Genomic DNA, 72,089 nt, shown 5'->3' on the forward strand with positions numbered 1-72,089 from the left:
TCTTAGTGATCACCATCACCTAGACAGCTTGGTGATGATTGGGAGCTTGGTGATCATCCAGCGGTGCTTGTGGATGACCCAACTCAAGTTATGAGTGGTTGTGGGTGATTCACCATGACAGAGTGTCAAAGAATCAATCCGTAGAGAGCACTTAATCCTTGCACGGATCAATAGGGAGCTACACCCTTGCGCGGGTGCTCCAACGAGGACTAGTAGGGAGTGATGACTCTCCGATACCTCAATAAAACATTACGGCGTTCCTCCTTCTCTCTTTATTTTGAGCATTTACTTTGAGCTTTTACTTTGAGCAATTCAATACTTGTCTTTACATTCATAGAATTGTCATGCTAGAGTAGGATTAGAACTTAGATTGCAAGACTTTTTGTGCGGTAGAACATTAGAAACACTTTCTAGGCACAAGGGGTTAATTGGGCTAACCATAGGATTTAATTATTACAAAGAAATTTAGAATTAGCCTAACTCATCCTTCCTCTTGGGCATCTTGATCCTTTCAACCGGCTCTAGCTCATTCTCTTAGCCATTTGCATTGACATAGCAACCTTGTGAGCTTAGCCAAAGCCCTCCCACTCATCTCCATCATTGATTCATCATCTTTGTGAGATTGGGAGAGAATCCAAGTACATTGCTTGAGTGATTGTATCTAGAGGCACTTGGTATTCGTGTTTCACTACGGGATTCATTTGTTGCTCTTGGTAGTTGCCACCATCTAGACGGTTTGGTGCAGCGGAGGAGGATTGACACGAGTTGGTGATTGTTCATGGCCATCTCCCGATGATTGTGTGGGGACTTGTGCCTTCCCTGGCGGAGCACCGAAAGGTAACCCTAGTGGATTGCTTGTGTTATTGACTTACCTCACTTGTGGGTAGGTTCTTGCGGTGTTCAATTGTATGGACGAGGTTCGTGCAACACATCTTAGCCACTGAACCACCAAGTATTGGTTGATACAACGGGGACGTAGTGTGTTGGCAAGCAGGTGAATCTCAGGAGAAAATTGGTTGTCTCTTGTCCTTTGGTATTCTCCCGGTGATTGAGTTTATATTCATCTTGTGATTGGTTCACTCTTCTATGTGGCCGTTATAATCATCTTACTTACTCATTTATATACCCGCAAACTAGTTGTAGTTAGCTCTTTAGTGTAGCTAGAAGTGAGAGCTTGCTTTGTAGCTTAAATTCATCTAGTAGAGCTCTTTAGTGTAACAAGTGCGAGCGCTCTCAGAGAGTAGTGACTTAGTAAATTGTGTGTCTAGTGATCATAACAACTAGAATTATTGGATATGTGGCTTGCAACCCTTGTAGAGCTAGAGCAAATTTATTTTTCGCTATTTGTCATACTAATTAAATTGCTCTAGTTGGTTTATAGATTTTTAAATAGGATGTTCACCCCCTCTCTGGCCATATTAGGATCTTTCGTATGCTAACTTCAAATTCACATGACCCGAACCTGATGCATGTTAGTTCCTCGGCACTTAACAATAAAATATTGTATTCGGCGCTTGAAATAGATGAACGATTGGGGTCCACATACAAGAAAATATTAGTGTTGATAGGGAGGTCCTGTTTAGATCCATAGAACTAACAATTAGTTGACTAATTTTTAATTTTTAAACATCAAACAGATGGACTAATTATTAGTCCACTAATTATGAACTAGTTGTTAGTCCACTAATTATGAACTAGTTGTTAGTCTACTAATCTACTTGTAGAAGCTAATAGAACTGGTTCCTAGGTCATCCAAACGTGCCCTCTGAGTGTGGAGCAGTACAAGCAATTGAAATTTTTTCATCACCGCTAATGTTGTAGACAATCTTAGGGGGTGTTTGGTTCCTTAGTCTAAATTTTAGTCCATGTCCCATCGAATGTTTGGATACATGCATGGAGTATTAAATATAGATTAAAAAAATAACTAATTACACAGATTGCGACTAATTTGCGAGACGAATTTTTTAAGCCTATTTAGTCCATGATTTGATAATGTTGTGCTACAGTAAATATGTGCTACTGATGGCTTAATTAGGCTTAATAGATTCATCTCGTAAATTAGTCTACTCCTGTGTAATTAGTTTTTTAATTAGCTCATATTTAGTCCTCCTAATTAACATCCAAACGTTCGATGTGACACGGACTAAACTTTAGTCCCCGGAACCAAACACCCCCTTAGAACACTGTTACAGTTCAACCCTGAGTTCCACGTGGCTATCAAAAGCTGAATGCTAGGTGGGGCACAGGGCCACAGCCCACAGGGGTACTCCCGTCAACTCCTGCTGTTCACGGGCTGAAGCGAAAATTCAGCCCCAACCTGGCCGGCGACGGACGCCTCCTTGTTCTCCACGCCGCCGCCGCCGCCGCCGCTGCGTGGGCTAGGCTGACTTGACCAATCTCGACCTATCGATCTTGCTGCCCCGACCACGGAAGGAGCCTCCTGCAGTGTGACTCCGGTCGACCACGAAGCCTCGATCTGCTCGTCCCTGCATGATGAGGCTACTCGTCATCCTGTTCGCCGCGGCGGCCCTCGCGGTCGCTACCACCGCGCACGAGCACCATGGCGAGGCGCCCACCTGCGCCGGAGGCAGCGGGCACGTGCTCGCGGAGTTCCGCCCCGGGGAGGTGACCGTGGACGGGCACAGCGACGACTGGGACAGCGTCGAGGCCTCGGAGTTCGCGCTGCTGCCGGCGCTCGATCCAGACGAAGATAAGGCCTACTCAGGCGGCAAGGTCGCCGTAAAGGTTCGCCTCTTCCAGGCTCTCTTCTTCGTTGTCTTCTCTTTCTCTTCCTCTCCCCCATAGCGAAACATGTGGATCACGAGAAGTTAGGCTGATCGCAATTAGATTCAGAACTGACTGTTGTCGAAATGGGGTCCGATAAGCCGAATCATGGACTTTTAGCATTTTGCTGTTTGGAGAAGCAAAATATTAGATTTATCTGGAATAGCTAGCTAGATGATCGAGTTCAGTTTTCTACTAGTACTTTGAAACCTTGATGTTTCCGAAGTGGTGCTTTATTAACTTCGGAAGTTGGCTGTGCAGGCTGTGCATGATGGTGTCAACGTCTTCTTCTTGCTTCAGGTTGATGGGGCTTACGCTTACACTAAAGGGTACTTTCGCCTTCTTTCTGTGTTACTACATCTGTACCAGTGCGGATAGAGCGATAGTGGAGGTTGTAGTGCTCTTTATGGCCACTCTTTTAGTTCAGAGACGTTGGACAACCAATCAGCTACTCCTATATTGTTTTGATACACAAATCCATCACGATCTGTTTGTCCTTTAACTTTGACATTGTCAGTTGATGGGAGGCCTATAGATTTATACATGGTTCTCGATTGTTCTGTTAAATAGTACTAGTATCGTAACAGCTTTTCTTATCGTGTTGGTCTTCTTTAAGGCCAGATGGTGTTTTAACTGGATTGAGTATACCCTGGCATGACAACCCCCCACCCATTGCCTTGGTCTTCTTTAAGGCATGTTGCTGGTTTGATTTGATTGATTGTGCCTTATGAGAACGATTTCATTCTCAATGTGGATTTTAGCCTTCCACTATTAGCCCTTGTTTAGTTGGATCCCAAAATCCAAAAAGTTGCTACAGTACCTGTCACATCGATTGTTTGCGGCCCATGCATGGAGCATTAAATGTAGACGAAAAGAAAAACTAATTGCACAGTTTGGTGGGAAATTGCGAGACGAACGTTTTAAGCCTAATTAGTCAATGTTTGGATACTATTTGCCAAATAAAAACGAAGATGCTACAGTAGCCCCAAAATCCAAATTTCGCGAACTAAACAAGGGCTTAATTTAAACATTGCTTTTGGTTCACCTGTTCATGAACACAGGGAAAGTAACAAATGCCCTTCTGTTGCTCTGATGTTCCAAGTTGGAGAGAGAGCCACATTTTACAATGTAAGTTTGGGTTGCTTCCAGCTATGAACCATTACAAGTGTAATTTCATGCATGCATTGAGCTTTTTTTTTATCATTATTATGTATAATAGCTCCTTTTTGTATTTCTGGACAATGCCTTTTGTACTCTTTCTTATTGGTTATTGTATAATGTATGCCAAACATTATACTGTTTGGCCTTTTTAGATGGGAGGATGCAAAGATGTGCCAAGTTCATGCACAAGTAAAAGTTGTAGAGGTCATGAGGTTGACATTATGCACTTCTCAATTGGAAATGCTATTCCTGGACGACTTTACGGTGGCAATCACATAGATAATGCAGCTGGGAATGGAAACGACAGGTAACTATGTTCTACTTTGCTGCATGATGGTCGTGTACTTATGTATTGTATGAATAGAAACTTATGGTTAGAGTATTTCTTTATTTAGATTTGGTCACCTTGTTGATGTCTATGCATGGAATCCACATTGCCGATACCTTGATGGAGTGGGCCCTAAAGGTAGACATGCTTATAAAATTCAGAAATCATCATGTATGGATTATATGTTTGGTTATTTTCCTACTAACCTTTTTTTATTGAACTTTGTTTGGGACAAAACTTGTTTCAGAGAACAATTCAAATGCTCAAAATGATTGGCATGGGGTTTGGTGGCACAGTTCACTTACCGTCCATTCAGGCATACCATCAGACTCATTTCTCTTTTATCTTTACTTCATACTTGGTTTGGTTATGAATTCTAAAGAACATAACATGTGGAGATCATCTTCTGAGAGTTCACAACTTGAGTTTGCATGCTTTAATCTTCTTAATGCCCCTTTTCTCCAACTGCATATATATTTTTAAAACAAGCAATGGACTTCCACTGCAACAATATGGAAACATAAGCTCTCGACAATGTAACTTGGCTAGTCATCAGTATACCTTAATTGAAAGTTGATCAATGGCAAATACATGCAAGTTAAATTTATTATCTAATGGCTATTTGAAATCTTCTTCCAGGCTTCGTTGATGATGATAATCCTTATGGAAAACAAGATGAGAAGGGCACATATTATTTTGAGTTTTCAAGACCCTTAAGAACAATGGATCAATTTCAGCAGGTACTTATCCACTAACATATTACATTCAAGATACTGCAGTATGAGTGCCTGCACTATCATATTTCAGTTAGTTAATGGCAACTTAAATCATAAATCTGTATATAAACTGCGTGAAGCAACATTAACACAATTTTCTTAGTAGACAACACATATTCTGGATGAATTCCTAGTTATCTGGTCTCTACTGTGATGCAACCATGCCATTATCAATCTGTGGAACTGTTAAGGTACACAACCAAAAGAAAAACAGGCATATTGTGCCCAGGGTGCTTTGACAAATCCACCTCATCTGTACTTATGATGGGCCGATGTGACCTATTTCAAAAAATGTGAACTGACTGACATGATACCTTCTGATATATCAATTTAACCTGCTTGAAGTTTTATGTTTTACTGTATTTACCCTAACCAAATATAGTAATCAAATGCTCCTTTGGCGATGAAGGATGCACAGTTCACAATAGGACATCCCAGCAATATGGCCGTAGCCTTTTGGTACCCAACTGATGGCAAAGCATGGAGCAACTCCGATCATTACTCAGCAAGCTGTAACTGGTTGGTTTTGGATATACAACCTTCATCAGAAGCTGCATATTACCGTCCAGCTCCTAATCGCTCTTGGGATGCTGCAACTGCCTTTGCTTTACTTCTTTCAGTGGTAGCCATTTGCATCTCCATCTTTCTGGGCTACCGGTTTTCTAGGAACAGGAGCACTGCCCAGTTTACACCACTTGAACAGATCCAGTTTGCTGAAGAACGCCATTGATTGGAATTGAGATTAGGCGAAGCAGCAAGCAACACTGTTTCACCATTGTACCTCCAAAGTTGACAGATTGCTGCATTGCAGTTTTGAACCGGGTTGTTGTGATCTAGTATAGGACATATTGAAAGCATACACAATACAGAATTACAGACTGCCGATTTTTATTGTAGGAAACAAGTTCTGTAAATGATGTACATCAACTCTTGGTTATTGGCTTACTGCGCCACTTGATATCACTCTAGATTCTACCTGTGCACATGATTGTGATGGTTGTTCCATTGGTTGTATAATATTTGAATATATCTAAATTTGGTTCAAACGCTGAAGTAAACTTTTCCCTAGAATAACGCTGGTTTGTTGAAAGATCTTCCCCGTCCCCGTAGAATCACTCAAGGAGCGTAGAACAAAGCAGTTAATTCGAGCATATTTTTAGTAATTTAATTTAACAAACAAACAACTAAATTGAGTTCAAATCAGGTCTAAAATTTTGAAAGGAGGCACGCTCTGAATCCATTCAATTTCACGAAAAATCTGCAGAATGCTGTAGCATTTACCGGAGCCCAAAATATCTGAGTGAATGCGGCCCGTCACCCGTGAGAAGTTTGAGAGAACGCCCCCACACTACTTCAAGGGAGATTTAACTTTTTACCATTATAAAGATTGACATCTCCTCAAATACCATCTCAACGGTTGCCGCTATATTTTTACCAACAAAGACGGAAAACAGATACAAAAATGCCACTTTTGCTTACGTGGCACGCCACCCCTCGCGCCAGCAAAAATCTAAGTCAGCGTACGGACGTCAAATGTCTCTCTTGCCCCTACTCTCTCCTTCTCCACCTCTTCCTCTCTGCCCACGTGGCTTGAGGTCGCCGGCGCCAGCCAGGTACTCCATCAGGCCAGAGAAGGTCTGCACGCCTTCAAGCTCCGATTCCGAGCCACCTCTCCCTCTGTCGCTCCGCAACAGAGCACGAGTAGCACAGCCAGCGGCCAGCCAGCCACCGAGAAGGTAAGGCCTTGCCAGCCACTAGACGCGCTCTTCGCGCCATGCGCGAACGTCAAGGGCCTCCGCTTTGGCGCGCAACTCGTCACGTGGGCGCTCACCGTGCGCCGCGCCGCGCCGCTCGAGCTCCCGCATGAAAGCTCTAGTTTGGTTTTGGTTAATTGATGAAACCCTAAGTGCTAACCTAGCTTATCAAAGTGATTATGAGATAGGTAGCACTACTCCAAGTGATGAAGCAATGGCGAAGATCATGACAATGGTGATGGCATGATGATGATCAAATGCTTAAACTTAGAAAATAAGAAAGAGAAAAACAAAAGGCTCAAGGCAAAGGTAAAATTATAGGGGCCATTTTGTTTCAGTGATCAAGACACTTAGCAAGTGCGATCACATTTAGGATAGATAGCCGTACTATTAAGAGGAGTGAAACCCGTATCGAAATACGGTTATCAAAGTGCCACTAGATGCTCTAATTCATTGCATATGCATTTAGGATCTAGTGGGGTACTAACACCCTTGACAAAGTTTATGAAAATATGCTAACACATGTGCACAAGGTGATACACTTGGTGGTTGGCACATTTGAGCAAGGGTGAAGGAGATAGAGTCGAAAAGGAGTGAGTCGCGCTGTTTACAGAGTGACCGGACACGTCCGGTATTCGGCGACGTCCTCAGCGACCGGACGAGTCCGGTCGCCACACCGGACAAGTCCGGTATGATTCAGCGAAAGCAGTGTTCAACAGTGTAGTCGATCGGACGCTGGCAGCGTCCGGTCCGGTGTGACCGGACGCATCCGGTCATCCATGGGTGCTTACTGTACTCGACCGGATGCTGAGACTCAGCGTCCGGTCAATTTCTAACATACGCGTTTGGTCGGCCCTGGTGGCTTACTGGACTCGACCGGACTCGACGGTGCAGCATCCGGTCAATTGAGTATGAGCGTCCGGTCATCGGAAAAATGGGCGGCAACGGCTATGATGGTTTGAACTGGACACGTGGCAGTCTGGGGGCTACCGGACATGTCCGGTATGCTGACCGAACGCGTCCGGTATTCACGACCGAAGCATCCGGTGCCGCGTCCGGTCAGCCCGCGTTATGCCCAGTAAAGGGGTATAACGGCTCTATTTGATGGGGTGCTTCTATTTAAAGCCCTATGGCCGGCTCAAGCTATGACTCTTGCACATTTTTATTGATATAGCAACCTTGTGAGCTTGGCCAAAGCCCTCCCACTCATCTCCATCATTGATCCATCATCTTTGTGAGATTGTGAGAGAATCCAAGTGCATTGCTTGAGTGATTACATCTAGAGGCACTTGGTATTCGTGTTGCACTGCGGATTTCGCTTGTTACTCTTGGTGGTTGCCACCACCTAGACGGCTCAGTGCAGTGGTGGAGGATCGGCACGAGTTGGTGATTGTTCGTGGCCGTCTCCGGTGATTGTGAGGGGAGTTGTACCTTCCCGGTGGAGTGCCGAAAAGTAACTCTAGTAAATTGCTCGTGTCATTGAGTTACCTCACTTATGGGTAGGTTCTTGTGGTGTCCAATCGTATGGATGAGGTTTGTGAAACACCTCTTAGCCGTCGAACCACCAAGTGTTGGTCGACATAACGGGGATGTAGCATGTTGGCAAGCACGTGAACCTCAGGAGAAAATCGGTTGTCTCTTGCCCATTTGGTATTCTCCTGGTGATTGGTATATATTCACCTTGTGATTGGTTTATCCCTCTACACATCGGTATAATCACCCTACTCACTCTCTTACATTCTTGCAAACTAGTTGTAGCAAACTCTTTAGTGTAATTAGAATTGAGAGCTTGCTTTCGTATTTAAGTTTGCTTAGTGAAGCTCTTTAGAGTAGAAAGGTTGAGAGCTCTTAGTGAGTAGTATCATAGCAAGTTGTGTGTCTAGCTATCATTGCAACTAGAATTATTGGATACGTGGCTTGCAACCCTTGTAGAGCTAGAGCAAATTTGCATTTCGCTATTTGTCATACTAATCAAATTGCTCTAGTTGATTTGTAGATTTTTAAATAGGCTATTCACCCCCCCCCTCTAGCCATATTAGGACCTTTCAAGTGGTATAAGAGCCGTGATCACCGTTTGATTGAAGGCTTAACAACCTCGGTGTCAAATTATGGCTCAAGTTGTGTTCAACCATGTGGGGGGCAAACCACCGTTCTTTGATGGCACATGCTATGATTATTGGAAGAGAAAGATAAGAATGTATCTTGGTTCAATCAATGATCAAGTATGGAAAGTGACCGAAAATGATTATGCTATCATTGATCCCAACAATCCCACCAACCAATATAAGACCAACAAGCAATGCAACACAATGGCCCTCAACACCATATACAATGCCATTGATTCCAACGTGTTTGAGCAAATCAAGGATTATGAAAGAGCAAATGAGGTGTGGACAAGATTGGAGGAAACATATGAAGGCACACCAGTGGTGAAGAGTGCCAAGTTGTACATCCTCAAGGACAAGTTGACAAGTTTCAAGATGAAGGATGATGAGAGCATTCCGGAGATGTTCCATCGGCTACAAGTAATTATCAATGACTTGAAGGCTTTGGGAGAAAAGATCAAGAATGATAATGTCTCTCATCAGTTCTTAATGTGCCTACCTCCAAGATTTGAGATGTTGAGATTGCTTATCATAAGAGGAGGATTGAAGGAGATTACCCCCAACCAAGTACTAGGTGATATCATGACCTAAGAGACATACCGTGTGGAAAGAGAGGGGGTGACAAGGTTGACAAGAAGGAAGAAGAAGACAAGAAGAAGAAGAGTATGGCATTCAAGGCTAGCTCATCATCATCCAAGAACAAGGGCAAGTCCAAGAAATAATCAAGTGATGATGATGATCTTAGTGATATTGATGATGAAGCTATGGCTCTATTTGTGCGCAAGATGGGCAAATTCATGAAGAAGAAGGGCTATGGTGCAAGAAAGAGAAGAGATCACACCAAGAGCAAAGAGTATGTGAGAAGGTGCTACAATTGCAAGAGCCCCGATCATGTTGTAGCAAATTGTCCCTATAATAGTGATAATGATGAAGATGAGAAGAAGAAGCACAAGAAAGATAAGAATAAAAAGAAGAAGAAGAAGGAGAAGAGAATGATCTTCCAAAAGAAGTGTGGAGGCTACGTAGTCACTTAGGATAGTGATGGTTCATCGGATGGTGATAGCTCTAGTGATGATGATAAGAAATCCATCAAGAGAGCACTAGCAAGCATCGCCATCAACAAGAAGCTCTCCATCTTCGACACTCCATTGACATGCCTCATGGCAAAACCTACCAAAGTAAAATATGATGTGAGTGATGATGATGAACATGAAAGTGATGCTTGTAGGAGTGATGATGGTGATGATGAGGAGTACTCCAAGGAAGAGCTCATGGACATGTGTGAGCAAGTGCATACTTGCTTTGAGATGAAGAGAAAGGAGTGCAAGGAATTGAATAAGAAAGTCAAATTTCTTGAGCAATCCCTTGATGAGCTCAATGCCACTCATGAGAGGCTAATGGAAGCCCATGAGAAGCTTGGCAAAGCTCACTCTAAGCTTGAAAAGGCTCACTCCTCTCTCATTGAGCAAGTCAAAGTGGAGGAAGCTAAGAAGGAGCAAGTGATCATAACATGTGATGTGGGACTAACATGTGATCTTATTGATGAATCTATTTTTGTTGCTCCCACTAACACTTCTTATAGCACTTCCACTTCCACTTCACCTTTGAATGATGCTCTCACTTGTGAAACCTCACCAATGATGGAAAATAAGACCCCCAAGAAGGAGGTGAATGAGCTCACTTGTGCCTTAGGCAATGCCTATGGTGGAGATACCCGCTTGCTAAAGTGCTTGGATAGCCAAAGGTTTTCTCTCAACAAAGAGGGATTAAGCTATACCCCCAAGAAAGGCAAGGCAGCCTTTGTCACTCTCAAAGTTAGCTTTGTGAAGGGCAATAGTCGGTTTTGCAATAGATGCAAGCAAGTTGAGCATATAGAGCAAAATTACAAGACTAACAAGAACAAGCTACCTAATGTATCCTCAATTAAATTTGATTCTTGTTACATGCTTTTCAAGGGTGCCAATGGTGTGAAGGCTAAGTTCATTTGTACACCAATTGTGGGCCCAAAGAAGAAGGCCATTTGGGTACCAAAGATCTTGGTAACTAACCTACAAGAACCCAAGCAAGTTTGGGTACCTAAAAAGAATTGATCTTCTTTTGTAGGTAAATTATAAAGCCAGAGGAAGACATTGGATGCTTGATAGTGGGTGCACACAACACATGACCGGTGATCCAAGAATGTTCAATTCAATCAATAAAAGCAAGAGCAATGGGATTGATAGTATCATATTTGGTGACAATGGCAAAGGCAAGGTCAAAGGGTTTGGTAAGATTGCAATATCCAATGACTTGAGCATTTTCAATGTGCTACTAGTAGAGAGCTTGAACTTTAATCTTTTGTCGGTAGCTCAATTGTGTGATTTTGGTTTCAAGTGCATACTTGGTGTGGATGATGTAGAGATCATAAGTGTAGATGGTTCTAACTTGATATTCAAAGGATTTAGATATGAGAATCTATACTTAGTTGATTTCAATGCTAGAGAAGCTCAATTGTCAACATGTTTGATCACCAAGTCTAGCATGGGTTGGTTATGGTATAGAAGGCTTGGTCATATTGGAATGAAACAATTGAACAAGTTGATTAAGCATGACTTAGTTAGAGGATTGAAAGATGTCATATTTGAGAAGGATAAGTTATGTAGTGTATGTGAAGCCGGAAAGCAAGTTGGTAACACACATCCTAAGAAGAGCATGATGAGCACATCCAAGGCATTTGAGTTGATGCATATGGACTTGTTTGGACCAACCACATATACTAGCATTGGTGGAAGCAAATATGAATTTATGATTGTGGATGATTTCATTAGATACACATGGGTATTCTTTCTTGTTGACAAGAGTGATGTGTTTGCAACATTCAAATCATTTGTTAAAGGCATTCACAATGAGTTTGAAACAACAATAAAAAAAGTTAGAAGTGACAATGGAAGTGAGTTTAAGAACACTAGAATTGATGAGCTATGTGATGAATTTAGAATTAGACATTAATTCTCGGCCAAGTATACTCCTCAATCAAATGGGCTAGTTGAAAGAAAGAATAGAACCTTGATTGATATGGTAAGATCAATGTTGAGTGAGTATAATGTGAGTCATTCATTTTGAGCCAAAGCAATCAACATGACTTGCTACTGTAGCAACTGACTCTATTGTCACCCCATGATGGAGAAGACACCTTATGAGCTATTGAATGGGAGAAAGCCCAACCTAGCATACTTTTAGGTTTTTTGATGTAAATGCTATATATTGAAGAAAGGCACTAGATTGAGTAAGTTTAAAAAGAAATATGATAAAGGTTTTTTGCTTAGTTACTCCACTACTAGTAAGGCTTATAGAGTTTGGAATTTGGCTAGTGGTACTCTTGAGGAGGTTCATGATGTGGAATTTGATAAAACAAATGGTTCCTAAGAGGAAAATGAGAATCTAGCCTCAATTGGTCAATGCAATGAAGAACATGGACATTGGTGATATAAGGTCTAGAGAGGTGATTGATGTTGAAGATAACAAGAATCAAGTGCTCTCTAACTCAAATGTGTAACCTAGTGGTTCTCATGATCAAATTCAAGTAAGCACTAGTGATGACAATGTGCAAGATCATCAAATGGCTAGTTCATCATCTCAACCAAGTGATCAATCAAATGCTAGCAATCAAGTGCAAGTGCTTCAACCAACCAAATATTGTAAGAGATCATCCATTGGACACTATCATTGGTGATATTTCAAGAGGTGTGCAAACAAGGTCAAGATTGGCTTCATTTTATGAGCATTTCTCATTTGTGTCATACATAGAACCTAAGAAGATAGATAAAGCTTTGAGGGATATTGATTGGATCAATGCCATGCATGAAGAGCTAAACAACTTTACAAGAAACCAAGTGTGGGAGTTAGTTGAGAGGCCTAAGGATCATAATATGATTGGAACCAAGTGGGTCTTTCAGAATAAGCAAGATCAAGATGGGATAATAATAAGAAACAAAGCAAGATTAGTGGTTCAAGGTTATACTCAAGTTGAAGGTCTTGATTTTGGAGAAACATTTTCCCCGGTTGCAAGATTGGAAGCAGTTATGATCTTATTAGCCTATGCTTGTGCCCACAACATCAAGTTGTACCAAATAGATGTGAAAAGTGCATTTCTCAATGGGTACATCAATGAGCTTGTGTATATTGAGCAACCTCCCGGTTTTGAAGATGAAAAGAAACCCAACTATGTTTATAAATTGAGAAAGGCTTTTTATGGATTGAAACAAGCACATAGAGCATGGTATGAGAGATTGAGGGATTTCCTACTCTCTAAGGGATTTAAGATGGAAAAGGTTGACACCACTCTCTTCACTAAGAAGCTTGGAAATGATTTGTTTGTAATGCAAATCTATGTTGATGATATCATCTTTGGATCAACAAATCAAGAATTTTGTGAGGAGTTTGGCAAGATGATAGCAAGTGAGTTTGAGATGTCTATGATTGGAGAGCTTAGTTACTTTCTTGGTCTTCAAATCAAGCAAATGAAGAATGGCATATTTGTGAGTCAAGGCAAGTATATCAAGGACATGCTTAATAAGTTTGAAATGGATGATAGTAAAGCTATTAGTACACCAATGAGACAAGTGGAAGCTTGGATAGTGATGCTAGTGACAACATGGTGGATCAAAGGATATATCGGTCTATGATTGGAAGTCTACTCTATGTGACCCCATCAAGGCCAGATGTGATGTTTAGTGTATGCATGTGTGCTAGATTTCAAGCCTCGTCAAGAGAAAGTCATTTGAAGGCAACTAAGAGAATATTAAGGTACTTGAAGCATACAAAACATGTTGGATTATGGTATCCCAAAGGAGCAAGATTTGAGTTGATTGGATATTCAGATTCCGATTATGCAGGATACAAAGTTGAGAGAAAGAGCACATCGGGCACATGTCAACTATTGGGAAGATCACTTGTGTCTTGGTCATCAAAGAAGTAAAATAGTGTAGCACTTTCAACCGCTGAAGCGGAGTACATTTCGGCCGGTAGTTGTTGTGCTCAATTACTTTGGATGAAGGCTACCTTGAGTGACTTTGGAATCAAGTTCAAGCAAGTGCCATTGCTATGTGACAATGAAAGTGACGTAAAGCTCACCAACAACCCAGTTCAACACTCACGAACAAAGCATATAGATGTCCGTCATCACTTCATAAGAGATCACCAACAAAAAGGGGACATTTACATAGAGAGTGTGGGTACCGAAGATCAACTTGCCGACATATTCACCAAGCCACTTGATGAGAAGAGGTTTTGCAAGCTAAGGAATGAATTGAACATACTTGACTTCTCCAATATGTGTTGATGCACCCCCACTATATGACATGCCTCTCCTTCGAGCCAAGCGAGGTAAAGTTGATTGACATGTCATCCATCCATTGCTAAGGACTTGATTAGTGCATCTAGACATATTTCACATTTTGAATAGGCTCATTCATGAAAATCATATGAATTTGATGCTTGTATGGTACCACTATTGCTTGTATGTTTAAAATGATCCAGTGGTAGCATATGACATATTTGTGGGCTTGTAAACCTAGTGTTTGATTTAGAAAATGAGCTATAAGTGTTTAACTCAATATGGTACAAGATAACCCTTATTAGGAGGTGTGAAGAAGCTTGTCCTTGGATCAAACCGAGTTAAATATCTTTTGTAAGTAATCTAAATTGAACCAAATTGGGAAAATAATCCTCATTTTACATGGTTTTACCCCAACCTATCTATAATTTGAGCTCACCTTTTGTGCTAATTGTTGCCAAAGGGGGAGAAAAACAAAGATATGAGTGATAGAGAGAGATATGATAAAGGAAAGGAATCAATTAAAATTTTTGAGCACACAAGTAGGGAGAGCAAGCTCATAAACTTGTATGATGCATTTGAATGAACATTTCATATATTTGCTTGCATGGTATAAGTTCTTAATTTCAATATCCATGCTTGTGTGGTGTATGCTAGTTATAGGTTTGAATGATGAAATAAAAAACTAGCATGCTTAGGCTAAAGTAACTAGACTTATGTTCATTCTATGAAAACTAGACCCTTGCATGTAATGTTGATCTCACGGGATACTCTAGTTTTTGTGTATGTCTAGTTACTAATGATGCTAAGGATGGTATATTAGTGCACTCCGATTGGTATCACGCTTCAAAGGTCCATCTCTTATACCTTAGCATCATTTGGTAGAAATTGACTCCTATACTTCCTATCTAAGCATATGTGCAAGCTACAATCCAAACTCTTAGCACATAAGTAGGGGAACAATTACTACCATTTGGAGTTCATGAAACTTGTCCATACTCTTTTACACATGGTAAATATGCTTGGGCAAGCAATGTGAATTCAATTAAATCTCAATTCATATCTTTGTGAAAGGGTTGTCATCAATTACCAAAAAGGGGAAGATTGAAAGCTCTAGTTTGGTTTTTAGTTAATTGATGAAACCCTAAGTGCTAACCTAGTTTATCCGCGGAGGTCCTCGTCGGAGGAGGCGAGGTGGCAGGCGTGCGGGGCGGCTCCTCGATGGCTCCCCAACCATGGCGAGGAGGCGGAGGAGGACGAGCAGGAGGCGTCCCTGGCCATGGCGTAGGTGGAGGAGGAGCAGGAGGGGCCCCGCCGAGCCGCCGGGGCAAGCGTTGGTCGATCCACCGAGTCAATGTGGCGTACGTCTAAGCCGCGCCCGGTGGTCGATCCACCGAGCCATGCTGTTCTTCATCGTCCTGGACATCCTCTTGGTGGTGCACGTGGTGGGCGTCGTCGCCGTCGTGGTGTATGTCTATGCCACGCCCGGTGCGAGGCAGACGCTGCGGCGCAAGGCCCTGAACGTGTGGACCTTCTCGGTGTTCACGACGGTGTCCACGTTCTCCAACTGCGGCTTCATGCCGACGAATGAGAACATGATGGTGTTCAGCCGGGACATGCCGCTGCAGCTGCTGCTTGTGCCGCAGGCGCTGGTGGGCAACACGCTGGTGGGCGGCCTTGGGACCTCCACCGCGTGAGCAACCGGCCACGGCCATGGGAGCAACCTGGACGCAACCACAGATGATGCCCAACAAGTGTTCGACAGAATGTGTGAGAGGGGTAAACTTACCATGTCAAAGATGAGGTGATTCTATGCAAGTCAAGCCAGACAACTAAACACACCAATTCCTAGCCCGGCTTAGCCAGTACAGGCAACCGAACATGTGCTGCTTGCATTGGCTAAAGCTGGCTAGAGCTAGCCTGTCTTAGTTTTGCTAGCCAGGCTTGTCTAGGAAACGAACCAAACACACCCATATTGGGGCCACTTTTTAGGATGGTTACCTGTGTGTTTCTCAAGTTGATTACTGAGCTGATTGTCTTGTTAATTGCACTGCATGCTGATGTCTATTGATCATCCTGGTGAAAGACATTTGAGGGGCTCTTGCTTTTTGGTGGACAGCGTGGTTGATAAGGAAGTTCATGATGGAGGTTCCTCAGAGGGTGTTGGGAGCAAACTTGATAGAAGAGATTCTTATTTTCCAAGGAATCAATCTCGTAGTCCTGATTATTCTGATACGCTTTCTGGAGAATCAAAAGAAAATCTCTATTTTAAGAGATCCAATAGACATTCAGATTTCAGGGACTTCTTTGAAGACACCAAACTTCAGGATGAGCATGTCAAATCTGATTTTAATTGCTATTCAAGTAAGTCAGACAGAGAAAATAGTGAAAGTTGCAGTCGTGGTTATACCCCTTCTGTCAATGATAGAAAGGTGGCATCTAAACTTTTGTGGAGGGGTGAAGCTCCTTGCGCTGGACGAGGCAAGTCCCGTGATCTTTTTGTTGGTTGCAACAGTGATCGAGACCTGAAATCTCAACATAAAACAAGAAAAGGACAGAGGAGACAGAGTTTAGATGACGGAAGGAATGCTATATTTGTTGAAAAAGAAAAACCAACAGATAGCTATCCTAGTAGGTACGGTAGGGAGTATGAGAAGAGAAGATCTAGCTCATCTTCCCTGAGGACCAACTATCACAATTCAGTTTGCAATCAATCTTATAAGCATTCACCTCTTGAAAGAATAGCGCTGAAAAACGACGAGCATTACTTTAGCGATGAGTCTAATTACAACCATAGGCAATCTTTGTCATGTGACATCAGTGAAGGAGAAGATGATGAGTGCTTCTCTTCAGCCAATGAGTGGCAGCGAGATCATGATCATATATACCATTCAATGGTAAATACTGATATGCCTGATGCTGATGATGGACAAATGCACAGAGAAAGGTATAGTGAGGAAAAGAGAAGAGCCATCGATGACCGTAGCGTGGATGTTGAATTTTCCCGTTACACTGACTACAGATTTTGCGAAAGGCAGAGTCCTGAGGGAAGAGGCAGATACAGAGACAAAGGAAGATTTGCCAAAAGCAATGATGGGCATTTCAGACATGCTAACCATCTTGAGTTGTATCCTGGCCTCAACAATTCTGAGGGGGACAGGCCTGCTACTGGCTTCCCTTCTATGAGCTCAAGAAACAGATGCATCAATAACAAAAAAGTCCGCAATGCTAAGATGGCACAAAATAATTGTCATGGGTATCATCAAAAGAACAAGCAGCATGATTCATCATTTTGTATTGGCAACATTCCTCGATCTGCTTTGCAAACTGATACTTATGCTGAAACTGGCCATTTTGTTCTGCCAATTAAGAGGAAGCTTCATTCTGATCTGGGTCCTGTGGACCCAAAAAACTCTTGCTGATTTGCCACTTCTGAAAGGAAGAAGATTGATGCATGGCCAATCCATTGTCAGTGATAGGAGGATTTATGCTTTGAAGCTGCATAAGTCGACAGAGAAAATTAATACAGAAGCCATTTGTAGTTTCAAACATTTTGTTGGGAGAAAACATGAGCTGGATAATGCTGATAACATCCACTTGAATGATAGAAAAATAAAGGTAAACTTTGAGGAGAAAAAAATCAACAAAATTGTACATATCGACCTTTTATCAATCTGTGGTTTTACATCTTTTGCATTCTTATATCTGACATGATGTGTTCTGCTGGCGCACACATGCACATGAAAAAAAATATCAAGCCACTCTTTTAGGCATTCTAAATTCAACTAAACTGCACAGATCAGAAAACTTTGTGAGCATTAGTGTAGTGACTAACTGGGAATTGCTAACCATGACACCGGTTTGCTTAATATAAGCATTTTATCACTAAAGCATTTGCCACTTATAGTTTAAGCTGTTCAATTTGTTGGGATGCAACATGGTTTAGTTGCATTTCACATCCATCTCCAAATGCTGGCAAATAATAGTTAATCTTTTCTGTCAAAGACCTGAGTAATCCTCCACGGGTATCTAGACTTATATTGTTTGCCTTAGTAAAAAAACGAACTGTTTTATGATATTTCTGACGTTATAGATATGAAATAACCTTCAGATAGGAGCTGCATGATTCCTGATATGAAGCATATCGAAGAATTGTTTATGCACCAGAGCTACAGACCTACAAACCAAGTTCTTTTACTGCTATCATTATTGCCAGTACTATATTGGAAAATATTTGGGGGACTTATGAAAAAAACATAAAAAAGCATACTTAAAAGTTTTTTTTTTAATTGGAACTTTGTACATCCATAGTGCATCCAAGGATGGGACATGCTTCAAAAGTTGAGATGCAAAATCGTTTCTGAAAAATCCATATGAATGGATGTGCCAAGTTTCGTTTTCTTCAACTTTTAAGTATGCTTTTTAGGGGGGTATCAGATTCCACCAAGAATATAGTTCCCACCAAATATTTTCCTGTATTATATTGCTATTTTTCGATTAAAGCTATCTTGCTTGGTTTGTGCGGTTCTTGTTGGATTTTGTCGCTAGTCTATCCTGATCTTGGGAATTTGGACTAAAGGCTCTGTTGGTGTGAATAATCTTCTTTGACCTACATGAAGTTCAACGTTTTTGTCTATCTTTACTATGTAGGTTGTCTTATATGAGTTACATACTACTCCCTCCGTTCCAAATTCTGAGATACATTGCTTTTAATATGTATATAGACATAGTGTATATTTAGGTTCATAGCAAAAGCTACGTATCTAGAAAAAGTCAAAACGTCTTATAATTTGGAAGAGGGAGTAATTGCTAGGTTGCCAATTAGTTAGTAGCAATCTTCTAAAATATGGTAAGCAGTCTGCTAACTCATTGCTTAGTGCTTAAGCAGTATGCTGGTGCTTAAGTGCCCTTATAGATGACTTCCTTATTTAGATTAAGAGTAATTCAGATACTACTAAACTTAAATACTGAATATTTACCTAGAGGGGTCAGCAATGACCATGAAATATTTGTTCTTTCTGGAATTGCACCTTTCTTAAGCTAAAACAAGTCTCACACGAGATACAAACTAATGCACCCATCCATGGCTCCATTTGTGGTTCCTTTTTTTAGCAGCATTTGTTTATTTTGTAGTAAAATCTTATCTCATTAGGCATATGTAGTATGTGTTAACCTTTTTTGTCAATTGCAAACAAAGGGATATAAACTGAAATGGCACATTGGAACTTGCAGCTCGCAAGCACTCTGCACTAGGAACGTTGTATTTTTTTTTCAGTGCCTAAACCAGGCTCAGAGGCCAGAACAAGTCCTCTCTTATTTTAGCTGTTTAGAATTTAGATGACTGCATATGTGTCTATCCAGGTGGTTACCGCTGTTTACACAAAAGGTTGTGTCCAGGGGCACTATTTATGCGTATGCTGGTGCATAGTAGACCATACTAACAGTACTTCATGGTGTTAAGAAAAAAAGGCGTACCCAGTGTAGAGAGCTCTCGCTCCGTGCGGAGACTGGAGAAGGGTGTCAGTGGCATGCCTTACACTCGCCTGTGCAATGCGAGGAGATCGCGACCCAAATCCGGGACCTTTCGGTCACAGACGGTAAGACTCTACCGCTTGCACCAGGCCCGCCCTTCTTCATGGTGTTAAGAGGTTAAATTTATTTTTGATTTTGAGTACACCAAGGTGGATTTATTTGCAAGCTTTTTTGTTTATGTTTGTATGACCGAATCAACATGTGATGTGATATGGCATTATGGTTAATTTTTGTTCAAGTGTTTGCTGTCCAGTGTGCCCTAAAGACAAACTATTTTGTTAATGTGTTAGTGATGTCTGAAGTTGAGCTCTTCCTCCTACCATCTGAGTTGCATGTGCACCTTTTGAAATCCTAGCAAACAAATAGATAGCTCTAGTGGTACCGCAGTTTTTACCACTGAATGTTTAATGAGGAATTGCTTTGATGCTATCCAACACAGATTTTTTAAATATTCATGTTTTATAATAGTATCTTGCAACTTGGCTCCGTTCACTTCGCTGAAAAAACAAGCCGAAACACTGTTTCGACTGATTTGTTATGAGAGAAAAATATTGTTCCAGCTAAAAAATTAAGCTGAAAAAGATGAATTATAAGAGAAACAAATAGGGCCACAATGGGCTCTACTTGTGTCCCACTTCCAAACTTTCCTAAGAAAATACACTGAAGGGGGTGGGGTGGCTAAAGTAAGGCGTGTTTGGAAGTGCTACTTCCCCTGGGCCCTGGTTGCTGCTGTTTTGCTTTTGACGGTACTAGTTCTCTCCGCAGCTGCAGCCTGCAGTGCTGCACCTCGGGGCAGCCGAACACACGTGTAATACTATGTTTCAAGGACGTATCGGGTCTGAAAAAGAGTGTCAGTGGTAAGTTTTATCCTCGTCTATACAATGCGAGGAGACCATGACTCGAATCTGAAACTTTCCGATCATAGGCGGTAAGACTCTACCGCTTGCACCAGGCTCGCCCTTCACTTCTAATACTAAGCTTAAGAAAAAAAATAAGTTCATAATCCATCTGTTCTAAATTATAAGGCGTTCTAGATTTTGCTAGGTACATAGTTTTTGCTATGTACACTATGTCTAGATACATACTCCCTCTGTCCCACGCGCTGGTTCAAAACGTCCAGGTTCAGTGGAGAGAGCAAGCATTGGAGTGTGTACACGGCCAGGTTCAGACAATAAATGATGTACCTTGTTGAGTGCTACAACGACTCATATATCGGGACAGAGGGAGTAGTTTTTACTATGTATCTAGACAAACCAGAATGCTTTATAATTTAAAACAAAAAGAGTATTAAGAAAAAAGAAAATATTATCCTGAAACTCCTATTTCTCCTCTCTTGGCTATATATTTCTGGTCATGTGGGTGCCATGGGGGTGGGTTGTTCCTGTGGTAGTTTATGGGTGTTAGGTAAGGGTGTTTATGGAACTTTAGAAGAGTTGAAGGGCTATAATGTCCTATGTTCATTGAACATTCAGTAAGTTGACTTTGACTAGAACTGCTTACTTCACTTTTCCTTTGGCCTATCCTTGTTTTGATTGTTCTTCTACATTCAGCATCTCCCCTTGTAATCTGGCCAATCATCAATTTTATTTGATAATAACGTCTCCTGATGCTTGCTAGCGTTATTGCCATACTGTTTTATTGATTGTTAATCCATTTTACGGTATGTTTGGATCCATTAGCACTAACAATTAGCAGCTAAAGTTAGTACTAGTAGATCCAAACAGACCTGCTAATTATTAGTTATGGGGCTACTAACTATTAGTTCCATTAACTAGTTTAGAGTTGCTAATAGGTGTTAATAGTTCATATGCACCTTCAACTCAATATCCAACCACCTATTAGCAGGTGGATCCAAACGGCCTCCTTACTAAAAATTAGCTAGCTAAAAAATAGCAGCTATTAGCTAGCTAACTTTTAGTGCTAATGGATCCAAGCAAGCCCTTAACCAGTGCACCTGTAAGAGATACCTCAATGGTAGCTTGGATTAATGCTATGTGATATCATCTCTTGATTGTTTTTATACTACTTAACTAAACTTTACCTTTCATTGTAAAACATCTATAATCTGTTGTAACCCATTATGGATGATATTGCACCAGTGTATACTGCTTTTGCTTCTTTGATTTCTCACTTGTAGCTTTTATTTACTTACCAGCAATTCATTCAAGCTTAGGCACTTTAATCATATCAAGACTTCAGTCAAACTAATCATGTATGTTATTCTAAGAATGTGTCAGCTGAAATCTCTGATGAACATTAAAATGTGTAGCCTGATTGAGCTGTTAACAACTGAATACTCATTGGAAAAAGGTTTTTTTACTGGCCATCTTATGCCACTTAGGTTCCTAGTCTTTTCCTATAGAAGTTATCTAGGTCTTAGGATTGCGAAGTATTATCTGCTCTCTGTTTTCTGCATATTTCAGATTTTGGATACCAGATTAAGTTCAATTCATGCTGCATTTTTTTTTTGTGATTTCATGGTAGTGCTCGGCTGCACTTTTTTACGGCTGCTGCGGAGGCCATATCACTACCAGCAGCTTACGTTTCCTGCAGCCGCAGCTGTAAAGAACTGCAGCCGAGTGGACCCAATTTTAAAGCTAAGAATATTCTATGGCACCCTTTTTATATTCTAATGGTTTTGCTAGAATGTTTTTTTGCTTCACTTGTGTTTATGCCATTAAGTGTTCTGCTTCTGATGGGTGCATATTTCAAAAGCTGCTCCTAGTTTCAAAAGCAGATATCATTTTTGCTGTGTCAAGTTCCAAATGTAGAATGATTATTACTGTGTCGAGTTCCAATACAGATGATCGTATGCAACTCGGATTTTTTATTCCCAACAGCGAGGAACGTTACGGCTTCTTGATTTTGGAAAAGCAATGGGAGATGCCATACACTCCCCTTTCTCCAGTATCCACCTACACAAAAGTAGTTTTCTATAGTTATTCATAGTTCTTAGCATTAGCGCAAATCAACATATTCCACTCCAATAAACAAAAGGATTTGTTAGATAAATGTCATATCAAGCTAGGCTTAGGACCTGAGCACATGTTATTAATATCTGAAACTTAATCAATTACCAATATCCTTGGTTAACCATAATCAATTACCAATTCTTGGTTAACCAAATCAATTACCAATATGGTTAACCATTACTAAACGTGCCTTTAGGAGTGCCAATTTTTTTATCTGTAGCTCAGTTACTTTTTGTTTCAACCTTGTCAATTTTTTTAGGCAGGATAAGAACTGGAAATTGGCAAATTGTTACGCATCTTTGCTTTTTAATATATCTTCACATCGAGATCCAACCTATATGAGGAACTATGTCGTTTATTAAGAAGGCGAAATAGCCACCCAAATTCTGAGTACCGGAGAATTCCCACAGGGGGCAAGGCAATGCTTTGTAGATCTTACTTGTGCTTCTATCCTTTTCTTCTGCTACAGTCTTTTTGTTGATAAGTAGTTTTTAAAAGTTCATAGCACAATTGCTTATTCTATGGTGGAACATCAATATCTGTATTTATTGCATTATTTTTGTTTGTATTTTCTGTTAGGTGCAAAATGGTAGTTTGTACCATATCCTTGCCCATGTTCTCACCATCAAATCAACTGGATTTAAATTCCTCAATGTTATACTGTCATCTTTTTGCAGTTTGAGAGGCAAGGCAATGAGTTAAGATGTGTAATTGAAAATAACCAAAAGGGACCTCATCCTGTGGATAAGGATTTGCATGCTTCCAGACATAATGTAACACCCTAAAATTTGCTTATTTTGAAATAGATGTAAATTGAGGTAATTTTGTATTTTTGTGCTCATAAAAACCTAGAAAAATAAAAATTTTCATTAATTTAAAATTTATCATAAGGTAGCAACATGTTTGTGCATACATGCAGCTACATATTTATTTTGTGATGATTGGGTTTGATCAGAACTTCAAAAGGATTTAAGTTGGGATTGAATTTGGATTTGAAAATTGGGTTTAAGAAAATAAAAAGGAATTTCTTTTTCCCTCTCTCTCATTACCTGGCATTTGGCCTGTTCGGCCTTGTTTCCCGTGCGGGCCATCTCCTCCTCTCCTCTCGCGAAGCCCAACAACGCCACGTCGCCCGCTCTCGCTCCCGGCGGCCCATCCGCTCCTTTCCCCTTCTTCCGTCGGCCGGCCCAACTCCGCACACCTCACGACCTAGCGGTCCTGTGCCTCTACTCTTCCCCCTTTTCTCCCTCTCTCTGTCTGACGGGGCCCGCGTCTTCTCTCGCTGACCGGTGGGACCCACCTATCGGACGTGTCCCACCTCGCGCCGTCTCTTTCCTCACGTCCGCATCGGACTCCATCATCGGTACAGAGTCAGCGTCCGCCCCGCCTCCTCCTTGCCGTGTAGCCCAAGGCTCCCCAGGCCATAAATGGCAGCCGATCGAGCCACGCCTCCCTATTCCAAGCTCCAGACCTGCAGCTGCATCGCCTCTATCTGAGTCGCCGCATGCCGCAACCCTAGCCGCCGTCCGCCGCTGCTGACCGGCTTCACCGTCGTTCAATCGTTGACCAGAGCTCTTCCCGAAGCTGCACACGACGGTAAGCATGACGCCTGTGCAGTCCGTGCCCTTCCTCTCTCTCCCTCTCTCTCTCTCTCTCACACACACATTTTAGAGCTCGCTAGAGTACCACTGTAGTTTCCAAGCCGCCCATCATCGTCACCTCCATCTCTAGTGCCTTAACTCCTTCGTCGACCTCACAGATGAGTTCGCAGTAGCCTCCGTCGTTGTCCTATGTTTTTCCATGGTTTTTGGATGTCTAGTTTGGAAACCCAAGTGTCGCCGGTGACTCCCTCGCCGTCGACCATGGCGTGCTGCCCCAGCAACCATCTCTCCCCGTATGCCCGCAGCCGTCCATCTCGCCACCGACGACTCGGATTAGATCGTTGCGTATCGGTTTGTCTCCGGTGCATAGCACAGTAAGGACCAAGCGCACCATCCGCGTCGGCAAGCCACGTCAGCGGTTCACCGTAGACCAGCCACTCAGAGACCGCCACCTGTCACCACGTGTGCGCCACGCCGGTGACCGCGCTGACAGCGCGAACATTTTGCTAAAGAGACCCTAAATTTTTCCAAAATAAACCCACCGTCTAGCGTAGTTCAAAATAATTCAATCAATGCCCCCTAGTTTTTATGTTTTGACCCTTGTATTTTCCTTGAAACGACGCCAAGTCCATAGAGAAGTTTTAATTCATTTTCTTTTATTTTAAAACTAAAAATGAGTTCAAAATCATTACAAAATTGCCATTGATTTTGTTTTTCTCATATTTTCTCCGTTTTAACTCTGATTTGACTCATTCGAATTGCGTTAGATTCGTATTTTGGTATCCTACATAATAGTAACCTTTATGTCTTTGTTTTCAAAAGAAAAATTGCGTCCATTTACTCCTAATAGCTATAGCTTGATCTCCGTAACTCTGATTAGCGTGCCTCTCGCGACCGTGTGTTCGTAGCGATGCATAGAATCGTGTTTCAAACTCTTTTACTTATTTTTCTATGATTAGTGTACTGTTCTAATACAGAGGTAATTATATGCTATGCATGTATGTGTATGGATGTTTGTGTGGTGTTCTACGATTACGTCCGGTCGGTGATGAAAGGATCAAGATGCCCAAGAGGGGGTGTGAATTGGGCTAATTCTAAATTTTCTTACAATAATTAAATCCTACGGTTAGCCCAATTAACCCCTTGTGCCTAGAAAAGTGTTTCTATTAATCTAACGTACAATGGACTTGCAACTTATGTTCCAAACTTACTCTAGCATGTCAATTCTATGAATGTAAAGACAAGTATTGAATTGCTCAAAATAAATGCTCAAAGTAAATAGAGAGAGAGGAACGCGGCGATGTTTTGCCGAGGTATCAGAGAGTCGCCACTCCCCACTAGTCCTTGTTGGAGCACCCGCGCAAGGGTGTAGCTCCCCCTTGATCCGCGCAAGGATCAAGTGCTCTCTACGGGTTGATTCTTCGACACTCTGTCGCGACGAATCACCAAAAACCGCTCACAACTTGAGTTAGGTCACCCACAAGCTTCGCTGGGTGATCACCAAGCTCCCAATCACCATCAAGCCATCTAGGTGATGGCGATCACCAAGAGTAACAAGCACGAACTCTCACTTGACCACGCGAAGCCTAATGAGAACGGTGGATGCACACTTTGCTACTCTTGATTCACTAATGAGGCTACTCTCTTGGATTCACGAATCTCAATCACCTCACTAGGACCTTGCTCTTCTTGGCACTCACAAACGTGTTTCTCAACTGTTGGAATGAGCAAAAGTGACTCAACACACGAGTGGAGCTTCTATTTATAAGGTAGCCTGAAAAACGAACTGTCATGAGCTTCTGCGGGGTGACCGGACGCTTCGGTCATGTTGACCGGACGCTCCGGTCAGTTCAACCCACACACCAGTGTTTAAGTGTTGATCGGACGCTGGCAGGGTCCGATCACCACTGACTGGACGCGTCCGGTCGCATTAAACCCTCACTGGATGCTTACTGTACTCAACCAGACGCTGGATCCTCAGGGTCCGGTCAGTATTGACCGGACGCGTCCGGTCGTAGATTTCCTTCTCTGGAACCTTACTGAAGTCGACCGGACGCTGCCTCTCAGCGTTCGGTCGCACCGAACGCAATCACCTTTATCAAATGTACTGACCGGACCCTGCGGCCAGCGTCCGGTCAGCATTTGACCCTCTATTCACTTCCAACTTTCGAACATATGTGAATGAAGTTTGCTCCATAGGATCATAGGGCTGTAGTGGAGCTACCTAGTGCTAGTTTAAATAAGTGTGCACCACACCTAACTCACTAGACTCACCTAGGTCAAGCTACCCGTCCATACCCCCCTTTATAGTACGGCCAAAGGAAAAAATAAAGTCCTAAACTACTCTAAGTATCTCTCCAACTTCAATCGACACTTAGAACTAGTCGTCCTTAACCTTGTCGTCCATTCTTTGAAAACCGAAACGATTTCCATCGTAGGGGCATGACAACCTTGATTGCCCAATTGATCTCCATTACCATGACCTAACTTAATTGCCTCTGTAAAACACACGTTAGTCATAGTAATCTTGTATTATCATTAATCACCAAAACCCAACAAGGGGCCTAGATGCTTTTAGGTGAGATATACGTGGTGATCAAGAAGAAGAAGAAGGACGTTGAAGATTAATGCTTACCGAAGAATCGGTGTTTTAAAGCAAATATAGCATAGGATCTTTCTTGTTGTCCTATACATCTTTAATCATTTAATTCATGCTATATGTGTCTACCTTGACTACCACTAAGGATATCCTAGTCTTTTGTACTTGTACCTTGATACCTTTGGGTTATTGCATTGGGTAGCTTTGCTAGTGCTCAATTAAAGTCATGATCTTGTAACTTGACTAATGGTATATGCAATAAACGTTTAAAAGATGCTTTTTAGCAACATAGAGTAAGGGGGCTAGAGCATTGGGCGGTTTTTATGGTGCTCTAGATTCCTGTCCCTAAGAACTTATCTGTAAGTGATCTGTTACATGGCTCTGGCTTTAGCTCAGTACAAGGATATTTTCTAGCTTGTTAGAGGTTACCTTAATTGGCGTAAGAATGACTTGACGAATCAGGTATAGGACAACCTCTACTCTTATGTGTATAGCTGTGATGGAATTATGCCATTTGACAGGGGGATTTCTATATCTGTTTGCCGAGTGAATCTAATGGCCCTAACGTGTTAGACGAACCTTTGAAAGGTTTCATAGTGAACCCTACCGACCTTCTTTGAAAGTGGGTCAAGAGATTAGCTACCTCGGGCGAAAGGGTAAATCACGACTCACAGTGAAAGTGTACAACATCTGCAGAGTGTAAAACTGGTATATCAGTCGTGCTTACAGTCACAAGCGGCCTTGGAACATTTACGGAATAGATGATCACTAATGGTTAATGATGATGAACACGGATGATACTTATGATGAAGATGCTCATTAATGATTATTATTTATGATATTTATTATTCATGCTTACCTGATCATGTGTTTATATGAGTTTGTGATAAACTTGTTGCTACACCTATGTTAAAATTATGATAATTAAAAGCTAATCGTAGTTAAACCAGTGTCAGCCTTTTGAGCCTCATAAACCCCATGTTATATTTATTGAGTACGACATGTACTTACGCTTGCTTTATTTTTTTCAATTATTTTGATAAAAATCTCGGATGGGTACCAGATTGCTAGAGTTTGAAGAAGTTAGGCTTGTGATCAACCAGTCAGTTGTCCCTGTGGAATTGGAGTATTCACCCGAAGATCGGAGTTGTCTTTCCGTTGTTTGCTGTCTAAGGTTATATCCTTTATACTGAGTACGTTATATATTGAGCATTGTCTTTCGATATTACCCTTATTTATAGGTATATGTGAGATTTGACTTTCTGAACTTACATATGGTGTGTATCTGGTTTCATTCTTAAAACCGGATGCTACACATAATTAAGCATGTACATTAGAAACCGCAGAAATAGAATATGGGTCACCGTCACTCGGGCAATCAGAATTTGGATAGATCAGCAGACCAAAAGTGGCTAAATGAAGATGTGGAGGTCGAGGAGGGAGAATTGATTGAAGAGGACCATCATGATATCATTTCTAAAAGCAAGCTTAAGCCAAGAAATACCGTACTGAAATCAGTTATTGAAACAAGTTCAGCAGAGCAGTTACAGGTGAATAATACAACGTCGAAAGATGCTGCCTGCAACAACAGAGCTACAAGAGAATGTGATGAGAAACACATTCTTGAGGTAATGGAAAAGATGCAAAAAAGGAGGGAAAGGTTCAAAGAGGCTATTGCACCAAAAAAGAGAGAGGATGGTGACAAGGAAGACCTATCGGCCTTAGCATGCAGTACAGATTATTACATCCAGAATCAGCGGCCTGCTAGGAAACGGCGGTGGGGTGGTAATAGTTGGATGCTGGAAATGCCTTGAGAGTATGTCCGTGATGATTTCTTCAACAAGGTGTTACGCTTATGGTGCTCAAAATCTTATACTGTTGTGTTTATTTCTGATGGCTGGGTTAGGGAAACAAAATATAGAAAGCATTCACTTGAGGTACTTTTATGTATAGTATCTTGCATAGTTTATAAGAGCAAAAAGGTTCAACTTCAAATGTAATGCTTTCAAACCACTGGGGAATGATTTACTATCCCCTAAGATAAGATTTAAATGGTTTCCTTTCTGCAGGCTGGCAAATGTTTGTGTGTTTTTGGATTCAAGAACTTATCTCTTCATACTCTGAATGCCATCAACTACAGGATTTTTTTATTATTCTGCAGCAATTGTGTTCATGGTAGAATGTAGATCGGATGCTGCTGGGGCTGCCTTTTTGCATTTTTGTCTGTTTGATTGTGTCTATATGCATCTGCCTCTGCACTGCTTCCATAGTTCCATGTCTTTTTGATTTGTTCAGCTCGCCTGTATGTCAACCTTGAAGACTGTTGTGAATGGGCATGTGGTCCAGTGATAGGTCTGTTCAGTGGAACGCTACCCACTAGGGTTCAAATCCCTTTTTCTAGAATTTTTTTAGAAATTTTAGGGTACACGTACGCGTGCGCGTTCAGTGGTACTGCATGTTTCCCGCGCATTAGAGGCAGCGATGCCTCCCAATCTCTTCTTTGCGTGTGTACGGACGCGCATGCGTATGGTGTGAGTGTGGACCGTGTGGGTTGTGTGCGTTTAAGTTGTATCCGAAAAAAAACCCTTAAAGACCGTTGGCTAGATTTTGGTTCCCCTTTGAACCGGATGATTTTTGGTCTTCCTATGTAGAGTATAAACGCTTCATTAGTGACTTTAACGTATTCTTGATTCCTATGAGATTTTAATTGCAGGGCATTTTAATCCTATTATGTTTTTTCTATCCTCCTGTCTTCAGAATCATGCGTTCTAAATAGGGACCAAATCTATACAAAGAACTATAGATATTATTTGATACTAAATAAGTATTATTTAGATTTAGCATTAAATATATTTTCAAAACATACCTATTTAGAGTTGTATAAATGTTTATACTCTTTTTTTATAAAGTAAGTTAAACTTAAAAAGTTTTACTGTGGACAAAAGTAGAATTGCATTATGTACCCAATAAAAAAAAAGTAGAATTGCATTATTTTGTTATGAACGAATGAATTCTTTTGTTTCGGACGAATGAATTCTTTTGTTTTGGACGAATGAATACTCTACGCTATGGAAAGACTCGTGGTTATCCCGCTAGTTTTTTTTTTAGTTTCTGGTTCGCAGTATGGTTTTATTTCTACGATATCTTGGTTTAGACCTGGTTTAGTTACTCTTTCTAAAGTTTACTCCCTATTACATTGAATATTTAGATATATACATATAGTATTAAATATAGACTAAAAAATAACTAATTACATAGGTTGCGAATAAATTGCGAGACGATTTTTTTAAGCATAATTAGTCCATAATTTGATAGCATGGTGCTACGGTAAACATGTGCTAATGATAGATTAATTAGGCTTAATAAATTCGTCTCGTGGATTACTGAGGACTTCTGTAATTTATTTTATTATTACTATCCGAACATTCTCACGTGACATCCCGATGTGACATTCAATATGACATTTCTAAAGTTTACTTTCTGGATTTAAACACCACCTCAGTCATATATACAAGTTGCAGTTTGCATTTCTCAATGCCCTATCCACTCTGTCTGAGGGCATTTGTCCTCGCCAGAAGGCGAACAGGCGAGCAGCTCCATTGCCAAAGAGAACGGGAAGAAAATGACATGTTCTTTTTTCTTCTTCTTTTTAAGTTAAAAAAAGAGAACTTGAAGAAAAGCTGAGACGACACGATCGTGCCCACGAGAGGAGTTGCCGCGTGTTTAAGTCTAGAAGTTGGGACTTGTGTGAGGATGGAAAGCCGTCTTCAGGAACAGAATCAAGCAGAGAGAGAAGTACGGACGCTGGTGCTGCTCGTCGCCGGGCACAGAGAGAGACGGTGGAAGACAGAGAGGGGCTTGAGCGGTGAAGCTGCTCACTGCTGAGCAGAGCACCTAGGCGAGCGGCCGGTCGCTGGACCTGGGCGCTTGGGCGAGTGCCCACCTGGACCGAGCGCTGCTCTGGCGCTTGGGGCACACGACTCCTGTTGCTCAGCCTCCCACGACGAATAAGCAGAAAGAAACGAAGAACAACAGGTGCTACCTGCCTACTGCATGTGAGTGATCGGGGCTGCTAGCCAAGGACGAGCGGCGCATTGCGCTGGCCCTATTGTCCGACCTTGTTGAAAGGTCATAATGGCGTGAATAGCCTATTAAAAATTTCTACCAAAAACACTTAACAAACCGGTTAGACAATTATGAGGCGAAGCAAGTGTTGCGCTAGCCTACTAAAATAGCAAGCTACCTACCATAATTCTAGTTTATATAGTTTCTATCCACACAATAGCTATGACACTACACTAAGTTAGTGTGCTCTCAAAAGCTAACTAAAAAGCTACACTAACCAAACTAACAAGCTCTCACAATTAGCTACACTAAAGAGCTTGACAACTAGTTTGCGGTAATATAATAAGAGTAAGCAAGAAGGTTATACCGCCATGTCGAGGAAGGAGCCAATCAATCACAAGAATAAATAACAATGAAGACCAATCACATCGGAATCAAATGATGACACAATGATTTTTACCGAGGTTCACTTGCTTGCCGGTAAGCTAGTCCTCGTTGTGGTGATTCACTCACTTGGAGGTTCACGCATTAATTGGCATCACAGGCCAAACCCTCAATAGGGTGCCGCACAACCAACATAATATGAGGATCACATAAGCCACGAGCAATCCACTAGAGTATTTTTTGGCTCTCCGCCGGGGAAAAGGTTAAGAACCCCTCAAAATCACTACGATCGGAGCCGGAGACAATCACCAACCTCTGCTCGACGATCCTCACTGCTCCAAGCTATCTAGGTGGCTGCAACCACCAAGAGTAACAAGTGAATCCTGCAGCAAAACACGAACACCAAGTGCATCTAGATGCAAACACTCAAGCAATGCACTTGGATTCTCTCTCAATCTCACAAAGATGATGAATCAATGATAGAGATGAGTGGGAGGGCTTTGGCTAAGCTCACAAGGTTGCTATGTCAATATAAATGGTCAAGAGAGTGAACTTGAGCCAGCTAGGGGCTTAAATAGAATCCCCCACGAAATAGAGTCGTTATACCCCTTCACTAGGCACAACATGTCTGGTCGTGCGATGCACGCCACGTGTCCCCTCTCTTCAAATACTGAGAGATCGATTTCAACGGTCAAGTGTTGACTGGACGCAGCAGCTCAAAGTGACAGGACGCTGAACCCCAGCGTCCGGTCATTTTTAGTAAGCATCCAGAGATGATTTTTTTACGACTAGACGCGTCCGGTCATGCTCGACCGGACACACCAAGCGTCCGGTCACACGGCGACTCCCCTATGCGCTACCACGTCAACCAGATCGGACGTAGCCTATCAGCGTCCGGCCACTAAGTGACCCAGCGTCCGGTCAGAGACCGACGCTGTGCGCCCTCTGCTGCCACTGACCGGACGCACCGGTTCAACCGAGACCAGCATCCGGTCACTTACAGTGACCTTCGTCTTTTCTGTCTAGGACGCCAGTGAAGTTCATAATCCTTGCTTAAATGTGCCAACCACCAAATGTATCACCTTGTGCACATATGCTAGCATATTTTCACAAACATTTTCAAGGGTGTTAGCACTCCGCTAGATCCTAAATGCATATGCAATGAGTTAGAGCATCTAATGGCACTTTGATAACTGTATTTGGATATGAGTTTCACCCCTCTTAATAGTACGACTATCAATCATAAATGTGATCACACTCACTAAGTGTCTTGATCACTAAAACAAAATAGCTCATACCATTTATACCTTTGCCTTGAGCCTTTTGTTTTTCTCTTTCTTTTTTTCGTCCAAGCACTTGATCATCACCATGGCATCACCATCATCATGTCATGATCTTCATTTACTTCACAACTTAGAATGTGCTACCTATCTTATGATCACTTGATAAACTATGTTAGCACTTAGGGTTTCATTAATTCACCAAAATCAAACTAGAGCTTTAACCTGTGTGTAAGCAGAAAAACAGGAGACCGATGCCTTCAAGAACAGAAAAAGGGCGACAACAAAATCGACGAAATCCGACTCAAAACTCCATGATTCACTCCCAAATTTTGTGAGAAATTCAACTACCTACGAACTGACGGCCATAAAATCAACGAAAAACTAGACCAAATCAAAATAAATCGCGACCAAACTTTTCACAGGCCATCACAAGGGAGTTGGTGAGCATACTCTAAGAGATCATCGTCCAATTTCAACCCAAACTCTGAGAAAATTAGATCACGGCCAAGAACACGAAAAACTCCCCAAAAACGAAATTCGTTCAATTTCTTCGTGTTCGACTCGATTCAATCAAATTCACTTAAGGGGTAGCATCAACTCATGTCATAGCACGAATCTGAGCAAAAAAGAACGAAATCGGTCTAAAAATGAAGAATCGAAGCAAGAACGGGGGAGGAAAAAACTAAGAAAAAAGCTGCAAAAATAAAATCACAGACACAATCCCTAGAACACGAATTGGTAGTGTCATTGCCAACTGGTGCCGTCCTTTCACAGATAAACACAGAGAAGATGAACGGTATGTTCGCTGGTTGGTTTCTGGGCTGACTGGTGCTGGTTTATTGTGAGAGGAAAACACTGTTGGCTGGCTGGTTTGAGCTGGCTGAAACCAACAAGCGAACAGGCTGAAACATTGAAACAGCAGGCATTCTAGGCCAAACCCTAGAACACAAATCGAAGTCATCGAAGGGACGAATCAGAGAGGCAAAAGCAAAATCCCAAAATACAAAAGGAAACGGGAGCACCTAAGACTGCTCTGTGCCAACCGTGGCACCACCGAGACCCACTGGCATCGGGCACGAGCACCATAAACGGCCACAGCAGGAGAGAGGGAGAGGGAGAAAGATGAGACTGAGGGAGAGGAAGAGGGGAGGGGGACCGCTCGCGCTGCGCCACCTCGGGAGAGAGAGGGAGAGGGAGAGAGGAAGGGGAGGCGACGGGAACAAGAGGGGGAGAGATGAGAGGGGCAGAGGTCAATGAGCTCAGGAGTAAAATGATCAGTTCAGGCTAAAATTTTAGATGAAAATATTAAAAATAGATTTAAATCTTAAAATAGCATTATAACGTGTTGGACTTGTTTCGTGAGGTATTTCAGCGGCAAGCCCACTTAGGGCAAATTTCCAATTTTCTCCCCCGCTGGCGATTTGCAACAGACAAGCTCCACTCGAGCTCGGCCCGCATCCATGGCGATGCGGCTCCTGTCCCCCTCCACGCCGCCCCCACTCTTCCCGAGCCCCGGCCCGAAGGCACCCGCCTCCGTCTCCGCATCATCTTCCTCCAACTCCTCCGTCCGCTTGCGCCGCGCGCGGCGGCTGCAGCGGCTGGCGCGGCCGCGGCGGGCGGGTCCGACCGGGACGGCGGCCGCTTCGAGGGGGAGGCGATGAGCGGGGCAGTCGACAGGGGCCTCGCGGAGATCGCGAGGAAGGTACCGCCCTTCGAGCCCGCAGCGGACGGGGAGCTCGCCGCCGCGGCCGGCGAGCGGCCGCTGCCTATCAATCTCGAGCTCTGGCTCTACCGCGTCAAAGTGCACACCAGGAAGTTCGAGTTCCCTGAAGCAGAGAAGCTTCTCGACAAGGTGAGCACGTAGAGAATTATAGCATAGCATTACGCGTTAGGAGTTCATACACGAGCAGAAGGTTTCTCTACCTAGCGCATCAAGGCAGCATGAAACTATTAAACGCGTGTTGTGTGCTCGTACTGAGTACTTTTGGGCAAGTTGTTGGGTTGCGAGCTGATGGATTTGATGCTCTGTTTCTGAAATATGAACAATGTATCTCATTCTGGCCGGAAGACGGACGTCCGTATGTGGCATTGGGGAAGCTGTACAGCAAGCAGTCAAGGTATGACAAAGCTAGAGCGGTGTACGAAAGGGGATGCCAAGCAACGCAAGGCGAAAACCCATACATTTGGCAGGTTTGCACATGATCAGTTCATATGCTCCATTTTATAAAGTTCCTATATGCAAGATGTTTTTTTTTCCTCAAACAAGTAGGAGAGGGAAAAGTCTATTGATGTTAGTCTACTTTACCTCCATTGTCCGGATTCGTGGATCTGCATCAAGAGCATGCGTACGAGTAGTCGTTGGAACTCTGCCAGCCGGCCGAATAAAAATGATTAATCCAATTGAGCTGTGAAATCATCGAAGCATCAACTGCAAGTTCATGGATGTGCAGTAGGAGAGCTCTGGATCTATGGCTGTCAATCAGAGTTGGGGCACTCAGAAGAAGATGGGATGGAGAAAACCCACAGTGTGCCAAACGGTAGACTTTTCACAGCTTCTCATTTGACAAAAGCTAGCTTATCATAAAAGCTTCCTTATCAAATAAGCCCATCAAAGATAAGTAGCTTCAAACAGGGCCTATATAAACCCAAAACTATTGATGTTAGTCTATTTTACCCCTAACCTACAAAACCAGGTATTCTACCTCTTTTACCTATCCAAAATCATTTAATCTAAGCCATAGGTGGTTTCAAGTGCTCATTTTGCCTCGCTGGCACGACTCGAGCCCACGGTCATGTTTCGAGTGGTCGTTTTGCCTCGCTGGCACGACTAGAGCCCACATGACAGCGACCATTGTTGCATGGGCCCACTTGTCAGCGTCTCCTTCAACCTTCGGTCTTTGTGCGCCTTGAGGTTATCCAAGGGCGCGTTGTCGCTGCCGTTGCCTAGGGCTAATCACGACGTGCTTTACCATCGTCACCTACTGCCTTCAAGCCGAGTCGTGCCATGTCACTGCATCCACACATGACCGTTGCCACACAACGAGTACTTATGAGTCCACGAAGGACCAAGTGCCTCTGACCATTAGCAAGCGTCGGCCATGCCTTGTTTGTTTCGCTGAAATTTGGCTTATGCTGATGCTTATGCTGAAATATTGTGAGAGGAAAACACTGTTCGTTCGCTGAAAAGTACTGCTGAAGTAGTGCTGCAGAACAGGGTGATTACTGTCTTGGTCGTTTTACATGTATACCCTCGTGGAATAGTGTAATAATTAGGGGTTTCATGTCTCTTGGTGTTTTTATGAATAACCTCCTAAAACCGACTTTTTCCTACAGGAGCATGGCATATCATTATATTAAGAAGAAGAAAAGGAGTCTAGCACCCCCACACAAAACACACACCCAAAAACAAGAAACAAGAAGGATAAACACATGCATCTGGTATTACAAAAGAAACAAGATCCAAACAACTAACTAAACTTCTTGGGGCGGAAGGGAGAGGTGATAAGAAACACCTTGCACCCTAGCTTGGCTCCAAAGCCTCATCTCCTCCATAGGAAGCTATACAACACCATCTAGGTAGGGAGAAGCACCATCGAAGACACAATGGTTGCAATGAGTCCCCCACACCCCCAAAATGATGAGTGAATTTAAACCTTCACAAACCTGGCCATCGACCCTGTCATCGATTTTGAGTCCACATTCCTCAAAGGATGTAGAACATGGGGATGTTAACACCTTATGTCCGGTTTGGGAAACTCTGCAACTATAATTTTGTTAAATTTGAAGGCACGTGAGTTAGCATTATCCTAATTGTATGATTATGTTGTTTTGCATTTGATTCAACAACTGGCAGTTTGGGCATTTGGGCTTCAGTTCAGTAATTGTATTCCTTGCATGCCAGTTGCTTGTCTGCTTTTCTTGCAAATAGATGGAGAGCATAGCCTGTTACATGATACATCACACACTATTTTGTTTGTAGAAACAATGGTGGGTCTCCCAGTTGTAGCTATCCTGTAAAGTTTTCAAGATTAGAAGGGACTGAAACCTCATATCAGGATCATTTTGTTAACTTTTACTGACACATCCGAAAACTAATCACTTGGACCATCTAAAGAAATCATTTGATCCTTATGACTGAATTATATACAAGATGCTGAAATCACTATCCAGACTGGTGAGGTCAGGGCAATTTGTGCCTTTACAACCGTAACTATTTCTGTTCCATGCATGATGCATCTATAATTCACTCTTTTAAGGACAAATCCAACAAAGCATGTGACCGTATATGAATTTGTTGTTTTCTTTTCTAAGCAGTGCTGGGCAGTCCTAGAAAGCAAGAGTGGAAATATTCGAAGGGCACGCGAGCTATTTGATGCTTCTACTGTGGCTGATGCAAAGCACATTGCTGCTTGGCACGGGTGGGCAATTTTAGAAATAAAACAAGGAAATATAAAAAAGGCGCGGAACCTACTTGGGAAAGCCCTGAAATATTGTGGAGGAAATGAGTATATTTACCAAACTCTTGCTTTGCTTGAAGCTAAAGCAGAGCGCATTGAACAAGCACGGACTTTGTTCGAGCAAGCCACTCAATCCAATCCGAAAAGTTGTGCAAGCTTGCTAGTAAGTATTTGCTTCATAATTATTCATTTTCTCTGCACGAAAGGAAACTGCATAGTTGCCTTTTCTATTAAACTGTGCATTTATGTATGACAACTTTCTAGTAGGCTTGGGCTCAGGTAGAAATGCATGCAGGAAACAAAGCCATGGCCAGAAAGCTCTTTGAGATAATAAATCGTATTCCCTTTCTAGGTTAACTATTGCTGTCATTAATGATTTTGTAAATTCCAAAATATATCTGAGCGTCTCCTCATGTTCATGAGTCAGTTGAAGTGTAGAAATGGCATTACTATGGGCTCAGTCTTCCTTTGTCTAAATTTTTCATAGAAGATCTGTCTTCGTTTGTTCAAGTTATATTGCACTGTTGTTTTGACATTCTATATTAACATGTGAATGTGATGGTTTGTCACATATATGACATCCCTCTAAAATTTTCCAATGTGTGGTGTATAACTTCAAATTTTCTAATGCAGAAGGCTGTCCAGGCTAGTCCTAAAAACCGTTTCTCATGGCATGTTTGGGCACTATTTGAGGCAAATGAAAGTAGTATTGACAGGGCAAGGAAGTTGCTTAAGATTGGACATGCTGTAAATCCTAGGGACCCTGTAATTCTCCAGTCACTTGCACTGCTGGAATACAACTTTTCATCTGCGAATGTTGCTCGTGTGTTATTCAGAAAAGCATCTCAGATTGATCCAAGGCATCAGCCAGTTTGGATAGTAAGAACTTTCTGCACTTGCCTCCCTTATCTGACTACAAAGTCCATGTAGTTTCCTTTACAAAAAACTGTTTGAGATTCTTTTTTCTTTATTCCCTACAGGATGTTCTGCATGGATATACAGTTACTTTCAGTATGATGTTGTTTCTTGCACTTCTTACCACTAGAGGATAGAGGTTTCTTTTTGGGAGAAACTTCTTAGCATTAGAACTTATAAGTGTTGTGGTTGTTTACCTTCCCAGTGCAAATGACTGCATATATACAATCCAATGATTCGGGGAGTGATTAGGTCCAGTGAATGGTGAATTCACAATATTTTTTTTTGTTGCTGAAACTTTGGATTTATATTCACGTAAGATCCCCAGCAATAAACTAAAGGTCAAACCCAGTGCCGGAGGCTCCTACATGAGTGGGGTCTGGGGAAGGGATAAACCGAGACAAGCCTTTCCTCCGCAAAATCTACGGAGAGGCTGCTTCGAACCCACGACCTGGTGACTCAGTGAGACAGCTCTCACCACTGCACCAGGCCTGCCCTTCATCCCCAGCAATAAACTGTGAGAGTAAATTTCTTTCAGTAGAAAGCCTTAGATCGTCAGCTAACTGCACCTGATATACACAAGTAAAAGCTTTGTGTTTTCTAAAACTGTTAGAAACAGTTTTCTATTGTTTCAAGTACATATGCATTGTCATACTTGTGTCTAATTGTATATGCACTACTGCTGATTTATGTCTCTCTGAAACTCAGCAATGACCCATAGATTATATTGTAGGCTTGGGGGTGGATGGAATGGAAAGAAGGAAATGCAAGAACAGCAAGGGCCCTCTATCAAAGAGCTTTGTCAGTTAATTCAACAAATGGATGTGCTGCTCGTTGTCTTCAGGTAAAGCATATCATTCAGTTAGCCTGGTAGTTGTCAAACTGTCAGAAACAACTTATCTTTAATGTCATTGTATGTTCAAAAGACCATTTGAGTGCTTGATGAATTAGTGTATCATGGTTTTCAAATATGAATGCTTGCATTACTGAAGAATCTAGTTTGCCAGAAATGTATACAAGTAACCGGAATTAAATTTATTTTACTGTGATCTAGTGTATGGGTCTAAAATTACCAGACTGAAGCTTCGGTGCTGATTTCGGTACTGTATATAGGCTAGTGTTCCATTTTCTGTTCCATAAATAGTTGTCGGGCTGCCATGCTTTTGTAGGCTTGGGGAGTCCTAGAACAGCATGCTGGTAACTACACGGCTGCCAGAAGATTGTTGAGGTCTTCGCTGAGTATAAACTCTCAAAGTGAGGTGACATTGATGACATGGGCAACACTTGAGGAGGAACAGGGGGATCCAGTTCGAGCTGAAGAAATTCGGAACCTTTACTTTCAGCAGGTTAGTTGAGGTTGCCTGCAGAGCTACATCTTTATCTGTTCATGCGGTGTGTGTCTGTAGTTCGGACCATGAACTATAATTGTTAGTGTCCAGCTTATCTTTGTACGATATCCTTGACAATGCCACTGACTGTTTTCCATGCTGGCAGCGAACTGAAGTTGTGGATGATGCCTCATGGGTTATGGGCTTCCTCGACATCATCGACTCTGCCCTAGACAGCGTGAAGAAGCTGCTAAACCTAGATCAGCCTTCTAGGCCGACGAGGCAAGATGATGTTAAAAGCACTGCCAGGAGTTCTGCAGCTGGGGAGTCTTCAGAAACTTCTGCGGCTGTAGGTTTAGATTCCTCTGGCCTTACGAGCAATGATGCTGGTAACAACGGGAGCGAAGCAACGGGGACTCCAACAAGTGATTTCGATTTGGATGGTTTCATCAAAAAGAGGTTGGCCCTCAACCCGGCGGAGCTGGATGCCGTGCTCGAGGGCTCTGACCCGAGGGGTGTTGTTTCTCAGAGGAGGAAACAGGGGCTGCCCAGGAAGCCACTCCCTCTTCTCCCTGTCCCGTAAACTTTCCAGATCGGTCTGTCTCATTTCCACCGGTAAAATCCACTGACAGTAGCAGGTATCGTGAATTGCAATACGTGGATATCTGTGAGGAGAGGACGACCCCTGCCGCTGCCGTAGCAATCACCTGTTAATTGTCATTCCAGCCACTTGTATGTAATTCTGCCACCATTTGTAGTATGTCTAGCTCTGTACATAAATTAGACTCTTTATCTACATAATTTCCCCGACTAAGTTATCGAGAAATATTCTGACAAATGCCAATGTCAACTTCAACACCTTATACTAATGCTAGAAATGCCAGCATAGCACAAGCTAAGAAATCTCAAGAGGGAAAAGAGAGATAAATAACCCTTTTTATTTGGATATCTATTTCTGTTTATGGTAGTCCTTAAGAGGAAGGCAAGCAAGAGTCCTTTGAGCTCCACTATTTTACAATCTTGGTCTGGACTCATCTTAGTTGGAGGAGACATAAACTTAGTAAAGTACCACAAGGACGAGGAAAATGGAGCCATTAATTTACACTGGATTGCTGCTTGACTGCTTTTAATGATCGGATTGATAGTTGGGGCTAAGTACTCTCAACCCTGAAACTAGAATGTTTTCTATGTTCATTAATTAAGGTGCCACTAACCAAAATGGTGATGTGGCATTAGAATTAAAGGAGAGGAAATTGTTTCTTAGATAAGAAACTATGTCTACACGAAGAGATGTGATAAGTAGATAATGGAGAGAAAAGATATGTGATTGGACAAAAATGTATTTTGAAAAAACTATCTATTGAAAATATGGTTTATATGTGGTGTCTATATGATTTGGCAAGCATAGAAACTACTATGGTTTCTAGCATTAGGACGACCATTATGAAAATAAACAATCCCACTAGGGATTATACCTGGTTTAACGATTAAGAGTAACCAATTATGGCTTTCATAGAGAGAGTCTTCATATCTACTCATATGTAGCAGAAATACCCTTTGATTAATGTCAAAGCTGCCCTCAGAGTTGTATTCCATTTGGTAGCGCTCCTTGGAGCAGGTTCTCCATGAGAATAACTCATGCTCAGTTAAATAGTAAAAGATCGCATAAATTCTAGCGAGAAGCAGACGAGAATCGCTTCTCTATTTACACTAGGAATCTTGAGCTAAATAACCCGCTCTTTGTTGCACCCTATTCAAATCCCTACTAGAATAATTTCTTTGGGCAGTTTGGCTGTGCTCCTTGAGCACCGAGAATCACTCTTGCTTAACCAAACAACAACAAAAAATCACATTCTAGTGGCGATTAGACAAGAATCATTTCTACATTTACACTAGGAGCTACAAAAACCGGCTTCTCACCGTTTCCTACTCATTCTACTTCCCCACAAGACCACTCCATCACAGAATCAAGGAGATGGAGCTAAAAATCAAGAATTGGAGCTCTGCCAAATAGACCCTCAACTCCTCTCCACCCTACTCCACTAGAATCACTTCATCAGAGAATAAGGGAGTGGATCTCTACCGTACATGTCCTAAGTCATCCCATCTATCTAGCAAATGGATTTTTGCTTAAACTCCTCAAGAAAACAAAACCTTTTTAGATTTAGAAAGTGGTGCTTAGAAAGGGAGGATTACCATGACCTTGTTAAGAAGGTTTGGAGTACCTCTTGTAGCTTTACAAATGAAAATGCATCAAGGCCTCCTAGTAGCTTTACAAATGAAAGTGCATCAAGGTCTTCTCGTGGGTTTTGATGGTTGAATGACAAAATAATTAAATGATTAATGAGTTTGATGATTTTATTACAAATGATGATGCTAAACTCATGTCAAATCTCAAATGAAGAAAAGGCAAACAAATCAATAAAGCAAAACAGAGATAAAGAGAAATGAATATGATTTGTTCCTTGGTCTCAAAACTTAAAACTGTGACATTGGGTCAAGCTTCAAGTCAGTACCAAAGTGGTGGATTGGTGGCAAGAAATAAAGGGCGTACCCAGTGCAGAGAGCTCCCGCTCTGTGTGGGGTCTGGAGAAGGGTGTTAGTGGCAAGCCTTACCCTCGCCTGTGCAATACGAGGAGACCGTGACTCGAACCCGGGATTGGTGGCAAGAAATATTTGCTTAAAAATGTTTGTTGCTCGGCTGTTCTTTGGAGTTCATGGAAATATAGTAACGTTGGTGTTTTTAGGGAAAAAGCTGGAGTGACATTTCGGTGGTGTTAACAACGACAACAAAGATGTCACCAAAGAGGGTGATCATGGTACAAGCAACAAGACTGAGAAGGGCTGGAGTCATGACTTGGGTAGCAAACTCTGTTTGAGCCGAAAGTGATGCTTCTGGCTTTTCAAGTGATGCGCATTTGGGGATGGTGTGAACTTAAACTGAATGTTGGTTTTTCGTCTAGGAATAAAACTGGGGAAACCATTATCTAAAAAAAGATACAACTCTTTTCTTAGATGTGGGAATGCTACCTTCTGAATCCAATTTGAGACTATGTCCAAACTTCTTCTTTTTTTAAACAGACACCAGTGGTAAAAGTAAAACTAGGACAGTTCAAAAAAAATTGAAACTATGAGCAGAAAACAGAGGCCATAAAACATGGGATATTTAACTTTTTACTATTATTACGAATGGCGACTCCTGAGATAGCAGTTTTATGTTTGGCGCTACGTTTTTAGCATCGGAGAGAGAAAAACGATACACATTTGCCACTTTTGCTCGCGTGGTACGCTAGTTCCGCTGTCCAGCTCGGATCCCAGTCAACAGGTCGATGTAAAATGACCGCCCTGCCCCTAGCATCTGTATTACCCCGCGGCCCACTCCACTCTCTCCCATCCGCTCCTCTTTCTCCTTTCTCTGGTCCGCGCACAACGCCCGCCAGCCACCACCGCTGCTGCGCACAACGCTGCTCCCCACCGCGAGCCATGTCCTCCTCGAGCACTTTGGTGATGGTGTAAAGGTATGTTCCTGCTTGGAACCCTGTCCACGGTCTGCATTGTTGCGTTGATTTAAGGATTAGGGTTAGGGTTCGTCGATTTGATTTGGTTTTTGTCCATCTTTGCTTAGGCCGCTGATCTATTACCCAGTTCCTCAAACAATGGATTGGACCGGCTGTCCCGTTTGGTAAGATCAATCACTCCATCTCATTGCATTCATGGTAGATCTTGTGTACGAACCATGTCGTGTAGGATGTTGTCTAACTCGTTGATTTATTTTTCGTGGCTACATTCTGTCAGGATTGATCTTGGCAACGCGTTTAGATTAGTTGTTAAGGTTCCTAAGTTTGTCGCGGATGGGGAGTATGGGCTAGTAGAAATGGCCGATCAAGAGCATGAACTGTGGTTGGATAGAAACTTGCAGTATAGCCTAGAGAAATTTCATGAGGAGATGGCCACAAAGATCATTTGGGATCCATCACAAACTCTAGCAGTCTGGATTCTTGACACTAACAGTGGTTCTGAATAGAAAGTCAGAAGGGATGAGCATTTTTGGCAGCTGATAAAGGACATATGGCTGAGAGGGTTGCTTTTCTTGTAGTTGATGTGGTCAACAAACATGGAGAGTCTGTTAATGCTAGTTTTGGTAGAAGGTGTGTTTCTAGTGTGACAACCGGTGAAGGCAGTGGAATTCATGGTAATGGTGGTGGCAGAGCTTCTAATACTGCCCTTGAGAATGTAGGGGCACTGGTGATACCTACAGTACTCCCCCTCCTCCCTCTGTGCCTGCTGATGTAGCTGAGCCAATTGATTGGGCAAATCTAACCATACTACCATATGACAATGATGATAGTTGTGCTAATGCAACTGCTGATGAGGACAAAGTCTATGAGGCAATGGGATTTAAAGCTGTAGATGAGAGGGTAGAGGAAGCAACTAGGGAAGTAGTGCCTATCCCTACCATGACAGCTAAGATGCAAAAGGATATGGGTGAAGCTGCTATTCTAGTTGATGATGAAAGTATCTAGGCCCCTAATTGGGTTTTAGTGATTAATGACAATACGTGATTATTGTGACTAACGTGTGTTTTGCAGAGGCAATTAAGTTTGGTCACAATAGTGGAGATCGATTGGGCTATCATGGTGGTCATGCCCCTACGATGGAAATTGTTTTGGTTTTCAAAGGATGGACGACAAGGTTAAGGATGGACTAGTTATAAGTGCCGTTTGGTGTTGAGGAGACACTTAGAGTAGTTTAGGACTTTGGTTTTCCTTTGGCCGTACTATTAAGGGGGTATTGACGGGTAGCTTGACCTAGGTGAGTCTAGTGGGTTAGGTGTGGTGCACACTTGCTAAATCTAGCACTAGGTAGCTCCTAAAAAGCCCTTAGATCCATTGGAGCAAACTTCATTCACATATAATCGAGAGTTGAAAGTGAATGGAGGGTCAAATGCTGACCGAACGCTGGTTCCGGAGTGACCAAACGCTGGCGCAGAGTCCAGTCAGTTCATTTGATCAAGGTGAAATCGTCTGGACGCGACTGGACGACGCTGAGAGGTGAGTGACCGGACGCTGGGTGCCAGCGTCCGGTCGACTCCACTAAGGTTCCAGAGAGGGAAAATCGTGGCCAGACGCGTCCGGTCACATCTTAAACACTGGAGTTTGGGGAGAACTGACCGGAGCATCTGGTCACCCCGTAGAGGCACATAACGGTTCGTCTTTCAACCAAGGTTATAAATACTTCCTCCATTCGTGTGAGGGGGTACTTTTGCTCATTCCAACAGCTGAGAAACACCTTTAAGAGTGCCAAGAAGAGCAAGGTCCTAGTGAGGTGATTGAGATTTGAGAATCCCAAAGAGCCCTCATTAGTGAAAGCAAGAGTAGCAAAGTGTGCATCCACCCTTCTCATTAGGCTTGTCGTGGTCAAGTGAGAGTTCGTGCTTGTTACTCTTGATGATCGCCATCACCTAGACGGCTTGGTGGTGATTGGGAGCTTGGTGATCATCCGGCGGAGCTTGTGGATGACCCAACTCAAGTTGTAAGCGGTTGTGGGCGATTCACTGTGACGGAGTGTCAAAGAATCAACCCATAGAGAGCACTTGATCCTTGCACGGATCAAGGGGGAGCTACACCCTTGCGCGGGTGCTCCAACGAGGACTAGTGGGGAGTGGCGACTCACTGATACCTTGGCAAAACATCGCCGCGTTCCTTCTTCTCTCTTTACTTTGAGCAATTCAATTCTTATCATTTACATTCATGGAATTATCATGCTAGAGTAGGATTGGAACATAGGTTGCTAAACTTTTATGCAGTAGATCAATAGAAACACTTTCTAGGCACAAGGGGTTAATTGGGCTAACCATAGGACTTAATTATTGTAAATAAATTTAGAATTATCCCAATTCACTCCCCTCTTGGGCATCTTGATCCTTTCAATTGGTATCAGAGCCTCGTGCTCACGTATTTAGGCTTAACCGCCTAGAGAAAGATGTCTCACAGGAATAGACCTCCTCCTATCTTTGAGGAGGATGATTTTCCTTATTAGAAAATCCACATGGAGACTTATCTAGAAGCTCTAGATGTTGGAATACTTAGAGCCACCTCACAAGGTTTCCCAAAACCTTAGGATGCCACACACCTACAAGGCGATGAGGTGAATTATGAGAAATGGAATGCAAAGGCTTGAAACACCATATTTAGAGGCCTTTTCAAAGATATGTTTAACCGAGTGAGGAACCACAAGGATGCCCATGCACTATGATCAGATGTTTGTGCGCTCCATGAGGGAACAAAGAGTGAGCATGAGGAACGCTATCATCTTATCATGAAAAAGCTTAACTCTTTTGAGATGCTTCCTAAAGAATGTGCTAATGAGATATACTCATATTTGAATGTTCTTGTAGAGGAAGTCAATGGGCTTGGACTCACTCAAATGCAACCATCCGATGTTGTAAGAAAAATCTTGAGTGTCCTCCCCATTGATAAATATGGACATATTGTGACCATGCTTCATCAAGGTGATCTTTCCATCGCTACACCAACACAAATCTTGGGAAAGATCAATGCTTATGAGATGTACATGCACATCACACCATGAGATGGCTCATCCTCTACTAATAAGAAAGAAAAAGACTTAGCATTCAAAGCTAGCCAAGAGAAGGGCAAAGTAAGGCTTGAGTATGAGAGCTCAAGTGATGATGAAATTGATGATGCAAGTCTTGCTCTCATGGTGAGAAGAACCGCCAAGATGCTAAAGAAGCTCAACAAGAGTGGCATCAAGTTTGATGGCAAGAAGAAGTTCTTCCCTAGCTCTAGAAGGAAGCCAATCTCCAAGATGGATTGCTACAATTGTGGAGAACTTGGTCATCTAGCACACCAATGACCAAGCCCAAGAAAGACAAGTTCAAGAACAAGTACAAGGGCAAGAAAGATGACTCAAGCAATGAAGAAGAAGATGAGAAGAAGAAAAACAAGCCATACAAGAAGAAAGATGGCAAGAAGAAGGACTTCCACAAGAAGAAGAAAAGTGGAAAGGCATATATCGTCGGTGATTGACTCACGGATATTGATTCATCTAGTGGCTCATTCGATGATGATAGTGACAACAAGAAGGTGGCCGCCATTGTTATTGACTCTTCATCATCTTCACCACCACCATTGCCATCATCCTCTACACACCTATGCCTTATGGCCAAGGGTGATCGTAAGGTATCAAATGATGATAGTAGTGGTGATGAACATACAAGCAATGATGATAGCGATAGTGATGATGATGAATATGAATCCCCTTCTTATGATGATCTTGTTAAATTGCTAAATCAATACACTAAGATCATTAGAAAGAGTAGAGCTAAGAATGAAAAAATAGAAGCTAAGAATGATTCTCTTTTAGCTAAATGTGATATAGCCGAAAAGGCTAGTGTTGAGCTTAGAGAGGCAAATGATGCTATATCATCCAAACTCAAGGAGCTCAAATCTTCAAAGAAAGAGCTTAAAGAAAAACATGATAAACTTGAGAGGATACACAATGAGCTCATCACTAGCCACAACATGCTAAAAGAAGAATATACTACTCTTAAGATTAATCATGATAATCTTGTCATTGCTCAAGAATATTTATCTAATGAGCCACATGATGCTACTAATAATATTGTTAAGATTGATATAGCCACATCATGTGATGATTTGATCATTGAGAGCATTGAGCAAAGTTCTAGTAGCAAGGGCAAGCAAGTGGTTGAGACCGAAGATTATGATGAGTTTGTGATAGTGATTTGATTCTTGAGAATGAGAAGCTCAAAGAAGAGAACAAGAAGCTCAAGGAAGAGAAAAATAATGATGCTCTCAAGGAAGAGAACAAGAAGCTCAAGTTAGAGAAAAATCATCTTAAGATTGGATTGAGCAAGTTCACAAGAGGCAAGCATCTTCAAAGTGAGCTACTAATGAACACCGTTATGAAAATGGATAGAAGTGGCATTGGGTACTTGGCAAACCAAGAGAAGAAGGCTCAAGCTCAACAACAACACAAGTCAAAGCCAAAGCCAAATAGATGTTTTAAGTGTGGATAAGAAGGCCACTTTGCCCATGAGTGCTAAACTCCACCACCACAACCCTTGCACAAGCATGCTAGACCTTTTGCCTTCAATGCTCATTACATGCTTAGAAAAGATTCTAGTGGGAAGATGAAAGTCATGTTCTTAGGACCTCCCAACAAGAATAGGCCTAAAAAAATTTGGGTTGCAAAGTCACTTGTTGAGAAGGTGAAGGGCCCTCAACAAGTTTGGGTTCCTAAAGCTTGATCTCTTATGTGTAGGTGAACTACAAGACCGGTGGAAGTCATTGGGTTATTGATACTGGTTGCACACAACATATGACCGGTGATCTTCATATGTTCACCTCACTAGATGAAGAAGTAGATGGACAGGAAAGAATCACATTTGGAGATAATTCAAAGGGCAAGGTTAAAGGATTGGGCAAAGTGGTAATATCAAATGATCATTCTATCTCAAATGTGTTATATGTTGCTTTATTGAGCTTTAATTTGCTATCCGTTGGACAATTGTGTGATCTTGGCTTCCAATGCTTGTTCACCGAGAAGGAAGTTGTTGTATCTAAGAAGGATAATGATCAAGTGATATTCAAAGGATTTAGATACAACAACCTATGTCTAATGGACTTCACCTCCGAAGATGCTAATTTGAAGACTTGCCTATTCACCAAAACAACAATTGGGTGGCTATGGCATAGAAGACTTGCTCATGTTGGGATGAGCTCACTCAAGAAGCTAATGAAGAATGATTTGGTGAGAGGGTTGAAGGATGTGAAGTTTGAGAAGGACAAGCTTTGTAGTGCATGTCAAGTCAGCAAGCAAGTTGCAAATACTCATCCAACAAAAGTTTTCATGTCAACCACAAGAGTGCTAGAACTCATTCATATGGACTTATTTAGACCAACAACATATAAAAGTTTGGGAGGAAATCTTTATTGTCTTGTGATTGTTGATGACTATTCAAGATACACATGGGTATTCTTCCTTCATGACAAATCCGAAGTTACATCATGCTTCAAGAAGTTTGTCAAGAGAGCACAAAATAAATTTGAAGTGAAGCTCAAGAAGATTAGATGTGACAACAGCAAAGAATTTGACAACATAAATATAGAAGCCTATTGTGATGAAGTTGGGATCAAGCATGAGGTCTCCACAACATATACTCCTCAACAAAATGGTGTAGTTGAGAGAATGAACCGGACATTGATCACTCTTGCAAGAATAATGCTTGATGAGTACAACACTCCCGAAGCTCTATGGGGGGAAGCTATCAACACCGCTTGCTATGCATCCAACCGCCTATTCCTTCAAAAGTTTCTTGGCAAGACACCTTATGAGTTGCTCAATGGGAAGAAGCTGGACGTCTCCTTCTTTATGGTGTTTGGTTGCAAATGCTACATCTACAAGAAGCGGCAACACCTAGGGAAGTTTCAAAGACATTGTGATATTGATTTTCTTGTTGGTTACTCATCAAAGTCCAAAGCATATAGAGTATTTAATCATGTCACCAGCTTAGTTGAAAAAACATATGATGTGAAATTTGATGAATCTAACGGCTCCCAAGGAGCACATGAGAATCTTGATGATGTAGGTGATGAACCATTGAGGGAGGCCATAAAGAATATTCCGGTTGGAGACATCAAGCCTAATGGTGATGAAGATGATGTATAAGTGATCAATCCACCTTCTTCATCAAGTGTGCCACAAGATGGTGAAAAAGATGGAAGAGTAGAAAATGAGGACACTCATGTCTCCCATGAGCAAATGGTGGTACAAGCACAAGATGTTGATGCTCCACAACCTCCCTCTCAAGTGGTTGATAGAAGAAATTCACCTCTACTTTAAGCTCATCCACAAGATCTCATCATAGGGAGTCCAAGTAATGACTCGCTCATAAAAACTTGCTTCATTTATTGAACATCACTCTTTTGTCTCTTGTTTTGAGCCTACCAAGGTAGAAGCAACTGTTTAAGATCCAGATTGGATCAATGCCATGCATGAAGAGTTGAACAACTTCACCTGCAATGAAGTTTGGACTCTTGAAGAGCGACCAAAAGGTGCAAGACTCATTAGAACAAAGTGGGTGTTCCTCAACAAGCAAGATGATCAAGACATTGTTGTGAGGAACAAGGTAAAACTAGTTGCAAAGGGGTTCTCTCAAGTTGAAGGTTTGGATTTTGGAGAGACCTTTGCATCGGTTGCAAGACTAGAAGCCATTCGTATCATCCTTGCATATGCCATCATGACATGAAACTATATCAAATGGATGTGAAAAGTGCATTTTTAAATGGCTTTATTAATGAACTAGTCTATGTTGATCAACCTCCTGGGTTTGAAGACCCTAGATATCATAATCATGTTTATTGGTTGTCCAAGGCGTTATATGGGCTTAAGCAAGCCCCAAGAGCTTGGTATGAGCACCTTCGAGACTTCCTCATTGAGAAGGGCTTCACCATTGGTAAGGTCGACACCACACTATTCACCTAGAAGCTTGATGGACATATCTTCATTTGCCAAGTGTATATTGATGATATCATCTTTGGATCATCAAATGAAGATTCTTGCAAAGAGTTTAGTGAATTGATGTCGAAGGAGTTCGAGATGTCAATGATTGAAGAGTTTATATTCTTTCTTGGTTTTCAAGTCAAGCAAATGAGAGAAGGGATTTTCATCTCTCAAGAGAAATATATAAATGATCTTCTCAAGAGATTCAAGATGGATGAATGTAAGCTAATCAAGACACCAATGCCAACTAATGGACATCTCGACCTAGATGAGGGAGGTAACACGGTTGATCAAACTCTCTACCGCTCTATCATTGGAAGCTTGTTATATTTAACCGCATCTAAGCCCGACATCATGTTTAGTGTGTGTATGTATGCTAGATTTTAAGCTAATCCTAAGGAAACTTATTTGATTGCTGTTAAAAGAATTCTTAGGTATCTTAAGTACACACCAAGCATTGGCATTTGGTATCCCAAAGGAGCTATATTTGAATTAATTGGCTATTCCAATTCGGATTATGCCGGTTACAAAGTGGATAAAAAAAGCATATCCGGAGGGTGCCATTTGCTTGGTAGATCACTTGTGTCTTGGTCCTCCAAGAAACAAAATAGTGTGGCTTTGTCCACCGCCGAAGCGGAATACATTACCGCGGGTGCTTGTTGTGCACAAATTCTTTATATGAAACAAAGTTTGCTAGACTATGGTGTTGGTCTAGAAAAGGTACCTCTTTTGTGCGATAATGAAGGTGTGGTAAAACTTGCAAATAATCCAGTTCAACACTCTCGCACCAAGCACATAGATATCCGCCATCACTTTCTTAGAGATCATGTTGCAAAGAATGATATTTCATTAGAAGGTGTAAGGACCGAGGATCAATTGGCGGATATCTTCACTAAACCGCTAGATGAGGCAACTTTTTGTCGATTGCGGAATGAGCTCAATGTGCTTGATTTTAGTAACTTCACTAAAAAATGAGCTTGTGTTGTCCCTTGTATTGCATTGTAATATACAACATGTTTAATCTTTGGTAATGCATATAGGGCTTGTCTAACATGGTTAAGATAATCGCCGTAAAGCGTGTGAAGAAGCTTAACCTTAGATCAAACTTGACAAGCAACTAGATTTACTTTCAAGTATTGCATTGCATATGCATGAATATTGCTTTGTCGTTTATCTTCAATTGCCCTCTTATTGCCTATTTTCTTAAAAAGAATTATAGCCTAAGGCAAAATATTTTAAAAAAATTTGAGGGTTTGAGAGAGATCACTCACATCAGTCCCAACTGGTGTGTATTTGGATCTTATTGAAGTTAGAACTTGATTGGGAACAGGCAGCACGAAGGACTTTGAAGATTTACTAGAAAAAGAGTAATCGGACGCTGCACCGGACTCTAAAGTCTAGCATCCAATCAGTTCACAGGAGGTGAACCTGTTGCGATGGAGTGACCAGACTCTATTGTTCAGCATCTGGTTAGATGGTGGTTCAGCATCTGATCGAGCGAAGACGAAGGAGACAGGTTGCACTAGACTCTGGCTGTGTCCGGTCAATGGTGATCGGACACGTCCAGTCGTGATTCTAGGGGTTTTGCACCTCTCTAGAATCGATCAGACACTGGGTGGCAGCGTTCGGTCGTTGCCACCAGAGCGTCTGGTCAATAGAAAACATGTGGGTTCAAGACTTCTCATTCGTTTCCTTTTCTATTTCATTAGGGACCACCATAAAATCCAATCTTTGGATGACCTGAGGCCGCATCCAATCTACCATTGCGCCGACATCGCCGCCCATGCAGCACTCGTGCCCTAGCCACCGCCTCCTGAGCCGTCGTGTGCCCATGCCCTAGCTCTATGCCGCCATAGCAGCGCCGCCCTGCTCCCACGCCCGCACTACCGTGACCTCGTCCCGTGCTCTGATGCTCGATCTGCTGCCACACGCCCCATGCGTCACCATGCCCGCGCCATGCTCCAGCGCTGCCACTGTACCAAGCAGCAGCGCCGCCCATGCCTGAGCCTCTACGCCAGCAAGAAGCCCACATTGTGCCCTAGCACCACCGTACCCCTGCCCTGCTCCAGCGCCACCATGCCAGCAGCCCTAGTCACGCGCACATGCTGCATTGCTCCTCGTCGATGACCTAGCCACTGCCTTTGCATCTTCTCGGTCGCCGAACTTCATCGAGCCAGAACCCTAACCCTAGCCGTTTCGGTGGTTCCCCATGTGTCATTTCTCTTCTCTTTGGATCACCGGTTCGTCAGGTAGCAAGCTCTCATTTCCAATTTCGTATCTAATGTTTGCTTCTTAGGGTTTCGTATCTCTAGATATATTGTAATTATTTATAAATCTGATCTATTCTAACATGCAATGAGTCAGTGTTTCTGAGGTCTCAGTGGCAGTTGTTAGTCAACTTGGGGCCAAGCTCGCGAGTATAGATCAAGGCCAAGCCTCGGAAGTGACAGTTGGCAGTTGATCTTTGTCAGCGGCAGTTATTCTTTTTAGCTCCATCAAATGGCTCGTGTCAAGAATGTCAGAGGAGGTGCCGGTGATGAGGATCTGAGGCCCCCGCCTTGTCAGCCTATAGATGCAAAAGGCAAGGCGATAAAGAAGCTAGCAACGAGGAAGTGCAAGTACCCTAATGCAGATACAATGAGAGCAGACATAGTTGTAGAGGCCGTAGAGCACGCAAAGAGAGGGGGTACTCGGAGTGGTGTTGTTATTGCAGATCAGCTTTTTCCATCTACAAGGGATGCACTTGAGCAGGTTGAGCGCCGTCATGGTGGTCCAGCTAGGACTATCATGGTTGGAGGATGGCATGTGGCTATTGATGAGAGTCAGCCTCAGGGGAAGTCATAGCAGCAGCCACAGTCAGCAGAGTAGACTTAGGAGGGAGAGCATGCCGAGGAGATAGAGCAAGCACCTCAGCCACAGCTTCACTGCTCTGGTCGTACCTGTGCTCCAGTCACACCAAGGTTAGAGACATAGCGGAGGGGTTCTTGTCCACCACCTAGACCATAGGATCCACCTCTAATGACTCACTTGGATTTAAGGACCACCACGGCCAAGCAGGTGCAGCAGCTTAGATTTGTGGACTTTGAGCAGTGGTTCCCGCCGAGGAGAGATGACCGAGCTTTAGAGGGTCTCTACACACCACTGTAGGAAGATTTTTATAATGTATATCTTAACAGTGGGGTTGTATTTAGATCTTAGAGGGTGTGCAACATTGAGTCCATTATAGCAGCAGTTGGAGAGCATATTCGCCCTTACCTATCTTACCTACCAGGGCTGACAGATTTACTTGGATAGACAGGCTTATATGTTCCATCTTGGGTCTGTCAGTTCTATGCTACACTTTGGATTGACCCGCAGCATAGATTCATTCACTTTGCTTTCAGAGGTAGAGATTATAGGCTGATGAGCTCTAGGGTCAGAGAGATACTCAGGCTTCAGGAGTAGCCTGTCTGGCTACATGAGGTTTGCTATGGACAGACAGTGCCTCCTAGATGCCCTCATGGTGGTATGGTGCCCCCTATAGATCTAGTCCACCATTGCTTTAGAGAGCCTTTCAGCGAGGGGTCGAGCAGGACATCCAGTGATCTCACTCCTACTGCTAGAGTGCTTGATGCTATTATAAGGAGGACACTACTTCCAAGGATGGGGTATCACGAGGGCTTGACTCGCATACAACTATGGCTACTGAACTCTCTGATGTAGCAGACTATGTTTGACATTTGGGATCTTCTTCTATCAGAGATGGAGGATATTATTGCAGAGGGATTCAAGGGTCACAAACAGCTGCCATATGCTCACTAGATTACATTCTTGATCTATAGGGCAGTTACTATGAGGCCACCTAAGATGCTGGCAGAGTATAGTGGTGCTACTATAGAGTTCCCTGCATACAACATGACTCAGATGATCCACCATAGTGCAGTGAGGACTCCTAGCTAGACGCGCCATTGTCTAGAGGTGCCAGAGACTGTAGCCTAGCAGGATGAGACCATCAGGAGCATAACAGCTACAGAGGAGGAGCAATTAGATGCTCAGCAGGAGGGGATGGTTGAGAGCGACCCTAGTGACAGCTCAGATGATGACTATTGCGATATCCCTCAGATGCCTCCACGATGACATGACCATGAGGCCGATAGCTCCAGTTTAGCTCCACCTACACCGCAGATAGACCCCGCTCTACTTGCCATAGTTGAGCAGATGAGGCAGGATCAAGCTCGCTAGGCTTAGGAGACCGCTGCTACATTTGCACAGTTTTAGACTTGGCAGGATGAGTTCCAGCCACAGCAATAGGTGATCCAGCAGCAGCAGTAGGCTATACAGTCACAGCAGCAGACCATGCATTAGCAGCAGCTTCTCATGCAGCTGTAGCTACTTGGATTTATGCAGCATGTTGTGATAGCTATTGGGGCTCCACCGCCACAGCCTTCACCCTAGCTTGGTTAGCCTACCACCACTTCTATAACTCCAGCTTTATAGCCTAGTGGGCTTCAGAGTTAGAGACCGCCAGCGCCATAGTTTCCTTCACCTACAGAGCAAGTGTCCTAGTGGTTTACTTCGCCAGTGCCAGCCCCGCAGTTCACTCCTCTTCATATGGGCTTTACTCCACCTCAGAGTTCATCAATGCTCACCCTAGTTTTCAAGAGTCTTGGTGCTTCATTCAGTGAGTTGATAGGGCAGCCTACTCTACCAAAGCTACATGTCCTAGGTCCTTCCATAGTTGCACCTATTACCAGGACTACAGAGATGCTCCCTTCGTCAGTTGCATCATCAGAGCAGGCAACGCTAGGTATAGATCTGACCTAGACCGCTTCAGCATTGCTTCCAGCTATAGAGGGTTAGACTACTCAGAGCTTAGGATCAGATGATGATGGCACATAGTTCCAGCTCGCTCCTCGCACCTCAGCGCCTGACTCGTCCGCTGCAACCCCACCGACCGACCCTTAGGTTTTGGTGTTTGACGCCAAAGGGGGAGAGGGATCGAGTATGTTAGACTTAGGGGGAGTGACTTAGGGGGAGCTTAGTTTATCTATTATATTTGGTTTTTATGTGTGATACACTATTATGCATTTGTGTGTTTACTTTTATACATCAAACTATTTTTATGTGAAAGTGATATCTACGTAATCGTGATATTTGACATGTGTGCTCTCTACTTTGAATCTTTTATATGTCATATCACTTGTGTTATGCTTATTTGCTTTGCTTCCGTGTTTTACTCCGATGCAAATGATCTTTATTACTTGTACTCATGCTTATTTCTTACCTTTGGAGTACATTATGTTGGCTTGGGTCATATAAGCTTGCCTAACATTTTTGTTCATATTGTCAAAAGCTTATATGATCCAAGCATGTTAAAAACCTCATCTCTTTCACATACTCGAGGTGGTATTGTCATTAATCACCAAAAAGCGGGAGATTGAAAGCATCTAGGCCCCTAGTTGGGTTTTAATGATTAATGACAATACGTGATTACTGTGACTAACGTGTATTTTGTAGAGACAATTAAGTTAGGTCACGGAATGGAGATCGATTGGGCTATCATGGTGGTCATGCCCCTATGATGGAAATCATTTCGGTTTTCAAAGGATAGATGACAAGGTTAAGGATGGACTAGTTCTAAGTGTCGTTTGGTGTTGAGGAGACACTTAGAGTAGTTTATGACTTTGTTTTTCCTTTGGCCATACTATTAAGGGGGGTATAGATGGGTAGCTTGACCTAGGTGAGTCTAGTGGGTTAGGTGTGGTGCACACTAGCTAAATCTAGCACTAGGTAACTCTTAAAAAGCCCTTAGATCCATTGGAGCAAACTTCATTCACATATGATCGAGAGTTGGAAGTGAACGAAGGGTCAAATGCTGACCGGACGCTGGTTCTAGAGTGGCCGAACATTGGCGCAGAGTCCAGTCAGTTCATTTGATCAAGGTGAAATCATCTGGACATGACCGAACGCTGAGAGGTGAGTGACCAAACGCTGGGTGCCAACATCCGGTCGACTCTAGTAAGGTTCCAGAGAGGGAAAATTGTGACCAGACGCGTCTGGTCACATCTTAAATACTGGAGTTTGGGGAGAACTGACCAGAGCGTCCGTTCACCCCGTAGAGGCACATAATTGTTTATTTTTCAACCAAGGTTATAAATACTTCCTCCATTCATGTGAGGGGGTACTTTTGCTCATTCCAATAGCTGAGAAACACCTTTGAGAGTGCCAAGAAGAGCAAGGTCCTAGTGATGTGATTGAGATTTGAGAATCCCAAAGAGAGCCCTCATTAGTGAAAGCAAGAGTAGCAAAGTGTGCATCCACCCTTCTCATTAGGCTTGTCGTGGTTAAGTGAGAGTTTATGCTTGTTACTCTTGGTGATCGCCATCACCTAGATGGCTTAGTGGTGATTGGGAGCTTGGTGATCATTCGACGGAGCTTGTGGATGACCCAACTTAAGTTGTGAGCGGTTGTGGGTGATTCACCGCGATGGAGTGTCAAAGAATCAACCCGTAGAGAGCACTTGATCCTTGCATGGATCAAGGGGGAGCTACACTCTTGCGTGGGTGTTCCAACGAGGACTAGTGGGGAGTGGCGACTCTCCGATACCTCGGTAAAACATCATCGCGTTCCTCCTTCTCTCTTTACTTTGAGCATTTACTTTGAGCAATTCAATTCTTGTCATTTACATTCATAGAATTGCCATGCTAGAGTAGGATTAGAACATAGATTGCTAAACTTTTGTGTGGTAGATCAATAGAAACACTTTCTAGGCACAAGGGGTTAATTGGGGTAACCATAGGACTTAATTATCGCAAAGAAATTTAGAATTAGCCCAATTCACCCCCCCCCCTCTTGGGCATCTTGATGCTTTCAGATGACAATGTGCCTAAGGAGCCAATGTTTTAGTGGGACATGGACAATCCTAACATGTCTGTTGGTGTTTGTTACCCTAGTATGGATGATTTTAGGCTAGCAGTGAGGCAGCATGCCATAGTAAAGGAGTTTGAACTTGCTACTGCTCATTCAGACACTCAGAGGTTTAGGGGTCACTGTTGGTCTCTTGGCTACCCTTGGATTATTAGAGCTAGGACACAACATGATAGGAGTGTCAAGGTACATTTTTTGGTTATGTTATTCACTGTTTGATTCTCTAATTGTTCACTATTTTATCAATTGGTTACTTATGGTGTTGTGTGCTGTGAATTTGCAAGTCAAATAAATGAAGGAATACACAATTGCACTTCTAGAGTTCTTGGGAAAATGGCATCATAGGCTTGGGTGGCAGAGAGGGTTATACCCTTACTAAAGAAGAAGCCAAGCAAGGGTCCAAAGGTAGTGCATGAAGAGATTCAAGACAAGTACAAAATAGAGATCCCATATCAGACTGTTGTTTATGGCAAACAAATGGCAGCCAACAAGTTGTTTGGAAAATGGGATGATTTATTTGATTGGTTGTACATATTCAAGGCAGAGGTAGAGATGAGACCACCAGGTAGTATATTGGAGATAGACACTAAGACTGTGGATGATAAGGTTCACTTTAAAAGATTTTTTGTTGTTTCAAACCTGCTATTGATGGTTTTAGGAATGGCTGTAGGCCATACATCAGTATAGACTCTATAGCCCTGAATGGGCTTTGGAATGGCCACCTGCCTATAGCTCAAGCTTTGGATGGCCATAACTAGATGTACCCCTTAGCATTTGGTATTTTTGACTCAGAGACCAAGGAGAACTAGACCTAGTTCATGGAGCAACTTAGCAAGTTCATTAGCCCTATGGAGAACCTAACTGTCTGCACCGATGCTTGCAAGGGCCTTGAAGCTGCAGTGGCCAAGGTTTTTTCCTAACAGTGAACAGAGGGAGTGCTTCAGACATTTGATGGAAAACATGAAGAAGTTTTACTCATGAGATGTTTATGCCAAGAACATGTCGCCTGTAGCAAGGGCATATACACCCCACAAATTTAGGTACTTCTTTGACAAGGTAGTAGATGCTAGTCTAGATGTGCTTAATTGGCTTAAAGAACATCACAACCTGCTATGGGTAAGGAGCAAGTTTAGCACAGAGATCAAGTGTGACTACATCAATAATAATCTGGCTAAGAGTTGGAATGCCTGGATCAAGGAGCACAAGGACCTACCTATTTACTGCTTGGCTAATGCTATTAGAGAGAAGACCCTCACTCTTTTTGCTAAGAGGAGGAAGATAGCAAATGCACTATCTCCTGGAATATTGCCTACAGTTATCCATCAGGTCAATGCAGGCTCTAGGGGTTTAGGCCATCTCAAGGTGACTAAAGGGCACCTAGAGGAAGCAGAAGTGACTGAGATTTATAAGGATGAAGAGGTTAGAAGGCATGTTGTCTACCTACCACAACATGTCTACACATGTAGAGAGTGGCAGCTAACTGGAAAGCCTTGCTCACATGCATTGGTTGTCATCACAACCCTAAGGCAACCCAATATGGATCAGTATGTGGACATGTACTACTCAGTTAAGAAGTTCCAAGTTGCATACCATGGGATTATTCCCAGCATAACAGATAGAGGACAATGGCCAGAGGTGGACAAGGGCTTCAAATTGTTCCCACCAGTTATGAAGAAGACTAGACCACCAAGAAGACAGAAGAAAAAAGGCATCTTGCTCTAAGTGAGAGAAGTGGCAAAGGAACAAGACAAGTAAAATGCCCTAACTATGGTGAGTATGTCCACAGAAGTGGAAGCTAGAGGTGTCATCTGACTAGCACAAAGAAAAGGTAATTTACACACTAACTGATTTCTATTACTGTTGCCTTTAAACCATGATACCTAATACTAGCATTATAGGAAAAGAACCAAGAAGTCAGCACCTAGACCTAGGAGGAAGAAGAACAAGACAAACCCTACACCAAGTGGAGCAAACACACCTAGGACAAGGCCAACAATGGCTAGAGAAGCAGCAGCTAGGGTAGTAAAGGAGTCCCAAGAAGCTACAGTCAAGGCATCTACAGCAGCAGAAGCTGCAACTGCTGCTGAGAGGGATGTCCTAGATGTGCCACCACTTGAGGTTGAGCCTCCACCACCATCACCACCCTCTACAAGCACTAGGAGGTATGCCATACTTAAAAAACATTACAACTTGTGTAATTAAGGCCATTCTAATGTAATTTCTTCACAAATAGGAACATATGCCATGAACTCCAAGTTATGAGTGAGCTAGATGAAACTGCAACAGTAACTGTTGACCCACCTCCAAAGAAGTTCACTCTAAGGAAGAAGCAGCTAGCAACCAAGACCCAGAAGAGTCCAGCCAAGAAGGGGAAGAAGTGAGTGAATGGAGTGGAAAAACAATAGGGAGGACATTCATTTTGGTTGTAAAAAGGCCCTCAAAATGACTTCTTTTGTGTAATTGAGGCCTTGCCTTGGCCAGAACATGCTTATGTAAGTGGCCTGAACTATGTAAGTGGTCTGAACTATTGTATGTGGCCAAAACTTGTGGCAACTCCTCTGAATAACAACTCTATTTGAAGTGGCCTGAATGTAGCACTGCTAGTTGGTTTATGGTTAATGTGTTCCATCTATTATGTGTGATCTGTTATGTTTAATCTGTCATGGTTAACATGTGCTTGATCTGTCTTGTGTTTGTTGTTAACATGTACAACTATTTCAGTTGATCTATCTTGTGTAGGTTACCAAGTTAGGCACTACCAAAAGACACATTGAAACACAATTCACACATTGTCACATTGAAACACAATTTTTATTTCCATACATTGTCACATAGAAACACAACTTTCATTTTCCACACATTGTCACTTCATTGCAACATACATTACAACATATCCAAAAACAACAGATACAACACACACAATGAACATGTTCATCTTCCAAATCAATGTCTCCATCTTATGCTCTAGGTCTTTCCTATTGTTGTCGGGACCATTTGGGCAAACCTAGATGATCCCCTTCTCCTTTAGTTAGTACTGCTTCTCAAATCTATAGTACCCACACAGCTTGGGAAACTTCAAAAAAACCAAAGTTAGAACCCTAACTGTGACAATGGGGGATGGGCAATACACAGAACTCACCCCGTTCCTTGCACACTTGAAGTACAGATGCCCATGGTTATCACCATCCTTCTTGGTTCACCCCTCCACCACCCGAGCAAAGTCGTAGTCCAAGCAAGGGATCAACGGGAAGCCACTCAATTCACCTACTAGATCCACACAGACAGAGGCGATGCAGGAGCTCCAGGCACCTTGGACCCAACTCCTCGCCCTTCCAGATGACTCGGCGTAATGGGGCAGGGACATGGCTCATGGTGGGGGTGACATTGTGTGCGGTGGTGGCTGGCGGGCGTCGAACATGGACCAGAGAAAGGAGAAAGGGGAGCGGATGGGAGAGAGTGGAGTGGGCCATGAGGAAATACAGACGCTAGGGGCAAGGCGGTCATTTTACATCAACCTGCTGACTCGAATCCGAGCTAGACAGCGGAGCTGTTGTGCCACGCAAGCAAAAGTGACAAATGTTTATCATTTTTCTCTCTCCAATGCTGTAACACCCCTGGTGTTACGAGCTTGCTTAGCATCGAAATTTAGGTACAAGAGGGATTAGCCAAACAAGTTTTTGGGTTTTAAAAATTTATAGCGAACGTGAAATGATAAACAAATTCTATATGACTCACTTTTGTGGTTGAGAAAAATCAAAATAAATAGTGTTAACTAGTGCTCTTGGGAGCTCAAAAATCAAATTTGAAGTGAAGATAAGCTCTTTTCGTTAAGTCGGTAAACACTTGAACTTTCATTTAAAGTACAATTTTTAGTGATTTATTGTGGGCAAAATAATTAATTAATGTTTAAATATTTTGTTCTATGGGTTAGTATGAAGTATGGACCATTGCATGAAATACTTGTGAGTTGGAGTTAATAGGGTTTAGGCCTTTTAAATTTTGTAACAAAAGTGTTAATGGCTATTAGTTCAAATTGGACCTCAACTTTTCTAAGTATGGGAAAAGTAGTAAGACAATGCTATCTTGACATTCAAATTCTAACTAAAAGGTTTAAACACTAGATCCATGTTTCTGTACTATTGGTTGCCTCTAAGTGAGTACTTTAGCATGGTGAAGTCCACGGACGAGTTGGAGTTGTCGTGGCGTTGCAGAAATTGCCCTAACTTTGTTAGAACGTGTTATCGATCTTGTTTCGTGCTTCAGTCGTGAACTAGCGTTCAGCAGGACGAGCTCCTATTGGCACCTCTCTATCTCCCTCGATGCTCACTCTCCGACCATGCTCGTTGCTTGGATGAGAAGCCCTTAGTGGCTACTAGAATCTTGAACTCTTGTTTTAATCTCAACCGGGCTCTAAGCGGTTGGTTTTGACGCTTTAAAATTTGTGCTTAGCGTGTGTCTGGCTGTTCGGCTAGGAGTGTGTGGCACCATGTTCGGTGCACGCCGTGGCTGCCTCTGGTCATGCACGTGTGTGGGTAGGCTGATGGTGGTCACCCTCGGCCTGGCTGCGGCGTGGCCATGTGAAAGGTCCTAATATGGCTAGAGGGGGGTGAATAGCCTATTTAAAAAAATCTACAAATCAACTAGAGTAATTTGATTAGTATGACAAACAGCGAAATGCAAACTTGCTCTAGCTCTACAAAGGTTGCAAGCCACCTATCCAACAATTTTAGTTGCAATAATTACTAGGCACACAACTTACAATGTTACTAATCACTAAGAGCTCTCAATCTTGTTACTCTAAAGAGCTCCATTAGATGAACTTAAAATAACAAAGCAAGCTCTCAATTCTAATTACACTAAAGAGCTTGCCACAACTAGTTTGCAAGAATATAAATAAGTGAGTAGGGTGATTATACCACTGTGTAGAGGAGTGAACCAATCACAAGATGAATCCTAATCAATCACCAGGAGAATACCAAAGGGCAAGAGACAACCAATTTTTCTCCCGAGGTTCACGTGCTTGCCGGCACGCTAGTCCCCGTTGTGTCGACCAACACTTGGTGGTTCGGCAGCTAAGAGGTGTTGCACGAACCTCATCCAGACAATTTGGACACCGCAAGAACCTACCCACAAGTGAGGTAACTCAATGACACGAGCAATCCACTAGAGTTACCTTTTGGCTCTCCACCGGGGAAGACACAAGACCCCTCAAAATCACCATGATCGGAGCTGGAGACAATCATCAACCTCCGCTCAATGATCCTCACCGCTCCAAGTCATCTAGGTGGCGGCAACCACCAAGAGTAATAAGTGAACCCCACAGCAAAACATGAATGCCAAGGGCCACTAGATGCAATTACTCAAGCAATGTACTTAGATTCTCTCCCAATCTCAGAACGATGATGGATCAATGATGGAGATGAGTGGGAGGGCTTTGGCTAAGCTCACAAGGTTGCTATGTCAATGCAAAATGGCTAAGAGAGTGAGCTTGAGCCGGCCATGGGGCTTAAATAGAAGCCCCCATGAAATAGAGCCGTTGTACCCCTTTACTAGGCACAACTCGGGGTGACCAGATGCTCCGGTCTGTTTGACCGAACGTAGGACCCCAGCGTCCGGTCGCTCGATGCTTGCCACGTGTCATCGGCTTCAAACGTCGATCGTCTGATTTCAATGGTCAAGTGATGACCAAACGCATCAGTTAGAAAGTGATCGAACACAGGACCCCAGTGTCTGGTCATTTCCAGTAAGGTTCCAAACACAAAATTTCACGTAGCCGGTCATGCTTGAGTGGACTCACCCAGCGTTTGGTCACTCAACATTTCCTCTGTGCGCCTCACGTCAGCGTACATCAGCACTGACCGGACACACCCTGCCAGCGTCCGGTCAGTTTACACGCCAGCGTCCGGTCACAAGACCAAGACCGTGTGCTTACTGCTGTCACTGATCAGACTCTAAATCAGCATCCGGTCACTGCACCACCAGCGTCCGGTCACTCTATGAACCCCTGTCTTTTCTATATAGGGCGTCGGTGGCACTGTCGGACTATTCGCACTTTATGGGCGAACACTCCGCCGGTGAAGTTTCTAACCCTTGCTCAAATGTGCCAACCACCAAGTATATCACCTTGTGCACATGTGTTAGCATATTTTCACAAATACTTTTAAGGGTGTTAGCACTCCACTAGATCCTAAATGCATATGTAATGAGTTAGAGCATCTAGTGGCACTTTGATAACCACATTTCAATACGAGTTTCACCCCTCTTAATAGAACGGCTATCTAACCTAAATATGATCACACTCGCTAAGTGTCTTGATCACCGAAACAAAATGGCTCCTACTATTTATACCTTTGCCTTGAGCCTTTTGTTTTTCTCTTTCTTCTTTTCCAAGTTCAAGCATTTGATCATCACCATGCCATCACCATCGTTATGATCTTTGCCATTGCTTCATCACTTGGAGTAGTGCTACCTATCTCATAAATACTTTGATAAACTAGGTTAGCACTTAGGGTTTCATCAATTAACCAAAACCAAACTAGAGCTTTCAATCTCCCCCTTTTTGGTAATTGATGACAACCCTTATACAAAGATATGAATTGAGATTTAATTGAATCTATGTTACTTGCCCAAGCATATTTACCATGTGTAAAAGAATATGGACAAGTTTCATGAACTCCAAATGGTAGCAATTGCTCTCCCTACATATGTGCTAAGAGTTTGGATTGTAGCTTGCACATATGCTTAGATAGGAAATATAGGAGACAATTTCTACCGTATGATGCTAAGGTATAAGAGATGGACCTTTGAAGCGTGATACCAATCAGAGTGCATCAATATATCATCCTTAGCACCATTAGTAACTATACATACATAAAAACTAGAATACCCCATGAGATCAACATTACAAGCAAGGGTCTATTTTTCATAAAATGAACATAAGTCTAGTTACTTTAGCCTATGCATGCTAGTTTTTCATTTCACCATTCAAGCATATAACTAGCATACACCACACAAGCATGGATATTAAAATTTAGAACTTGTGCCATACAAGCAAATATATAAAATGTGCATTTAAATACAACATACAAGTTTATGAGCTTGCTCCCCCTATTTGTGTGCATTTTTTATTTTCCCCCTTACAATGTCATTTCATTTGTTTGCTTCTCCAATCTTACTATCTTTGTGAATTTCTCTCCCCTTTGTCAACAATTAGCACAAAAAGGTGAGCTCAAATTATAGATAGGTTGGGGTGAAACCATGTGAAATGAGGATCATTTTCCCAATTTGGTTTAATCTAGATTACTTGCAAAAGATATTTAACTCGGTTTGATCCAAGGACAAGCTTCTTCACACCTCCAAATAAGGGTTATCTTGTACCATGTTGCATTAAACACTTGTAGCTTATTTTCTAGATCAAACACTAGGTTTACAAACCCACAAACATGTCATATGCTACCACTAGTTCATTTCAAGCATACAAGCAATAGTGGTACCATACAAGCATCAAATTCATTTGATTTTCATGAATGAGCCTATTCAAATGTGAAATATGTCTAGATACACTAAACATGTCCTTAGCAAGGATGTATGCCATGCCAATCAAGTTTTACCTTGGATTGCTCGAAGGAGAGGCATGTCATATAAGTGGGGGTGCATCAACACATATTAGAGAAGTCAAGTATGTTCAATTTATTTCTTAGCTTGCAAAACCTCTTTTCATCAAGTGGCTTGGTGAAGATATCGACAAGTTGATCTTTGGTGCCCACACTCTTAATGTAAATGTCTCCTTTTTGTTGATGATCTCTTATGAAATGATGGCGGACATCAATATGCTTTGTTCTTGAATGTTGAACCAGGTTGTTGGTGAGCTTTACGACACTTTCATTGTCACATAGCAATGGCACTTGCTTGAATTTGATTCCAAAGTCAGTCAAAGTAGCCGTCATCCAAAGTAATTGAGCACAACAACTACTGACCAAAATGTGCTACACTATTTTGCTTCTTTGATGACCAAGACATAAGTGATCTTCTAAATAGTTGACATGTGCCCGATGTGCTCTTTCTCTCAACTTTGCATCCCGCATAATCGGAGTCCGAATATCCAATCAACTCAAATCTTGCTCCTTTGGGATACCATAATCCAACATTTTGTGTATGCTTCAAGTACCTCAATATTCTCTTTGTTGCCTTCAAATGACTTTCTCTTGGTGAGGCTTGAAATCTAGCACGCATACATACACTAAACATCACATCCGGCCTTGATGCGGTCACATAGAGTAGGCTTTCAATCATAGATCGATACATCTTTTGATCCACCATGTTGCCACTAGCATCACTATCCAAGCTTCCACTTGTTCCTATTGGTGTACTAATAGCTTTAGCATCATCCATTCCAAACTTCTTTAGCATGGCCTTGATATACTTGCCTTGACTCACAAATGTGCCATTCTTTATTTGCTTGATTTGAAGACCAAGGAAGTAGCTAAGCTCTCCAATCATGGACATCTCAAACTCACTTGCCATCATCTTGCCAAACTCCTTACAAAAATCTTATTTTGTTGACCCAAAAATGATATCATCAATATAGATTTGCATTACAAACAAGTCATTTCCAAGTTTCTTGGTAAAGAGAGTGGTGTCAACCTTTCCCATCTTGAATCTCTTAGAGATTAGGAAATCTCTCAATCTCTCATACCATGCTCTAGGTGCTTGTTTTAATCCATACAAAGCCTTCTTCAACTTGTAAACATGGTTGAGTTTCTTTTCATCTTCAAAACCGAGAGGTTACTCAACATACACAAGCTCATTGATGTACCCATTGAGAAATGCACTATTCACATCCATTTGGTATAACTCGATGTTGTGAGCATAAGCATAGGCTAACAAGATCCTAATTGCTTCCAATCTTGCAATCGGGGCATATGTTTCTCCAAAGTCAAGATCTTCAATTTGAGTGTAACCTTGAGCCACTAATCTTGCTTTGTTCCGTATTACTATCCCATCTTGATCTTGCTTGTTCCGAAAGACCCACTTGGTTCCAATCACATTATAATCCTTAGGCCTCTCAACTAACTCCCATACTTGGTTTCTTGTAAAGTTGTTTAGCTCTTCATGCATAGCATTGACCCAATCAACATCCTTCAAAGCTTCATCTATCTTCTTAAGTTCAATGGATGACACAAATGAGAAATGCTCATAAAATGAAGCCAATCTTGATCTAGTTTGCACACCTCTTAAAATATCACCAATGATAGTGTCCAAGGGATGATCTTTTGCAACATTGGTTGGTTGAAGCACTTGCACTTGATTGCTTGCATTTGATAGATCACTTGGTTGAGATGATGAACTAGCCATTTGTTGTTGATTTTACACTTTGTCATCACTAGTTCTTGCTTGAATTTGATTATGAGAACCACTAGCTTGCACATTTGAGTTAGAGAGCATTTGATTCTTGTCATCTTCAACATCAATCACCTCTCTAGGCCTTATATCACCAATGTCCATATTCTTCATTGTATTGACTAATTGAGTGCCTCTTACATCATCTAGATTCTCATCATCCTCTTAGGAACCATTTGTTTCATCAAACTCCACATCATGAACCTCCTCAAGAGTACCACTAGCCAAATTCCAAACTCTATAAGCCTTGCTAGTAGTGGAGTAACCAAGCAAGAAACCTTTATCACATTTTCTTTCAAACTTGCTCAATCTAGTGCCTTTCTTCAATATGTAGCATTTACAACCAAAAACCTAAAAGTATGCTATGTTAGGCTTTCTTTCATTCAAAAGCTCATAAGGTATCTTCTCCATCATGGGGTGACAATAGAGTCGGTTGCTATAATAGCAAGCCATATTGATTGCTTTGGCCCAAAATAAATGACTAACATTGTACTCACTCAACATTGATCTTGCCATATCAATCAAAGTTCTATTCTTCCTTTCAACTAAGCCATTTGATTGAGGAGTGTACTTGGCCAGAATTGATGTCTAATTCCAAATTCATCACACAACTCATCAATTCTAGTGTTCTTGAATTCACTACCATTGTCACTTCTAACTTTCTTGATGGTTGTTTCAAACTCATTGTGAATGCTCTTAACAAATGATTTGAATGTTGTAAACACATCACTCGTGTCAACAAGAAGATACCCATGTGTATCTAGTGAAATGATCCACAATATAAATCTCTATATTTGTTTCCACCAATGCTTGTGTATGTGGTTGGTCAAAACAAGTCCATGTGCATCAACGTCAATGCCTTAGATGTGCTCAGTCATGCTCTTCTTAGGATGTGTCTTACCAACTAGTTTTTTGCTTGACGTGCACTACATAGCTTATCCTTCTCAAATGTGACATCTTTCAAGCCTCTAACTAGTCATCTTAACCACTTGTTGCAATTGTTTCATTCCAACATAACCAAGCCTTCTATGCCATAACCTAACCCATGCTAGACTAGTGATCAAAACATGTTGTCAATTGAGCTTCTCTAGCATTGAAATCAACCAAGTATAGATTTTCATATCTAAATCCTTTGAATATCAAGTTAGAGCCATCTACACTTATAATCTCTACATCATCCACACCAAATATGCACTTGAAACCAAGATCACACAATTGAGCTACCAGACAAAAGGTTGAAGTTCAAGCTCTCTACTAGTAGCACATTAGAAATGCTCAAGTCATTGGATATTGCAATCTTACCAAGCCCTTTGACCTTGCCTTTGCCATTGTCACCAAATGTGATACTATCAATCCCATTGCTCTTGTTTTCATTGATTGAATTAAACATTCTTGGAATCACCGGTCATGTGTTGTGTGCACCCACTATCAAGCACCCAATACCTTCCTCTGGCTTTATAATTGACCTACAAAAGAAGATCAATTCTTTTTAGGTACCCAAACTTGCTTGGGTCCTTGAAGGTTAGTTACCAAGGTCTTTGGTACCCAAATGGCCTTCTTCTTTGGGCCCACAATTGGTGTACCAATGAATTTAGCCTTCACACCATTGGCACCCTTAACAAGCATGTAACAAGAATCAAATTTAATTGAGGATACATTAGGTAGCTTGTTCTTGTTAATCTTGCAATATTGCTCTACATGCCCAACTTGCTTGCATCTATTGCAAAATCGACCATTGCCCTTCACAAAGTTAACTTTGGGAGTGACAAAGGTGTCCTTGCCTTTCTTGGGGGTATAGCCTAATCCCTCTTTGTTGAGAGAAAACCTTTGGCTACCCAAGCACTTTAGCAAGCGGGCATCTCCACCATAGGCATTGCCTAAGGCACGAGTGAGCTCATTCACCTCCTTCTTGAGGGTCTCATTTTCCACCATTAATGAGGCATCACAAGTGAGACCATCACTCAAAGGTGAAGTAGAAGTGAGTAGTGCTACAAGAAGTGTTAGTGGGAGCAACTATAATGGGCTTATAAAAAGATTCATCAATAAGATCACATGTTAGTCCCACATCACATGATACAATCACTTGCTCCTTCTTGGCTTCCTCTTTGACTTGCTCGATGAGAGAGGAGTGAGCTTTTCTCAAGCTTAGAGTGAGCTTTGCCAAGCTTCTCATGGGCTTCCATTAGCCTCTCATGAGTGGCATTGAGCTCATCAAGGGATTGCTCAAGAAATTTGACTTTCTTGATTCAATTCCTTGCACTCCTTTCTCTTCATCTCAAAGCAAGTATGCACTTGCTCACACATGTCCATGAGCTCCTCCTTGGAGTACTCCTCATCATCATCATCACTCCTACAAGCATCACTTTCACATTCATCATCATCACTCACATCATATTTTACCTTGGTAGGTTTTGCCATGAGGCATGTCGAAGGAGTGTCGAAGATGGAGGGCTTGTTGTTGATGGCGATGCTTGCTAGTGCTTTCTTGATAGATTTCTTGCCATCATCACTAGAGTCATCACTATCCGAAGAGCCATCACTATCCCAAGTGACCACATAGCCTCCACCCTTCTTCTTTTGGAAGGTCATTCTCTCCTTCTCCTTCTTTTCTTTCTTATCCTTCTTGTGCTTCTTCTTCTCATCCTCATCATTGTCACTATTGTAGGGACAATTTGCTACAACGTGATCGGGACTCTTGCAATTGTAGCATCTTCTCACATATTCTTTGCTTTTGGTGTGATCTCTTCTCTTTCTTGCACCATAGCCCTTCTTCTTCATGAATTTTCCATCTTGCGTACAAAGAGGGCCATAGCTTCATCATCAATATCACTAAGATCATCATCATCACTTGATTCTTTCTTGGACTTGCCCTTGTTCTTGGATGATGATGAGCTAGCCTTGAATGCTATACTCTTCTTCTTCTTTTCTTCTTCTTCCTTCTTGTCATCCTTGTCATCCCCCTCCCTTTCCACACGGTATGTCTCTTGGGTCATGACATCACCTAGTACTTGGTTAGGGGTAATCTCCTTCAATCCTCCTCTTATGATAAGCAATCTCAACATCTCAAATCTTGGAGGTAAGCACATCAAGAACCGATGAGAGACATCATCATCCTTGATCTTCTCTCCCAAGGCCTTCAAGTCATTTACAATCACTTGCAACCGATGGAACATTTCTGGAATGCTCTCATCTTCCTTCATCTTGAAGCTTGTCAACTTATCCTTGAGAATGTACAACTTAGCACTCTTCACCAGCCGGTGTGCCCTCATATGTTTCCTCCAATCTCCTCCACACCTCATTTGCTCTTTCACAATCCTTGATTTGCTCAAACACCTTGGAATCAATGGCATTGTATATGGTGTTGAGAGCCATTGTATTGCATTGCTTGTTAGGTCTTGTCTTGGTTGGTGGGGTCATCGGGATCAATGATAGCATAGTCATTCTCGGTCACCTCCCATACTTGATCATTGATTGAACCAAGATACATCCTCATCTTTCTCTTCCAATAATCATAGCATGTGCCATCAAAGAACGGTGGTTTGCCCCCCACATGGTTGAACACAACTTGAGCCATAATTTGACACCGAGGTTGTTAAGCCTTCAATCAAACGGTGACCACAGCTCTGATACCACTTGAAAGGTCCTAATATGGCTAGAGGGGGGTGAATAGCCTATTTAAAAATCTACAAATCAACTAGAGCAATTTGATTAGTATGACAAATAGCGAAATGCAAACTTGCTCTAGCTCTACAAGGGTTGCAAGCCACCTATCCAACAATTCTAGTTGCAATGATTACTAGGCACACAACTTGCAATGTTACTACTCACTAAGAGCTCTCAATCTTGCTACTCTAAAGAGCTCCACTAGATGAACTTAAAATAACAAAGCAAGCTCTCAATTCTAATTACACTAAAGAGCTTGCCACAACTAGTTTGCAAGAATATAAATGAGTGAGTAGGGTGATTATACCGCCTGTGTAGAGGAGTGAACCAATCACAAGATGAATACTAAATCAATCACCTGGGAGAATACCAAAGGGCAAGAGACAACCAATTTTTCTCCCGAGGTTTACATGCTTGTTGGCACGCTAGTCCCCGTTGTGTCGACCAACACTTGGTGGTTCGATGGCTAAGAGGTGTTGCACAAACCTCGTCCACACAATTTGGACACCGCAAGAACCTACCCACAAGTGAGGTAACTCAATGACACAAGCAATCCACTAGAGTTACCTTTCAGCTCTCCACCGAGGAAGGCACAAGACCCCTCACAATCACCACGATCGGAGCCAGAGACAATCACCAACCTCCGCTCAACAATTATCGCTGCTCCAAGCCATCTAGGTGGCGGCAACCACCAAGAGTAATAAGTGAATCCCGCAGCGAAACACAAATGCTAAGTGCCACTAGATGCAATCAATCAAGCAATGCACTTGGATTCTCTCCCAATCTCACAATGATGATGGATCAATGATGGAGATGAGTGGGAGGGCTTTGGCTAAGCTCACAAGGTTGCTATGTCAATACAAAATGGCCAAGAGAGTGAGCTTGAGCCAGCCATGGGGCTTAAATAGAAGCCCCCATGAAATAGAGTCGTTGTACTCCTTTACTAGGCACAACTCAGGGTGACTGGACGCTCTGGTCAGTTCGACCGGATGCAGGACCCCAGCGTCTGGTCGCCCGATGCTTGCCACATGTCATCGGCTTCAAACGCCAATCGCCCAATTTCAACGGTCAAGTGATGACCGGACGCGTTAGTTAGAAAGTGACCGAACACAGGAGCCCAGCGTCCGGTCGTTTCTAGTAAGATTCCAAACACGAAATTTCACGACCGGACATATCCGGTCATGCTCGACCGGACTCACCTGGCATCTGGTCACTCAATGTTTCCTCTATGCGCCTCACGTCAATGTACATCAGCACTAACTAGATGCACCCTGCCAGTGTTCAGTCAGTTTACACACTAGCATCCGGTCACAAGACTGAGACCGTGTGCTTACTGTTGTCACTGACCGGACTCTAAACCCAGCGTCCGGTCACTGCACCACCAGAGTTCGGTCGCTCTGTGAACCCCTGTCTTTTCTGTATAGGGCATCGGTGGCACCATCGGACTATCCGCACTCTACGAGTGGACACTCCGCCGGTGAAGTTTCTAACCCTTGCTCAAATGTGCCAACCACTAAGTGTATCACCTTGTGCACATGTGTTAGCATATTTTCACAAATACTTTTAAGGGTGTTAGCACTCCACTAGATCCTAGATGCATATGCAATGAGTTAGAGCATCTAGTGGCACTTTGATAACCACATTTCAGTACGAGTTTCACCCCTCTTAATAGAACAGCTATCTTACCTAAATATGATCACACTCGCTAAGTGTCTTGATCACCGAAACAAAATGGCTCCTACTATTTATACCTTTGCCTTGAGCCTTTTGTTTTTCTCTTTCTTCTTTTCCAAGTTCAAGCATTTGATCATCACCATGCCATCACCATCGTCATGATCTTTGCCATTGCTTCATCACTTGGAGTAGTGCTACCTATCTCATAAATACTTTGATAAACTAGGTTAGCACTTAGGGTTTCATCAATTAACCAAAACCAAACTAGAGCTTTCACCGTGGCTTGGCCACCTTTGGCTATGATGCCTGCTGCTGGTCGATGGCCTTGGCACTCGCCCCTCGGCCGCTGCTGCCGCCCTGCTGCGCGGTTGCTCCACCTGCTTCCCTCCTTGTCTTGAGCTACGTCACTACTCATGGTGCTATCCTATGCCCTCTGACTCACCCGGTCGCTATAGCATTTGTTTGTAGCCGCACAACCCACCTACCAAGCCCGAGCTCGATGTCGTATGTAGTCTACTAGACTACTACATTGCGATGCCAT

The 72,089-nt window shown here is 42.5% G+C and overlaps 2 protein-coding genes and 2 pseudogenes across 2 annotated transcripts; all 4 read left to right on the top strand.

The window, feature by feature from the left end:
* Window positions 1-2,266: 2,266 nt before the first annotated feature.
* On the top strand, window positions 2,267-6,032 carry LOC136540065 (uncharacterized). Its single transcript, XM_066532052.1, has 8 exons — window positions 2,267-2,745; window positions 3,046-3,113; window positions 3,846-3,912; window positions 4,098-4,252; window positions 4,341-4,411; window positions 4,521-4,589; window positions 4,913-5,013; window positions 5,459-6,032. The coding sequence occupies exons 1-8, from the start codon at window positions 2,491-2,493 to the stop codon at window positions 5,777-5,779; spliced, it is 1,107 nt and encodes a 368-aa protein (XP_066388149.1). The 5' UTR covers window positions 2,267-2,490; the 3' UTR covers window positions 5,780-6,032.
* Window positions 6,033-16,276: 10,244 nt separating this feature from the next.
* LOC136537250 (uncharacterized) lies at window positions 16,277-28,800 on the top strand (annotated as a pseudogene).
* Window positions 28,801-34,071: 5,271 nt separating this feature from the next.
* Window positions 34,072-40,270, top strand: LOC136540066 (protein high chlorophyll fluorescent 107-like; annotated as a pseudogene).
* Window positions 40,271-57,811: 17,541 nt separating this feature from the next.
* LOC136537251 (uncharacterized) lies at window positions 57,812-58,534 on the top strand. The gene has a single exon (XM_066529289.1). It carries the CDS (start codon window positions 57,812-57,814, stop codon window positions 58,532-58,534), a length of 723 nt encoding a protein of 240 aa, XP_066385386.1.
* The last annotated feature ends 13,555 nt before the right edge of the window (window positions 58,535-72,089 follow it).

Source organism: Miscanthus floridulus, chromosome 2, assembly GCF_019320115.1.
Source record: "Miscanthus floridulus cultivar M001 chromosome 2, ASM1932011v1, whole genome shotgun sequence".
NCBI lineage: Eukaryota > Viridiplantae > Streptophyta > Magnoliopsida > Poales > Poaceae > Miscanthus > Miscanthus floridulus.

Coding starts and splice junctions, on each gene's coding strand:
- LOC136540065 (XM_066532052.1), top strand. CDS start 2,491: ATGATGAGGCTACTCGTCATCCTGTTCGCCGCGGCGGCCCTCGCGGTC. Junction 2,746..3,045: donor GCGGCAAGGTCGCCGTAAAG/GTTCGCCTCTTC, acceptor TTGGCTGTGCAG/GCTGTGCATGATGGTGTCAA. Junction 3,114..3,845: donor GCTTACGCTTACACTAAAGG/GTACTTTCGCCT, acceptor TCATGAACACAG/GGAAAGTAACAAATGCCCTT.
- LOC136537251 (XM_066529289.1), top strand. CDS start 57,812: ATGTCGCCTGTAGCAAGGGCATATACACCCCACAAATTTAGGTACTTC.